At 37.6% G+C, this 68,085-nt stretch overlaps 4 protein-coding genes and 1 pseudogene across 5 annotated transcripts; 2 read left to right on the top strand and 3 right to left on the bottom strand.

The window, feature by feature from the left end:
• Positions 1-28,364: 28,364 nt before the first annotated feature.
• Positions 28,365-36,089, bottom strand: LOC143586905 (serine/threonine-protein kinase BLUS1-like). The gene is made up of 21 exons (XM_077068354.1): positions 35,898-36,089; positions 35,006-35,260; positions 34,311-34,435; positions 34,191-34,235; positions 33,983-34,064; positions 33,817-33,885; positions 33,568-33,738; positions 33,401-33,466; positions 32,556-32,624; positions 32,363-32,482; positions 32,241-32,284; positions 31,507-31,683; positions 30,651-30,718; positions 30,476-30,531; positions 30,369-30,410; positions 30,027-30,134; positions 29,888-29,927; positions 29,749-29,795; positions 29,590-29,654; positions 29,461-29,512; positions 28,365-28,739 (listed from the first exon to the last, which is right to left on the bottom strand). The coding sequence occupies exons 1-21, from the start codon at positions 36,081-36,083 to the stop codon at positions 28,683-28,685; spliced, it is 1,944 nt and encodes a 647-aa protein (XP_076924469.1). The 5' UTR covers positions 36,084-36,089; the 3' UTR covers positions 28,365-28,682.
• A 1,922-nt stretch (positions 36,090-38,011) lies between these two features.
• On the bottom strand, positions 38,012-43,718 carry LOC143586910 (ribulose bisphosphate carboxylase/oxygenase activase, chloroplastic-like). The gene is made up of 13 exons (XM_077068357.1): positions 43,223-43,718; positions 42,302-42,387; positions 42,216-42,225; positions 41,943-42,005; positions 41,583-41,696; positions 41,150-41,211; positions 40,855-40,909; positions 40,422-40,623; positions 39,899-40,005; positions 39,166-39,221; positions 38,792-38,887; positions 38,328-38,464; positions 38,012-38,139 (listed from the first exon to the last, which is right to left on the bottom strand). Exons 1-12 carry the CDS (start codon positions 43,563-43,565, stop codon positions 38,357-38,359), a joined length of 1,302 nt encoding a protein of 433 aa, XP_076924472.1. The 5' UTR covers positions 43,566-43,718; the 3' UTR covers positions 38,012-38,139; positions 38,328-38,356.
• A 1,430-nt stretch (positions 43,719-45,148) lies between these two features.
• Positions 45,149-48,067, bottom strand: LOC143586909 (4-coumarate--CoA ligase 2-like). Its single transcript, XM_077068356.1, has 6 exons — positions 47,591-48,067; positions 46,796-47,377; positions 46,461-46,659; positions 46,167-46,377; positions 46,000-46,102; positions 45,149-45,291 (listed from the first exon to the last, which is right to left on the bottom strand). The coding sequence occupies exons 1-6, from the start codon at positions 47,990-47,992 to the stop codon at positions 45,172-45,174; spliced, it is 1,617 nt and encodes a 538-aa protein (XP_076924471.1). The 5' UTR covers positions 47,993-48,067; the 3' UTR covers positions 45,149-45,171.
• A 3,180-nt stretch (positions 48,068-51,247) lies between these two features.
• LOC143586913 (uncharacterized) lies at positions 51,248-55,197 on the top strand. Its single transcript, XM_077068359.1, has 4 exons — positions 51,248-51,263; positions 52,442-52,518; positions 54,067-54,171; positions 54,778-55,197. The coding sequence occupies exons 1-4, from the start codon at positions 51,248-51,250 to the stop codon at positions 54,817-54,819; spliced, it is 240 nt and encodes a 79-aa protein (XP_076924474.1). The 3' UTR covers positions 54,820-55,197.
• Positions 55,198-62,110: 6,913 nt separating this feature from the next.
• LOC143586912 (respiratory burst oxidase homolog protein C-like) lies at positions 62,111-65,813 on the top strand (annotated as a pseudogene). The gene is made up of 11 exons (XR_013144782.1): positions 62,111-62,752; positions 62,898-63,060; positions 63,140-63,188; positions 63,322-63,435; positions 63,574-63,996; positions 64,077-64,460; positions 64,548-64,643; positions 64,759-64,874; positions 64,961-65,062; positions 65,255-65,322; positions 65,417-65,813. The product of XR_013144782.1 is annotated as a respiratory burst oxidase homolog protein C-like (transcript).
• The last annotated feature ends 2,272 nt before the right edge of the window (positions 65,814-68,085 follow it).

Here is a 68,085-nt window from a genome sequence, read left to right as displayed (position 1 = left end):
CTTCGTCAAGCTTCCCGCCATTTCAAGGGAGAGTTCCTTCGATTCAAGAACAAGCCGATGAAATTCGTGAGCAAAATCAAGCCGCCAAGACATACCTCTACCTTGCGTCTGACCAGACTTATGTTCTGTATCCTGAGTCGAGAAACCATTACCAGATGGTAACACTGGGTTATCGCGAACCACCTCCGCAATACGGATACCCCAACATAGTCCGGCAGTCGTATGAGGAACATCTGGATCATGCATTGCATGAGACCGACGACTGGAGAAAGAAGGTAGACGAGGAAGAAAAGAAAAAGAAGAAAGTTGGAAAAACACTCATTCGTAAATGCAACAAACTAACAAAGGTAGTGAAGAAGTTCTTGAAGAATTGAAGATGGTGGAATACGATGTGAAGCTATATGTGTAAAATAGTTTTGTATGCTATGTGTATAAATAAAGAACGTTTTAAAACGTTCTTATGTAATGATAGGACCAGCTATATATATATTGTTGTAACGATATATATATATATATGTGTATTATGAAATATATATATATATATATATCCTTGTGATATATATATATATATATCAATGTATAATAAATAAAAAGTGTGTTATAAAAGAAACGTTGTTAAAATTTTCAGCCTAAGTTGAAAAAGATAAAAGAAAATGTCTGAACAAAGCAATAATAACGAGAATGCTCGTAAAGAAAAAGAAATGAAAGACAAGGGGAAAGGCCTCGAAAACGAGTTAGAGGAAGAAATTCCCGAAAAATACATGAACAAAATCCAAATGATGATTAAGAAAGCTATTAGGGAAGAATCCGAGTTTAGATCTCAATATAGACAATCCAAACATTCCCGATCTGCTAATCCTTCCGTTCATCCCTCTCTAAAATCCGAAAAATCTCGTCCGAACCCGTTTCGTGTTGAAGAGAGTGTACATGAGTCTAACGCCGACAGCGGAGTTAGACGTGAGTTCAAGAAACTCAAGATAAGTGGTTATTCATTCAAAGACTTCAAATACTAAGGACCGAAAGAGTTTCATGGTGACAAAGGGGCCATCACAATCGTGAGGTGGCTCGAGGAGATGGAAACAATCGTGATTACTAGTAAATGTTCCGATGTTGAGAAAATTCAGTATTCTGCCCTTATGTTCAAGGGTGAAGTGTTGGAGTGGTGGAATGCTCTGTTGATGAGCAAAGGGAGAGATATAATGTATGGTTTGAGTTGGGAAGAGTTTAAAGCCTTGTTAATGGCCAAGTTCTGTTCCATGCATGAGACTGATCAGATTCAAACGAAATTTCTAAATCTCAAGGTCGTAGGGACAAAACTCCGAGAGTACAATACCAAATTCCATGAGTATTGTCGCCTTGTTCCCCAGCTGGTTAACCTTGAGTCCAGCAAAGTCACACGATACATATGGGGATTACCGTGGGAAATCCGCGATATGGTAAGGTCACACTTACCTCAAACCGTTGACTCTGCAATGGAGTTGGCCGGTTATCTGATAGGCGGCATGGTTCGTAACAAAGAAGAAGACAAGAAGGTTACGACAACTACAACTCAAGGAAGGACGAGCGGAGGAAATAATAGATTCAAAGGAAAAGGCGTGAACCAAAGCCGATTTAATTCAAACACCACACAATGCAAGACTTGTAGGAGGTATCATAAAGGACGATGAAACTTCGCCCCGCCTCCTAAAGTTTGTGAATCATGTAATCGGACGGGTCACGATGCTGTTGATTGCTGGAAGAAGAGAATGACTTGCTTTAATTGCAAAGAGATGGCCATTTAAGTTTTAAGTGCCCAAAGAACAAACCCGCTGCTGGTGGTGCGGGTGGAAGTGGCAAGGATAAGAAAGGAAACGCTCGAGTCTTCGTACTCGACACAAAAAGGGCCGCTGACGTGCCAGAAACCATAACCGGTACGTTTCTAGTCAACGACACCTATGCTAGAGTTTTATTTGATTCGGGTGCGAATTTGAGTTTTATAGATTATAGTTTCTGTAGTCTATTAAACGAACCATTAACAAAATTAGATAAAACTCTGAGCGTCGAGACTGCTAGCGGTGAAATTGTTAAGAGAAGCTCTTGAAAACGGAAAAATCCTTTTAGCTGGTTATTTGTTACCTATCTGTTTATTGCCCATGAGTCTGGCTGGTTTTGTTATTGTACTTGGTATGGATTGGTTATCCAATAACCATGTTCGTATCATCTGCAATAGCAAAACTGTTGAACTTCAAGCCCCCGATAAACGAACGATTCTAATTGAAGGGGACAAAGATGCTAGCCAAGTTAGCATAATCTCTATGATTAGGACTAACAAATGTTTAAATCAAGGATGTCTCGCATTCATGGCCTACGTCACTGAAGAATCAAAGCCAAAAGAAATCAAAGACGTCCCTATCGTTTCTGACTTTTCTGATGTCTTTCCTGATGAACTTCCTGGTATTCCTCCCGATTGTGAAGTAGAGTTTAGGATCGATCTGATTCCCAGTACTGCTCCGATCACCAAACCTCTGTATCGTTTAGCGCCAACTGAAATGAAGGAGTTAAAGAAACAACTCGATGAGCTATTAGGGAAAGGTTTCAATCGGCCGAGTTCGTCACCTTGGGGAGAGCCAATTCTATTTGTTAAGAAGAAGGATGGTTCCATGCGAATGTGTATCGATTATCGTGCTTTGAACAAAGTCACAATCAAAAACCGATATCCACTTCCTCGAATTGATGACCTTTTCGACCAACTTCAAGGTGCTAGCTTCTTTTCAAAAATTGATCTTCGTTCCGGCTATCACCAACTTAAAGTCCAATCTGAGGACATTCCTAAGACTGCTTTTCGAACAAGGTATGGACATTATGAGTTCACGGTTATGCCGTTTGGACTTACTAATGCTCCGGCCGCGTTTATGGATATGATGAACCGTATTTGCAAACCTTACTTAGATAAATTTGTGATCGTTTTCATCGACGACATACTTATTTACTCTAAGTCAAAGGCTGATCATGAAGTCCACCTTCGTACTTTGCTTGAAATTCTTAGGGCCGAGAAGTTGTATGCCAAGTTCTCGAAATGCGAGTTCTGGTTGCACGAGGTGCAATTTCTTGGTCACATCATTAACGTCAACGGTATTCAAGTGGACCCCGCAAAGATTGAAGCTATCTCTAAGTGGGAGATTCCGAAGTCGCCAACTGAGATCCGAAGTTTCTTAGGTTTGGCCGGCTACTACCGTAGGTTCACCGAAAACTTCTCTCGTATCGTTGTTCCCTTAACCTCATTAACTCGTAAGAATATCAAGTATGAATGGGGAACGAAACAACAAGAGGTGTTCGCTATACTCAAGCAAAAACTTACCCAAGCACCGATACTGGCTCTGCTAGAAAGTACTGAGGATTTTGTGGTCTTTAGTGATGCGTCCCATTCTGGTTTGGGATGTGTACTAATGCAACAAAAGAAAGTAATCGCTTACTCCTCTCGTCAACTGAAAGTACATGAAAAGAATTATACGACTCACGATCTAGAGTTAGGCGCCATAATCTTTGCACTAAAGATTTGGAGGCATTATCTCTACGGAGTAAGATTTACCGTGTACACCGATCATAAGAGATTGAAACATATTTTCGATCAAAAAGAGCTCAACATGCGCCAACAGCGATGGATGAAAACACTCAACGACTATGATTGCGAGATTGTCTATCATGAAGGCAAGGCCAACGTTGTGGCCAATCCCTTAAGTCGTAAAGAGCACGAGAAACCAAAAAGAGTTCGAGCGCTACGTCTAGAGCTTCAAATTAACCTTTTTGAACAAATCAAATCTGCTCAAACTCAAGCGATAAAAGAAAACCAAATCTTCGATGAAAAATGCAATGGCACCATTGACTCGTTAGTCAAGGGTGATGACGGTATCCTTAGACTCGGCAATAGGATTTGGGTACCAATCGTTGGAGGTTTGCGTGAGAAAATCTTGAACGAAGCTCACAAGTCTAAATATATGATGCATCCCGAAAGTGATAAGATGTACCACAACCTAAAAGAGAACTATTGGTGGAACGGGATGAAAAGGGATGTCTCTTCGCATGTGGCGAAATGTTTGACATGTTTGAAAGTCAAGGCTGAACATCAAAAACCTTCGGGATTGCTTCAGCAACCCGAACTTCCCGTTTGGAAGTGGGAGTTAATTACTATGGATTTCATTACCAAACTCCCAAAGACGACTCGACAACACAATTCAATATGGGTAATTGTGGATCGTTTGACCAAATCTGCACACTTCATACCCATAAATGAGTCGTACTCTATGGATAGATTAGCACGTATTTATGTAAACACCATTGTTTCTTTGCATGGAGTACCGCTGTCTATAATATCTGATCGAGACAGTCATTTTATGTCTCATTTCTGGAAAGCTTCAAACAAGCTCTCGGTACAATTTGAACCTTAGCACCGCCTATCATCCACAAACCGATGGGCAAAGCGAAAGGACGATTCAAACGTTGGAAGATATGCTCCGCGATTGTGTGATCGATTTAGGTGGAAGTTGGGATGACCACTTGCCCCTAATGGAATATTCGTACAATAATAGCTATCATGCAAGTATTCAAACCGCACCGTTCGAGGCGTTGTATGGAAGAAAATGTAGAACGCCCGTGTGTTGGTCTGAAATTGGAGATAATCAGTTATCTGGACCTGAGATAGTCCAAGAAACTACCGAAAAAGTTATTCAAATCCGAGAAACGATTTAAGACGGCACGTGATCGCCAAAAGAGTTACGCCGATGTCCGTCGTAAGTCGTTAGAGTTCAATGTCGGCGACAAAGTGTTATTAAAAGTCTCGCTTGGAAAGGCGTTGTTCGCTTCAGTAAGAAAGGAAAATTGAGTCCTCGATTCGTTGGACCTTTTGAGGTACTCGAACGAATCGGCACTGTTGCATACCGGTTGCGACTGCCTGAGGAAATGCAAGGGATGCACGATGTATTCCATGTTTCGAATCTGCGTAAGTGTTTGACCGATGAATCGTTGGCTATGCCATTAAAAGACTTTGAAATAAATGAGAACTTAAAATTCGTAGAACGTCCAATTCAAATTGAAGATTCGAAAACAAAGAAGTTAAAGAAAAGAACATTGAAAATAATGAAAGTAAAACGGGACTCGCGTAGAGGGCCCGAATATACTTGGGAACTTGAATAGGAAATGAGAAAGAAATACCCCCACTTGTTCGAGTAAAGCAATCTCGAGGACGAGATTTGTTTCAAGGTGGGGAGGATGTAACAACTTGAAAATTTCAAGTTCAAAGTATCCACTTTCCAAAGTATAGGGACTAAAATTGCCAAAATTCCAAAGTTGAGGGTTAATAATAAAATAAGATTTTCATGACCCATCACGCTACGCGATGAGTCAGAAGAGACTCCCATCGCGATAAGCGATGGGGAGTCTGACACAGTGTGACACGTGTGCCACGTGGCACACGGTGGCACCATGTGCTGCCGCGTGCCACCACGTGGCAACACTGCCGCCACGTGTCTCCACGTGTTGCCACGTGGGGCGATGACTGCCACGTGTCGACACGTGGCAGAACTACCCCTCTGCGTCATCAGGTCTATATCGCGATACGCGATAGGCCTGCCCAGGGACCTATCGCGTAGCGCTATGGGGACCAAAATTTTGTCTATAAATAGCGGCCAAGGGCTGCTCATTTTCAACATCCCAACTCAGCTTTCACTTCTCACTACTCTCTCTCTAGCTTACCTCGATAAACGTGCCATATTTCATCGTAAAGCGTGTCCCGAACCTTCATTTGTGTACTGACATTTCCTTGAAGTTGTGCCACCCTCCACCCACATACCAAGAAGGTGTTTGTCGTTATGGCAATGAGTCTCGATAAGCGTGCCATCGTGTGTTGAAGATTGGCGTTCGTTGATTTGTTTAAGAAATAAGCGGCGTTGGAGTGCTGCTCGAGTCCCTAGGGTTTCTTTACGCCACTAAGGTTAGGCGTAATAACGAATTCAATATAATTCAATATTATATTAAAGGCTTGAGCCTTAAGTCGAGGTTATACTCGATACCTCGATAAAAGAAAAGAAAAGAAAACATAACAAAGAAATGAATAAAATATTGATTATGGAATATGATGAATACGTATATATGTGTGTAGTATATATGTATATATTCTTTGTTATGAAAATATTATTTAATGAATAAAGAGTATTCTTAAATAATAAAGAAAATGATTACGTTTCTTGGAGAAGAAGAAACGTCGGGTTTTTATTATAAACTAAAGGTTTATTATTTACTTTTAAACTAAACGTTTTCAAGTAAAAGAAAATGAACTAAAGGTTCATCGAGGATTGAGATATAAGACTAAAGGTCTTAAGCCGGATCGTGTATCCGACTAACAAATATTTATACTCGTACTACAGGTGCGAGATAAAGAAAGGGAAAGACCCTTGGACGGTGAGTGAAGCCGATCCTAAAGCAAGAAGGTGAATACGCCCCCAAACTTTTACTTATTTAAAAATGAGTCAACTTGTTTTGTGAAATTGTTAACAAGGAACTATGTGTTCCTAAAACCGTTATAAATAAAGGGTATGAACCTAGCCCTCAGGCTGTGGTATACGTATGTCTGGATCCTTACATAGGTGGTACTATGCGATGTATGGGCATGATCGCACCACCCTTGGTCGTAGGACGCTCTCCTGCAGGGAGTACGACAGTTGTGTATATTTACGGGTACTTAACTAAGTCGAACGCTGCGGTGTTTGCTGAGGTGACCTAAAGTAGAGGCTCATATTTATAATGTGTTATTTGACTTTGTTATTCCTAAGCCACGTTGGGCCGAGGCAGGCGTAGTCTCGAGGAGTAATAAAGTAAAAGAAATATTTTTGCGTAAGCTTGTTCACCAGCATTCGTTGCTGACGTATTTTATTACATTTTTCAGGTGAACAAAGTTAGAGCTTGGAAATGACGAAGTACAATATCCGATGGCTTGGATTCATTTTGTATAATTTTAATATGGTGGTTTGTAAAACATAAACAAGTAATCTTTTGTTAACAACTTTAAACGGGTATTTTATAATTCCCGTCTTTTGAATGTATATATAAATTACACTTTTGATCCTTAAAGTTTTATAAGTCTCTCGCAAAATAACGCAACTTTGAATTATTTACAAACACGATACCAACTTATGGGTCGCACTCCTAGGCTTAAGATGGGGGTGTGAAATGGCCCAACCCAGCAGCACGGAGCCCTTAAGCGCATCCAAGTTATATCCATTTCCGGGGAAAACGCACCCACCCAAATGCCCACTGGTGGTAAAACCCGGACGCCCTCAGGATCGAACTGAAGATCATAAAGATCTCAGTCTTCATTGAACCACTCATGTCCTCTACAAAGTATTGTTAGTGAGGTTTGAACTTGGATCTCCGGTAAAAAACTCAAGTTACTTACCATTACACCATATTGAAAAGGACCAAGACATTTAACTCTCCTAAATTTTGGATTCAGAAAAAACATAATGTACAAGTGTTTTGAGGTTATGATAGTATTGAACTTAAAATAAAATTAATTATATGTTATACAAGTACTACCTCTACATCTGTCTTTTTTTAGTTTGTAAGCTTTTGGTTCCTTTTGAGAATTTGTTTTATTAATATTATTTGTAAATAAAGTAATGCCTCTAAATTTTCATCAAAGCAACCTTTCTTTAAACTATAAAGACTTTAATTTATGATAAATACACAAACTATTATATATTTTCTTTATGTTAAAAAGAATAAAAAGACACATAATCGTTTTAAGTTTCGTGTACAAATAAATAGACTTATTCAAAGATTAAATGCGATATTGAAAGTAGCATAAATCACAACCTAAATTACCTTAGATATTATGAAAGGAACTTGGTCAATGATGTCACGATTATAATATCTTTCTAATAAGTTGAATTGGTTTTGTTATGAACTTTCTATTAAGAAGCTATTAGAAAAATATGTTGCATTCATGTATGTCTTCACTTGTCAATTTACCTTTTATTATATCTATTAGAATATATAAGATGTTAAGCTAAAACGGTGCTTGGAAGTGTAATAAACTTTACACAATCTTTTTTAAGATAAAGAGGGACACACCCTAAGATTTACGTCTCGATTATGATTCAAACTAGGGTTGTAAAATTCGAACACTTGGTTAACTATTTGTGAACCGTTTAAAGGGAAGTTCGTTTAATATATGAACAAGCATGAAAAAAGAATTTCGTTCGATTAACTTAATGCACGGGGGACATGTCCATTCAATTGTGTTCCAGAATGTTTGATATTGTGTTCGTTAATGTTTGTTCATTAAAGGATTTTAATATTTTTCAATTGTATAAACATAATTTGCTTATCATATAGAATTAAGCAAATTATTAACTATAAAGAATATATATATATATATATATATATATGTATCATTTAAGAACTCTACAAAAGTTAAGAACTCTTAGAAACTCATAACAACAAAACGTTTTTTAATTTTTTTTTATATATTAACATTATTTAAGAGTAGTTTTATCATCTTTTATATATAAATTTTTGGTTACATATATTAATCACAAGTTTACATATGTGTAAAATTTATATACTAACAAATTTACATATGTGTAAACAAAAACATAGACATGTATAAAAACTAATTTTCAAGATTCTAATCGTAAATATTGATATAAAAAATGATAACACTACACTCAAATAACACTATCATACAAAAAAACGTATATAAAACATTAGTTTTTAATGGTTCCTTCAAGTTCTTAAATAATTTAAGGATTCTGTAATGATACTCATCATATATATATATATATGTATATGGGTAGCCAAACCAAACTATTGACACTGGCCATTTTTGGTTAGTCAAGTCAAACAAAACATGTTTGTGTTCATCTGTTTGTGTTCGTGAACTGGTCATGAACAAGTTCATTTCCTTAACAAATGGACACGGACAAGAAATTTTGTTTGGTTAGCTGTTTGTGAATTGCCCGCTAGTCCGATAAAAGCTTTGCAGGCGAACATAAACAATTTCCGGTTTGATTATGTTTGGTTCGTTTACGGCCCTAATTTCAAACATTTAATATTATAGATGAAGAACACCTTAGATATAACATGAAAGCATGTTAGATATAACGTGATGATGATACTTTACAACTACCATTTTCAATACACGTATTTATTTCACCATGTAAGTTCAATGTATACCTTTTTATATTAAACAGGAAGTTGAATCAACTTTCAAAAGCACATGTTGGAGACATCAACATATAACTAAAAAGAAAAATATAATATTTTTTCTTCTAAATCATGTGTATATTCTTGATGATAATTCAAGTAATTACCATACTTGATAATAAAATCGTTAATGAATATAACTAATCAAATATTTATAATATGTACAATATTTATAGCTTTCCCACTGCATATGATTTCACTCAATTACATGTTGCAATCCTTGTAAAGTAATTTGTTGGAGTTTGGACCACTCAATGAACAAATATGGAACGAATCAAATATTTGATGTAACATTTTTACACTATATATTGCATATGATTTATACAAATTATTACGCAACACCGAGAATAACCTGAAATTAATACATGATAACATGAAGGAAGAAAGTTTGTTTAAGGTTGTTACGTGTCTAACACATGATGCAGTCCCACATAACCATCTTTTGTTCCATCGGTTTGTTTCTTGCACTTTCTGAGTTGTTTCTAATTGTCTTAGTGGGTAGTTTTCTTATTAAGTAGTGGGACGGTTTGTAAGGTTGAAGAGGTAGGTCCCAGCAGGGCTCAGTTGGTCCCGCATGACTCACCTTGAACAAGGATGTCTGCGCAAAGACCATCTACTCCCGCAGGACCCACCATGCTCAGAGAAGCCTACGCGCAGTATGCAAGCTGCATACGCAGGGAAAAGCCTCCCAATGGTAAAGTAACCCGCCTGTTCCCGCAGTTGCGGATACAAGCCATCAGGGAAGGCTACCCGCACAGCATAGCTACACGCATAAGGCTTAACACTTACAAATTCAGTGTCACCTGAAAGAATGAGCAGAGGCGGGAGGGGGAAAACTCCCGCCAAAATGGGCCAGTCTGTATGATGGAGGATCTTTTGCGTGATACCTGACGAGGTAAAGACAAAAGATCTGACCAAGAATGCGACAGCTCACTGACAGCAGCGTGGCAGACAGCACGCCACAGCACTGTGACCAATAGCCGCCGCCTGCCCACCAACTCCTGCCAGACCACGTGCCTAGCCTGCAGTTGGTAGAAGACGAAGAGTGCACGGCACGCCTGCTCTGTGTCAGCCGCTACCTATCCACCACTCACAGGTAGGGCACGTGCATAGGTTACAGTTGGTAGCGTGTTGGGCCGGCTAAACCCCTTGGAAACCCACCTTCGGCTATAAAAGACAGCAAATGGTATTATCATTTCATCATCTACTATCTCGTATAACTTACTTGATAATTGCTCTAATAGTATTCATATACTTTTATATTTAAAGAGCAATATAGACTGATTCTCACGCCGGAGGGTGGTCACAAGGAGGAACCCCCCCCTTCTCAGTGACGAGCTTACGGTGTCTGTTTTGCAGGTTCCTTGAAGTACAACTTACTCTGCTGGACCTAACCTTCGTGGGAAACATTACTTAGCCCCCAGATTACCCATAATCTGCCCGGGGTCACTTAGTGTTTCTTCATTGGCGCCATCCGTGCATAAAGCTAGAACTACATCTTTCTCCAGTTTTTCAAAACTTCCAAGATGACTAGAGAAATTCCGGTAACCACAACCCCAGCCACTGGGGTAAACACCGGCAACACAATGTTTACAAACACTACCCCAGCCACCCAAGCTGGGGCAAGTGAAGTACATTTTACGAACACTACCCCAGTCACTCATGTAGGGGCAAGTGGAGTAAATATTCCACTGGGATTCACTGATGCCCAGCTGGAAAAACGAACTCGAGCCCCTCGCCAAACACTTGATCAAGTGAAGGCATGGGCCGAGGCACGTCAAAGAGAATTTCAGGCTGAGTTGGACGAACGCTTGCGTTCAGTCCAACAAGCTGAGGAATTCGGTAGTACTCGCCAGCACCTCAACATGAGTAGTGAGTACGAGTACTCAGACGCCGAGAGGGAAGACTCCGACACCGACGCGAACCCTCGCCATAGGGCGAAAGGGAAGCGTAAGGAAACGGATCCCCAGCCAAAAAGGAATTTTGGGGAAGCATTCCAACCAGTCACGGAAAAAAGCTCGCGTGACTTCTCCAAGGCCTTTAGACCTACTGCCACAAACGCAGGAAGGTCAAAATTTGCAAGGGACATTGCAGAAGCAATCGCCCCGAGGAGTGCCAAACAAATGTCCAATATTGGCACATACGATGGTATATCCGACCCAGATGACCATCTGAACAGGTTCATTGCGGGGGCAACCGTCAGTAACTGGACGGAACCCACGTGGTGCTACATGTTCCAGATGACTCTGGTAGGAGCAGCCAGAGCATGGTTCGACCGTTTACCGGTCCACCACATTTATGACTGGGCAGACTTCCAGAACAAGTTCAGTCAACAGTTTAGTCAACAGAGGAAGCACACTGAGGAGCAGTGGACGATCCTCAACTGTGTGAGAGAAGAGGATGAATCCTTACTGGACTTCATCACCCGCTTCAACTCCAAGAAGCTGAGTCTGGGCAACATCAGTGAAGACCTCGTTCGCGCCGCTTTCATTCAGGGCGCTGAATACCCAGAACTCATCCGCACTCTGACGGGTAAAGACGGCATGCCATCCACGTGGGATGCCATAATGACGGCAGCCAAACGCTTTGCCGAAACGGAGAAACAGCTGGGAAGAGATCTCCCCCAGAATACAAACCTCTACACGCAGAGGACAAGGGAGAACAATGTGAGAACCGCCCGGCTAAACAAAAAGAGGCGGCAAGGTATTTGGCAGTCAAGGATAAACTTTGACACCCCCTCAAGCTCTCGCCCTCTGGTTGGCGGAAGGGACAACACGCACCCTTCGAACCGGAAAAACCGTTGGACGCCACTCACCAAGAGCGTCACGGAGATATTTGCCACGGAAAAACTGCCATGGCCAAAAGCCCCAGCGATCCGACAGAAACCCAATGCGGATCAAAGCAAGTCTTGTGACTTCCATGGGACAAAGGGCCATAGCACTGAGGAGTGCACATCCTTGAGGGACATCGTCGAGACATTCGTCAAGGATGGGAGGCTCGCACACCTCGTGGCATCTATCAAGAAGGGAGGAAGGAACGACAACAGGTACAGGGGTAACGGACGAAAGCCCGTCGACATTAGCATCAACATGGTCCAGGGTAAGGTCAGAGGAAGAAAGAGACCGATAACCGAACCATGCGCATGGAAGGAAGCAGAAGTGCGCTTCCCGCGAGTGCCGGGAGGCCCAAACAAAGAAGGCCCCATTGTCATTAAAAGCCAGCTGGGGCACTACATCACCTCCCGCACCCTCGTTGACAATGGCGCATCGTCGACAGTGATGTACAGGCAGTTCTTCGACAAGCTCGACGATGAAGACAAGGAACGCCTGGAGACGGTCTACGCTTCAATGGAAGGGTTTGACGGCAGCATGAACACTCCCTTGGGCATCCTATCTTTCCCCGTCACTCTCACCGATGGGAATTATTCACGCACGGAGGATGTGGATTTTGTTGTAATGAAAAAACCACATCATACGTATGACATCCTATTCGGGAGAGACGGGATGGCAAGATTCAACGCCGTGGTATCCTCAGTCCACGGCATGATGGGATGGCCAACAACTGAAGGCGTAGCGATGATCACGGGCATTCCCCAGGTATGCATCGCATCTGTCTCCTCTAAACCCAAACCGAAGATGGCCAAACAAACCATCACTGAACCTGAACAGTGGGCATTCAATGGGAAATATCCCGATCAGGCCGTTACCATTGGCCCGACAATTGTTGATCCAACACGCACCTTACTCAAGCGCTTACTGCAGCGAAACGCAGACATCTTCGCGTGGACACCAGCCGACATGACTGGTGTACCCCGGGGTAAGGCAGAGCATAAGCTCAAATGCGATCCGGCCGTTACGCCGATCGTACAAAAGCGCAGAGTAATGGGGCCCGAGCAAACCAACGCGTGCAGAACCCAAGTCAAGGAACTCCTTGATGCGGGCATCGTGCGCGTTAGCAAATATCAAACGTGGGTTGCAAATCCCGTAATGGTACCGAAGAATAACAAACAATGGCGCATGTGCATAGATTTCAAAGATTTGAATAAAGCATGCCCCAAAGATTGTTATCCGTTGCCAGAAATTGATCTCAAGGTGGATTCGGTGGCACCATTTCGCCTTAAATGCTTCTTGGATGCGTATAAGGGGTACCATCAAATCCACATGGCTGTAGATGACCAGGACAAAACCGCCTTTCGGACGCCCGATGGCACATTTTGTTATAAAATGATGCCATTCGGACTTAAGAACGCGGGATCCACGTACCAACGACTAATGGACAAAGAGTTTCACGCCCAAATTGGGAGAAACTTGGAAGTCTATATGGATGATTTGGTCATCAAAAGCCCCGAGCCAGAGGCGATGTTGAAAGACATTGAGGAAACTTTCAACACACTTAGAAAGATAAACATGAAGCTCAACCCGAGCAAGTGTTCATTTGGGGTGGAAGAAGGGAAGTTCTTGGGAGTCATTATTACTAAAGATGGCTTCAGAGCGAACCCTGAAAAGGTCGAAGCCATTGTCAAAATGGAATCACCTACCACCATAAAACAGGCTCAAACACTGAATGGACGACTAGTCGCGCTTAACCGCTTTTTGGCAAACCATGCGGATAGGTCGTTCCCATTTGTGTCAACGCTAAGAAATTGTTTAAAGAAAACGCACTTCCGCTGGACACCAGAAGCGGAAGCAGCTTTTCAGGAGATTCGATCACGCCTGATCGAACTCCCAACACTCACAGCACCACAAGCGGGGGAGGAGTTAATCCTATACCTCTCCGCAACAGATAGAGCAACCGGGGCAGTCCTGCTTGTAGAACGAAAAGGCATCCAGATGCCAATCTATTATGTTAGCCGCGTGCTGGCAGACGCGGAAACCCGGTACTCTACCCTGGAAAAACTGGTCTTGGCACTTATTCACGCTTCACGCAGGTTGAGACGATATTTCCAGGGTCACCCAATCACTATTCTCACCAACTTCAAACTCTCAAATGTTCTAGGCAAACCCGAGTTATCGGGACGTCTAGCCAAGTGGGCAATTGAATTGGGAGAATATGCGATTCAATACAAGCCGAGACCATCCATTAAAGGCCAGGTCCTGGCTGATTTTATTGCAGAAGTCCCCGCTTCACGGGAGAAAGAGTGCCAGGAGGAGGTTCAACCCTCCCCAGCACACGAAATCAATGAGGTCTGGCGACTCTACACTGATGGAGCAGCTAGTAACGAGGGTTCAGGCGCAGGGTTAAAATTAACAAATCCAGCAGGCCAGGAATATACTTATGCTATTCGGCTGGATTTTCCAAGTACGAATAACGAGGCTGAATATGAAGCATTCCTGGCCGGATTGAGGATTGCGCGTAAAATGGGTGTAAAAAATTTGGAAGCCCATGTAGATTCCATGCTAGTGGCAAACCAAATAAACGGGACGTACACGGCTGTGAACGACACAATGGCCCTGTACCTTGCCCAGGCCAAAGCCATCATGCGCGATTTTAATGATTGTAAAGTGATACACGTCAAGCGCAGCGAAAACAAATCTGCGGATGCGTTAAGCAAGCTTGCATCACTGGCCTTCACCCACTTGGGAAAGGACATCCGCGTGGAACTCCTCGAAACACCATCAGTCCCGCACAAGGAAATCTGTGTCATCCAAACCGGTACAGAAACATGGATGACCCCAATAATAAAATACCTTGAAGCAGGAACGTTACCAGAGTCGAAGTCACAGGCAAGAAAACTACGCTGTAAAGCACTGAATTATCAGCTGGTCAATGACATCCTTTACAGACGTAACTTTCTTGGCCCATTGTTAAGATGCGTGGACAACCAAGATGCCGACTACCTCCTAAGGGAGGTTCACGAAGGCATCTGTGGAGTACACGCAGGCCCCCGCGCTGTGGTAGCCAAGCTAAACAACGCGGGATACTTCTGGCCGGGGATGCATATGGACGCGTTGGCATACATCAGAAAATGCAGATCTTGCCAGCTTTACGCACCCAACACGCATCGCCCGAAAAATGAACTTGTTCCTGTCACTTCCTCGTGGCCATTTCAGAAGTGGGCCATTGACGTGACAGGCCCATTCCCTACAGCAGCTGGGAATGTTCAGTTCCTAGTGGTAGCCATTGACTACTTCACCAAATGGATAGAAGCGAAACCTTTAGCCCAAACAACCGCAAAGCATATCAAAAAATTTATTTGGGAATTTATTATTTGTCGTTTTGGACTTCCACAGAATTTGGTAAGCGATAATGGCACCAACTTTGCTGACAAGAAGCTACAGCAGTGGCTGAAAGAACTTCAAATCACCCACACCTTTACCTCAGTGGCACACCCGCAAGGTAACGGTGAGGTGGAAAGAGCAAATAAGAGCATCGTCGAAGGCATAAAGAGAAGACTCTTGGAACATAGATCCGGTTGGGTGGACGAGCTTCCACACGTCCTTTGGGCAAACAGAACGCTGAAGAAGACCAGTACGGGAGAAACCCCGTTCAGTCTCACTTATGGCACTGAAGCCATGATCCCAGTCGAAATCGGTTTACCCTCACCAAGGGTCTTAATCCAACCAGAAGACAATGATGCGGAAAGACGGTTAGACCTTATGCTAACCGAAGAGCGCAGAGACTTAGCCGCCGTGCGTGAAGAAAACTACAAACGACAAATGCAAAAATACTACAACACGCGGGTAAAACTCTGCAATTTCAATAAAGGAGACTACATACTGCGTAACAACGAGGCTTCGAACCAACAACGCCCAGGAAAGTTGGCCCCGATTTGGGAAGGGCCATACGTTATCAAAGAAGTTCTGGGAAAGGGCGCATACCGGCTCGAAAGGCTCGATGGCACTCCCATCCCTAGAACATGGAATGGAGCTCAATTACGCAAATGTTATATGTAGATCAATTCCAACTTGTAAAGAAAAGGCCTAGAGCCACTTCTAATGGAAATGATTCTCCTTTCATGATGTATTGATAGCTTGTAACCTATGAACTTCCCTTACGGGAAGAAGTAGTTGCGTGTGGAAGGCGGCAATACCCGCATAAACACAACGCCAAAATGTTAAAAAGTTCTAAGGAAAACCTACACGCAGGTCAGATGTAGGTAAAGTTTAGCCATCCTTGTAAGTGCAAGTGACGGTCTTACCCGCACAATCACAAACAAGGAAGCCAAACTTAGCTTACCATCTACCACGTTAAAAGGTTAACTTATGAACACTTAAAAAAGGATAAGAAAAACCTACACGCAGGTCAGATATAGGTCTAAAGTTAAAGCCATCCTACTAAGTGCAAGTGACGGTTGCACCCGCACAATCACGAAAGAGGAAGCGAAAACTTTAGTCCATTATCAACCACGTTCAAAGGTTTAACTTAATGCCTTAGAAATTTCGAAAAGGAAAACCTACACGCAGGTCAGATAGAGGGTAAAGATTAGCCATCCTACCAAGTGCAAGTGACGGTTTTACCCGCACAATCACGAAGGAGGAGGCAAAACTTTAACCCATCATCAACCATGTTCAACGGTCCTTATTCTAAACACTTGGAAAATTGCTAATTCAAACTAAGTATGCAAGTCATAAGTTTATAAAGCAAGGAACCCAAGGAAGGAAATAACAATCTTATACGCAAAAAGATTAATATTTCACAATCTATTACAAGAATGGCTGGGTAACTACCCGCCTAAAAGAAATCTATACAAAGCCAAGTCTATCCTAGCAGTGGGAAAAGATCTTCAGGATCAGGCTTCAGAGCCACCTCCGCTTGGACCAGCACCGTCAGAGCGCGGCTGCCCAAGGAAAGCCTTAAGGATGTTTAGCCCATCATCAGCAGCAGCAGCTTCATTCACCTTCTCCACCACTGGATGCGGGAAGGAAGCATACTGGTTCACAGCTTGGTCATAAGCAGCTTCAGTATTAACATTGAATAAAGGGAAGTTGGAGGGCGGAAAGCCTCTCTCAGCAAACCCTAGACCAAGCAGGAAGCCAGTCTTCTCCCCATCCTCATGAGAAGCGTTGAGGGCTGCGCTCATCGCATCGTCATAAGAGGTCTCTGAAAGGACCCGACGCACAACCTACAAAAGAATACAAATTAGAACATTTTCTAATTACGAGCGGAAAGCGTAAAGAAAAAGATAAAGATACCTGAGGCAACGCTTCTCGAAGCAGCCATTGGAGGGTAGCTTGACTTTCTTTGTAAGCACGTTCGGCTCCGCTTTTATCAAGGTTGGCAAGTTGAACTTCCTTGGCGGCAGCCTCTTCGACGCTTTTAAGTTTCCTTTCAGTACGGTCAAGCACCCCCCTCTGGTCAAGGATCTCCTGCAGCTTCTTGGCATCTTCCATTGCCAAGGCGTCATGAGCATGCTGAAGAGCCTTTAATTTGCATTTAAGCTGCTCATTCTCTTCGCGAAGCGGCTCAGCAACAGCTTCAGCCTTGGCAGCCCTCTCAGTTGAGTTTCGCGCAGTCTCCTTAGCCAGCCGAAGCTGTTCATTCACAGCTTGGGCAGCCTTGGAGCGGGCCTCGAGTCGCGCCTGTACTTCAACCTCGAGGGCCTTGAATGCTCTCTCCTTCTCGGCGGCGGCAGCGGCCAACTGCCGGTTCTCCTCCCGCAGAGCCCGCGCCTCAGATATTTCTTTGGCGCGAGCTGCTTTTAACTTGTCGTTTTCACGACAAAGCAGCTCGACGCGGGGCTGCATCCGGGCTTGGAGAACCCGAAGCTCATTGGTTAGCCTACCCTCCTGGTAGCTAGCCATGGCTTCCCCCAACGCACCATGAGGAGCAGCATGGCGAGCCCAATCCACGCACTCCACAGGGGTGCGAAGGGTTGTTCCTCGGCGTATGTTCCATCTTGGAACATACACTTCATTGGAATCCGATACTGCAAAAGAAACAAAGACAGTTAGGAAAAGATGACAAAAATATACAAAGGAAAAAGAACCCTACGTACCTGTAGGGTCAATAACAGGCCGATAGCCGCCAAACCCATCACCTGAACCTAAAGGAAATCCATCCAACAGGTCAGGCAGACGGGAAGGTGGCATAGATCGGCGGGAAGCCCGGCGCGTACCTGATGGTCCGGCCGTCGGTGCCGGTGGCGCATGTATAGTGGCAGCCGCTGTGGTAGCCATTGTTGGCGCCACCTCCTCAGCAACAGTAACCGCCGGCTCCGTGAAAGATGCTGTAAAAATTGCACTCACGGCCGGCGGAGACACCTTCTCAGCTGGAACAGCCTCAGGAAGGCTGGAACCAGCGGAGGCAGGCGCAGACGCCTGGGTCGACGCCTCGGGAAGGCTGACCGAGCCTACCGTCATTGGCGGGGGAATACTTGCTCCAACTCCACCCTGGAATGCGTCAACATCCGCACCTGCACAAGCAAATGTGTTGAATTTATTTGAAACAACAAATCTAGACAAGAATTATGGGGGTACTTACGGGGTTTCTTGAGCTTGAACAAACGAACGAGTGGGGGTGAACCCGATGGAGCCGGCCTCTTGACACCGGTAACCGTCGTCGTCGCTGCCTTCCCGGAGGTATCACCTACAGCCTCCGGAGCGGTGGTCTCCTCACCACCGGGCTTCCCCGCCACCTCTGCATTATCTGACTCCGAGTCAGATAGGACTACCGGGTCGGCCGTAGAGGCCACCTTCTCCTTGCCTTTCCCGACGGCAGCCTTTTTCTTCCGCACCAGTGGAGGACCTTCTGCGGATTCCTCAGAAGAAGAAATGTCAACTCCAGCAGCAGGCACAGCATTGAGAGGTTCAGGATAGAAGATAGGCTTACCTGGCCGTCGGTGGCTCAGGATCTCTTGGCCTGGCGGGTAAACCTCCACGAACCGACCCGCGGTCTGCTCTAAGATGGGCAACTCGTTCTCGTCCAGAGCACGAGTACCCATCCGCGCAGGACCATCTTCCTCCCGCGGATTCAGGAGCGACTGAAGATCGTTACCCTCTGAAATCAACAAGAAAGTTAGAAAAAATCATAGTCAGCAAAAAGAAACAAGACATACCATAAGGGACAGAGTTCGAACCATATTCGAGGACGATCGGAACCTTATCCGCATTCGCCGCCTTCCACACCCGGCTCATCCCCAGCATCACCATCGCCGACTCCGGAAAACGGAAAACCGGGGACTGGACCCGGGATATCTTCGAGAACCATTCCGCCTCCTCATAATTGAGGGCGGGAAGGTTCGGAAGCGCCTGGCCATTCTTGAACTTCATAGCGATGGGGATGGCGCGAGCGGATATGAAGAAGAACTCTCTCCTCCATGAGCGAAGACTCCGCTCGGTGGTACAAATCTTTAAACCCTTGATACGGGTTGTAAGAGTGTACCACCCTTGGATGCACCTCCATGTATAGAAGGTCATCAGGCGGTCAACGAGGGGCTCAAAGCCCAGTATCCGGCACACCCACTCAAAGTGCCGGACCTTGGCAATGGCCATGGGGTGCACCTCTGTCAGGTGCACACCGTGCCTCTCTAGGACACGGTACACAAACTTTGTCAACGGAAACCTAAGGTTCCCGTAGACAAAGAATGCAGCATAAACCCCAATCTTGCCACTAGGGGCATCGTACACAGTATGGTGGGGCTCAGGAAACTCAGGCTCTAGAGACTCGAGCATGAACTTCCTGACGATATACTGGTACAGCTCGACAGGAAGAGAACACTGGCATTCGCCAGCAGTCTTCTGATCATCAGCATCGTGAGAAGACATGGTGGAAGAAAGAAGAGATTTCAGAGTAATGCTTTACTGAAAAGAGAAATTCTCCGGAAATTACTGGAGAAGAAGAGATGAAAGTGGAAAGTGTGAATTGCAAATAACCCTCTCCCCCTTTATATAGTAATCGCAATTAATGCGATGAAATTAATACGGAAGAGAGAGAAGTCAAAGGTGCAATGAAACTATGACACGTGGCAAAGGCAAGCTGGCAACAGCTGTCAAAAGGACGTGTGCCAGAGATTTCGCGGCTACGCGCCCGGAATCCCGTGCCCACGCGCCTGAAAAAGCAACTGGAATGACCACATAATGTCATGTCGCCATAACTTCTGGCACGTCCTGACACAGTCAGAAGAAACCGTCGCACGACGTTTGAGGTATTGGGTTGTTATCCATCCACCAACTCTTCAAATTTCAAAATTTAAAAAAAATTTTTTGAAGACTAAGGTTCAAAAAAGTAAGCGGGAAAATACCCCTTACCTTGGCAAACAAGTAACCATAAGCCGGGTGTGGGTACAGTGTAAAGGCAAAACCCTTCACATACCTAACACCCGCAGGGAATTGAAGCCAAAATATTTGGCAACCAACCATAAGACGGGTGCGGGTACAGTGTAAAGGCAAAACCCTTCACATACCTAGCACCCGCAGGGAATGGACGCCAGGAATACCTTGGAAGTAAAGTAACCATAAGACGGATGCAGGTACAGTGTAAAGGCAAAACCCTTCACATACCTAGCACCCGCTGAGAATTGAAACCAGGAAGGATCTTCTGGGCAATGCTTGTGAAAACGGAAATAATATCCCCGCATAGCGGGAACATCGAGTACTACGTTGTTTGAGGCTCCAAGATGGAATTGGTGGTTTAAACATAATTGATCACTATGTTCAAAAAACTACCAGAACCACAGGGAGAATCCGCACAACTAAGACTCAATGCTCCTGACTTGCGAGGAGGTTACAGACCTACCCGCATCATACCCAAAGACCAAGCAGGAAACTCGGGAATTTCTGCAAGTGACAAGGACTTCCGCGGGAAGAACCCCCATGGAAAACCTTACAAAAACCCCTTTTCAAAACCCTTTGCTTAAGTCCAAAAGTTCACCTCACTTTATTAGACATTCGTGAAAAGAACATTGGACTGGGGGGACTTGAAGAGGTAGGTCCCAGCAGGGCTCAGTTGGTCCCGCATGACTCACCTTGAACAAGGATGTCTGCGCAAAGACCATCTACTCCCGCAGGACCCACCATGCTCAGAGAAGCCTACGCGCAGTATGCAAGCTGCATACGCAGGGAAAAGCCTCCCAATGGTAAAGTAACCCGCCTGTTCCCGCAGTTGCGGATACAAGCCATCAGGGAAGGCTACCCGCACAGCATAGCTACACGCATAAGGCTTAACACTTACAAATTCAGTGTCACCTGAAAGAATGAGCAGAGGCGGGAGGGGGAAAACTCCCGCCAAAATGGGCCAGTCTGTATGATGGAGGATCTTTTGCGTGATACCTGACGAGGTAAAGACAAAAGATCTGACCAAGAATGCGACAGCTCACTGACAGCAGCGTGGCAGACAGCACGCCACAGCACTGTGACCAATAGCCGCCGCCTGCCCACCAACTCCTGCCAGACCACGTGCCTAGCCTGCAGTTGGTAGAAGACGAAGAGTGCACGGCACGCCTGCTCTGTGTCAGCCGCTACCTATCCACCACTCACAGGTAGGGCACGTGCATAGGTTACAGTTGGTAGCGTGTTGGGCCGGCTAAACCCCTTGGAAACCCACCTTCGGCTATAAAAGACAGCAAATGGTATTATCATTTCATCATCTACGATCTCGTATAACTTACTTGATAATTGCTCTAATAGTATTCATATACTTTTATATTTAAAGAGCAATATAGACTGATTCTCACGCCGGAGGGTGGTCACAAGGAGGAACCCCCCCCTTCTCAGTGACGAGCTTACGGTGTCTGTTTTGCAGGTTCCTTGAAGTACAACTTACTCTGCTGGACCTAACCTTCGTGGGAAACATTACTTAGCCCCCAGATTACCCATAATCTGCCCGGGGTCACTTAGTGTTTCTTCAGTGAATAAAATATATACTTAGTTTAAAAGGATTCAGTGAAATAAATATATATATACAACTAAAACACCTAGAACAAAGAGTTTTTAACTCTTTCTCAAAAGGTTATTTTAACTTGTAATGGCGGAATCGGTTAATCCTAATATGACCTATATTTTTTATTAGTGTTAATAACATTAATCTTAACATGCACATGCACATGCACATGCACACTCGATATCGTGTGACCTGGAAATGACGGGTTTAACCTATTTATCTAAATGTGTCAAAAAGGTTGATGTGTAATAATCAAGTTGTAAATGTGTTAATTTGGTTGGTGGGTTGTAATTAAAATATAGGTTAAGTGGGTCATAAGGGTTAGTTAGTCGACATGTTTAATTAAACATGTGACGAGTGACTTTGTTTAACTTGTAAACAAGTTGAAGATGCAACTCCAAAACAACCGTCTAATTACACCGGTCAAACCGAACATGACCCGTTTTTAAATCGGATTAGATATCATGTCAACGCAAAACATGATTATTGCATGTGTTTTGGGTCATGGCGGAAATTGTCACTATTAGCATAATAGAATATGGGCTCGTTTATATTGGACTTAGCTCTAAAGTAATTTAACTAGTTCACCTAGTTGTTTTCTTATATATTTTATTCTTTCTTTGTTTATGTAATACTTTTGATTATGACAAAATCCTAACCATCTTTTCTCCGTACATGTTTATCATTTAATATAGTATCATATCTTTATTTGGTCCATGTTTATTAATTTGAATATTGAAAGCTTTGTGCCTATTTAAATGATTATTTGGGTTTGTTCTTTTGCTATTGGGTTCGTGTTTTGTTGTTGGGTTTCTATTTTGTTGTTGTCGCTGTTTCGTTTGTGTATGTATTTGGATTAAAAACTTTAAAATATCAGTTTAAAATTTTAAAAAAATTTAACACTGTTATGTTTTATTTAACGGAGGTCCAGTGAAAACAATTAATGTGAAAGATGGGATCGATGACATCTATTTTTCGATATGGGATCATTATCAGCCAACTGCAAAAATTTAAGATTATTAAAATCCAATTTGTCTTGATTAAATGATAAGCCTTTCAATTTCTTATCCAACTTTTCGGTAACCACTAATAATTAATTAAGGCCACTAATGTATAAATAGAATTGCGATAATGAATGAATTTTGAAGTTATCTATACTTACTATACTTACCAACAACTCATGGACAAAAATGTTGATGAGAGGGAGAAAATGTCAAACTCATGGATAAAAATAAGAAACTATGAAATAAGACGTCGTCACATCAAGTCATGTAGCTGGTCATATTTTTAATTCCTATAATCAACAGCAGTTTAGTCATATTTCAGCCCCGTTTAATCATATTTCAGCCCCTACACGTTGGACGGGCTCTCTACTAGTATTTATTTTATAGATACAGCTTCAATATGATTTGTGAAGCTTTAACTTCAACAATTCCAATCAAATGTCAACATCAAGTTGGTTAACTAAGGATTGTCAAGAATATATTTTCTTTAAGGAATATATCCTTAAATTTAAAAGATCACGTAGATTGCTACTTTTTAAGTATATTTAAATTTATAATAGACAACTTTTACGGTCATAAAATATTGAACATTTTTATTTATGTATTTATTTAGTTTTTTTGAATGGTACTTCAGTCAAACTATTTATTATCTTATCTTCTTAAATTCTCATTTTTGATATTCATTAGTTTGAAAATAAATACATTAGACTTTGGAGAAATATTATTATTTCCAAAATGTAAGCATTAACCAACTGATATAATTTGTGTTTAGTATACAGAAGTCATTATAAGTTGGTTGTGGCTCAATGGTAGATCACTCACTTTATAAGTGAGAGGTAGGGGGTTCAAACCTCACTATCACCAACTTATATGTGAAATATGAGGGATGACCCTGGCTTGTCAGGGTTCGAGTCCTGATCTCACCCGGTTTTACCGGCTCCTCGCTGTCGTGCCGTTTGGCGGGAGTGGGGCCCGGGTTTTATCCGGTGAATCCCTCAATAGGTGGACCGCTAGGGGCTCCGTCCGTCCGGACTAGTGGCCGGCTCACGTACAGAGTACCCGGCGTTACTTAGTTGGCCGTTCAAAAAAAAAGTATACAGAAGTCACTTTTCTGTAGAGAGATTCACCAACTATTAATGCATGAAGTACGAGTCAGCGATAACATATGTACACGATCCGAAACATCCTACACCATCTACAAGTAACGACTGAAAATACCGAATTACAAAACTACCCTTATCTCATGTTTACAAGTTGCAGAAGCATTGTGGTAAAGATTCTATCCTTGGAAGATTAAGCAGCAAGTCACCAATCGAGTCCTTCACTTACCGAACCTAAAACTGGCCTAGGCCCATTGTGGTCGGTCTGGGGCTCGAGATTCTGAAATGTTGTGGGGGTCCCCTTCTGTAACAGACAACAAAGAGAGTTGTTAACTTTTGACACAACGGTTTTCTCGTCTGCAAGTGTTGACCCGTATTGACTGTCATTTAATAAGCATCGGGAAATGTCGTCTAGAATCTTTAGGCTTTCTTGCTCTTCACGGGAAAGAGGGTGGTTGCTGAATGTTCTTTGTTCTTTGATTCTGTTTTCGACGTGATTCACTAAACCTGTCATCGACATTGATGTATGTATCCCAGGCATTTTAATTCGGTCCCAATGACTAAGATCTTGCAGTCCCAGTTTACCTGAGCTGGGAGAAGGTGCTTCCTCTGCAGGTCTACCAGAAGTATCATGCAGCTCATTCACAGATGAACACCGACCTGATGGTGAGGGTGTACCATGTAAATCAAAGATATTCCAGGGGTTCAAAATATGGGGACTTCAATTCTATCTCTGCTTGCTGACTCAGCATACTAAGACGAAGATCACGCTGAATCAGCTTTTCAAAGTGTTTTCCTAATAACCCTGGTGGACACTGTAGATAATGACACCTGTGAAAACAGAACAATCCAACACTATTAGACTCAATCTGTATTTGTCAATAAACACTTTATCATAGGAAACGGGTGGTCAAGCAAGTTGGGTAATGGGTCAAACGGGCTGAACTGTACCTGTGTATGCTAGCTTGTCCACCAGTAAAATCTGCAGTTGGTTGCCATATCGTATGCTTTCTGGGCTGGGGATTTGTGTCTGTGAAGAAAAGAGGCCGCTTGGTTAGCTGCACATAAAAAGCATAAAATTTAAACCATTAACACTATTTGTGATTATTAAATGATAAAAATAAAGATTAAATGCTAAAAGAATGAAGATTACCACTACGTCAAGATGACCCGGCCCGTCATCTGGGCAAGTGGCCTTCAAAGCCATAATGTCGGGCCACTCAATTTCAATCTTATTCTTGAAACCGCCATCAAGAATTTCCCATACGAGCTTATGCTTTGCAAAGTAACACTTAGTTACCAAGTCCCCTTCATATCTTGATTTATACTACAAAATAATAACATGTTGGTCAATCTCAAGTTTAGTAAAGGAACTGAAGGTTAAGTGAAAAGTTAGTCTATTAAATGGACAAACAAGAGCACACGTCCGGTTTGTTCATTCACGTTCCTGAACGTTCGTTTATGTTTGTCATTTACTTTCGTTTGTTTACATATTCATTTCAATTTATTTATTAGTTATTAGTAATACTAACTGGCCCATTATGCATCAACCCATTTAGCCCAATCAAATTTTAGAACTAACGCTTGAGTAATTGACTAATGACGACAACTGAACAGGAATACGCTCATTTTCTTGTTTATGTCGGTTCATTTACATTCGTTTATGTTTGGTCATTTACGTTTGTTTATGTTCGTTTAGAATTAACAAGAAAACTTGTTTGTTTTAAGTGTTTGTGTTCATTCGTCTGTACGGTTAAAGTTAAACGAGTTCGTTTACAGCGACGTTTTTCAAACGAGACTACAGTTACAAGATGAAATGTGAAGTTACCTCCCAGGTACCTATCTTCAAAAGTGATGCGGGAAAGTTTGAAGCCTTTAGCTTATCAGTAACAACCGCAACAGAAGTGTTTTTGTTCCGTTTTTTCCCTATTTTAGAAGCAGCAATTCCATGTGCAAGACTCATTTGAATCAAATTCAACAAAGATGGACTCTTCCTGAGCCTCAACCCTAACGGACTCAGTCCATCCAGTGGATTGAGTCGTGCTGGTGATACAGGAAAACTACCAATTCCAGATTATTGATACTGATAAAACAATAAACATGAACTAAATAAATTAGTACTAAATTTCGAAAATCTAAATGTAAAAGAGCACGATGATTGTCATGGAAGCCTAGTATCAATATGCACTCCATTTTAGGGTTGCGCATAAAACCAGAAAAAACGAACCGAAAGTTAAACAGACAGTTTGATTTATGTTTTTGTAAAATCCGAACTCACGGTTCGTTTTTGGTTTTGCATGTAAAAACTGAAAAAACCAAACCGGCTATATATATTTTTTATCATTTTTTTATATTATACTAAGTAATTTAAAATTTTTTTATAAATATGAAACTCAAATATTCTAACCCAAATGTATAATAATCAATTAGTTATTAACTAACAAAATAATTTAGACCCAAATTCATTATCTGGATCAAATTTATTTATCCGGCCCAAAAATTTCAAGCTCCAATGGCACAACGTAAAAACCGAAACCAAACCGACATCGAATGGCTTTAAAAAATTCAAAAACCGAAACCAAACGGGATCGCGCACCCCCCCTAATTCTATTGACGTCTAGTATGCATAACAAACATAATTCAGTTACTAATTAAGAGAAGTAATAATAATAGGATTCAAGAACAAACAGAGACTTAATCAACAGGTATCAAATTCAGACTTGAGATAGATAATAATTAATTAGCACGGAATCCATAAGACGATTAAAACTGCGTACATTGATGATATATATAATAAGATTTACGAGTGGAATCATAAATAAATGCTGAAATTGGCGTAAAAATGAAAGAATGAAAGCGACCTCACCTTACCTTACCTTAGGTCGTTTGTGTTGTTGATTGAGATCATCATCTTCCATCTCTCTCTTCAACACAATGTTTTCCTTTCCATCAGACTAACTTTACCAATTGATTATCTATCTGATACTGAGTTGACTCGCTCAAACGAACGACAGAATGATGGCTTCTTTTAAGTTGGGGTTTTCTTGGTTCGTTTTGTTTGTAAACACTACGAGTTTAAACTTGACCCTAGTTTGGCTCGGTTAACTTGGCACTGTGAAATGATCATGTTGAGTCCGAAGATATTCAAATAGCTAGAGAAAAGAACTCAGAATTAGCTAGCTCCCACCGATTTGGTTATAAATACTTGGTAATTTCATCTAATTAGGCACACCTATTTTAGGCTTGTGGATTCATTAATGATGTAATAAGTTTATTGGGTTGCAATTGGGGTTTTAGCTACCCAATTAAACGACATTATTGTAGACGAATTATTGTAACCGGGTTTTAGCTACCCAATTAAACGACATTATTGTAGACGAATTATTGTAACAATACAAGAGTTCCTCCTAAATCGTGTTTTAAGCTAGTTTCTTAATAATAATACAAGAGTTCCTCCTAAATCGTGTGTTTTTATTGTCAAGTCGTTCTTAAATTGGTATTAAAGCCAAACCGAAAACCTTTTGATCAATCGAGGTGAGGCTCGATGACGGTGATGGCAACAAACTGAGATCATGTTATTTTCGTGGTTAGGGTTTGACCAAAAACGATGGCTTATAAAGAAACACTAAAGACAAGCGGTGAGATGGAAACCCGACCACGTTCCAAAGTCACATAATTTATTTATACGTCAGTCAAATATATTCATGAGCCATATGATTTGACGAACATTAACTCATACAACTCATATGACCATTTCCTTCATGTCATAGACCCATATACCATTTTTTATTGATATACGACCCATATGACAGTTTTTCGCATGCCATGTGACCATATGACCCATTAGTGATGTCTCAATAGCACGTCAATGATGTTTCTTAAGTCAAACCTTTTGTTAATCACACTTCTTGATAAACACAACGCACGAGAAAGTGGCTGAGAAATGATCAAATCTTCTATTTGTATTCTTCTTTCTATTTATAGCTCGTAGCAATGGCATTGTTCTTTTCATGTATGTTTGTTCTCATGCAAACAAGTGCACAACTTACGGCTAGACCAGTATACGCAATTTGTATCATTAATCATATTTATTAACACATTCATTTGGTTTGTGTTTTATCTCAAATGGGTAAAACATTAGTCAAAAGAAGCCAGAAATATGTACAAAAGAGACCAGAAAGTGCTTTTGATCAAATGATCAATCAGCCCAACAATGACATCAATGGTAACTGTAGTTTTGTTTTATTGCGCGAATGTAACAAAACCGCCACAACAATGATCACATAAAGACAGGGTTTAAGTAGACAAGGCAAATTCAGTTTTATGTCAAACAAAATAAAGAGCATTCATGTACACATATAGAACAATGGTCATAACAATTTATGCACAAATAGAAAGAAAGAAAGAACACCTACACACACAAGGGTGGAATGGGGGATGATAGTTTTAGGGACCCCCTACAAATTATGCAACCCTCAACAGCAAAATACTAAAAATATATAAACACTTAAATAACTTGACCTCTTTATTCAGGAGCCGCTCTTGGAGAAAAAAAGGTCTCGTTTTCCGTCCCGGGGGTTACCTGAAGGTATAATAATAAAGTTCATACCTGCAGATGACATGTTACAACTTGATATTTCCAAAAACATATAATCCACTGAGAGGTGAAAGTTTGACCCGTTTACTTATAAATGGGTCGATTCGGGTTATGTTTTATCTCCAAGAAAGTTTAATTGATAAAAACTGAAAAGGTGGCTTAAAAGGAAGCAGGTCAAATTAGTTGAATCAAAGGTGTAAACGAGCCAAACCGCTTTTAAGCAACTCGAGATTGGATTGCTATAAGCCCAGATCAAGGCCAAGCTTCACTTATCCAGCTTTTAACTATATAAATTATATTTAATAATATATATAGAAATATGATAAAAATAATCAAATAAACATAAAAAAATATTTATAATGTACATAAACAAAATAACTAAATCATAAGTAAATAAAAAACAAGCCAAGCCTAAGTAGAGTTCAAGTTCTCTTTTATTACACGAGCCAAGTTTGTGCTTAGGCGAGCTCGGGCTTAGCTCGACTCGTTTACACAAAGTGTAAAATTTTAACCACCTAAATAGTTTTTTACTCACATCATTAAAATTCACATTTATAGCGTATTAAGCAGAGTTGTAAAATGCTTGCTTTTGGGTTAACCCAACCTGGCCCGTTTCAAGACAAATACATTTTCTAACCCGCCTAACACTCTCATTTTTCCACTGCTTACTGGAATTTAAGAATAGGCATGAGGGTTGCAAAATAACCTGGACATGTTCAGCTCGACATTTATGGAGCTCCTCTTGTGCACATGTGAGCCTAAATGTATAGAAAATAAAATATTATGTCACATAACTCCAATAAAAATAAATTGGTCGCTGTGAACATGTGCATACCTCCATTGTAAATAAGTTATTTCATTTAGTAATTCCTTTTCCCGATTGCTGCTTGCTGCATCCAGCTGTGAATGAGAAAATAACGCATCATCAAAAACTTAAGTTTACTTTTTATAGTTGAATTTGATTGTTATAAAGTGAAATTGCATGTGTGCATACCATGGATTTATCTGATATGGGAATGTGTGTAGGTAAGCAGGCTCCATCTATAATAAAGTTAGTTAAAACACTCAAGTAATAAAAACGTTAATGAAACAAAAGTAATATAAATGTATTCACATATGTTTATCCCTCCAACCTATAGAATCGCTAGCCTTCATTAGACTCAAAATGCAATCCTGCAAATTTAACATTTAAAAAAATTAACTTTTGAGTGAAACAAGATCCCGAAGACATTAAAATTTCAAATTTTCAATACATGTGTATCTGATACATACCCTCTGAAGAGTATTTGTCTGCAAAATAAACTGCAGAGCGGGTAACGGAAGATGATTTTGGGGCATAGCAGATGTATGATGGCCTATGTGACTTTGGCTGCTTATTACCTATAAAGAACAAGAATGCATTAAAAATACAATTTGGGTGCCTTTCAACTCGTTTGACCCATTCAAACTGACCCGTTTGAATACGTGCACTGGGTACTGTATTCACTTACCAAAGGGAGTTACTGCATGAAAATGTAACATAACTTGGTGTGATTTCTGTTTTGGGTAACCATGTTTGGTTTCACTAACAAAAACCCTAAAAAGTTTGGGTAAATTTATGAAAGATATACAAACCTGCATACTGTGACTCTTCTGCAACATAGGAGGTACAGTTGCCTGCAAAGAAATAGTGGATGTAACCTTAAAGATGAAGAAGTTGAAATATAAAACAGCTGAGTTACCTTATCTATGCCAGCACTCCCGGATGTAACCTTAAAACGCCCTCTCTGTTGAACACCTGCTGTTTCATTATTTTAGTTGATAATAGAGAACTACCCTTGGCTTAAATACAATAATTAACGAAATAAGATAAAATGAAAAAGCTTCTGAGAGTAATTAAGCAATGTTATTACTAACCTTTAGAAACTGAGTCAGAGACATGATCGTCTATGTGAAATGATCGTGTGCCATTGCAACTTGCGACTCTAGAAAATTGTAAAATAGCAGAGACAAGAGAGTTGACAGAAAAAAAAATATTTTAATCGGCAGGTATAATCAGTTCTTGTTAACCTGAAACACGTTTTGTCCAAAATTTTTATGATTATAATAAATAACTAGAGTGTTATATAACAATACAAAAGTATTAAATAAGATTAGAAAATTATATTATTTCAATACTAATCCAGTGTTTGGATAGGTTTAGGAAGTTTTATGAGCTAAATATACACTTAGGGCGACTGCCTACCTGTTTGACCCTCCAACTATTTTTTTAGTTTAACTTGTTTGGCCTATTAAATGTAAAACATAGCCTAAACCATCCACTTCACATATAATTTGGTAAAAATTTCCACCTATAGATAAAGGGATCCAAATTGATAAGTTAAGAGTTAATTAATAACTGAAAATGTGTACATGTCTTGCTACAAATCCTTTAAGATTTGCAGAAAGCAGTTTATTATTGAAATAATATGGTATTTGTAACCATATATAACACTAAATATTCACAAAACATTTATATATCGAAACAAAACGTGTTTCAAGTCAACCTGGCCCGTTTAGATCAGTTATCAAGATACAAAGGTGTGGTTTGGTTTGCTCACATGAACCGCTATGGGTATGGGTTTGATGACAAGATGCAATGATAATGAGTATAGATTTCAAATGCAGCCTACCCATCAAGCCAAACATAAACCCATACCCTCAAAAGTCAAAGCCAAGCCTTAAAACCAAACACACCAAAAGTACTTTGGTTATATTTATGTGAATTTTATACCTATCAAATGAACCAATACTGCCAGAAGAAGCTGCTCTATGATGAGAATGAGTAGGAATGCCATCAAATGGTTTTCCACTAAACTCGCTTAAATTAGCAGCACGAGGAGAAGAACTCTGGGAAACCATGTGCCCGTTGGAAGAACTAGCAGCACTTAACTCATCTTCAGCTTTTCCTCTAAACATATGAAAGAAACAGAAATAAATAAATAAACCAATCCAGAGGATATTAATGAGATAAATATAAGCTAACTAAATGCAACAACTTTTAGCTACATAATACTTTGCAAGAGAAGCAGTTTTTGCGTCCGTTTTTTCCTATAAATTGTAAATGCTCTAATATGATTGAGAAACAACATCATGGCTTAAATATGGATACATATACTCGGTTATTGAAATATTAATTTAAAGACATTATGGCAAAAATAATCTAATTTTAAATACTCAAATTTCTTTCTCCATTGAGGTATGCATGTAGATAAGAAGTCTCTAACTTTTAAAAATAAAATGATTAAAGAGGCTGTAATATTAAAACCATTGTGGGAGACTTTCAGCTTGTTTGACTCGGTTTGACCAGTTTCTCTGTGAGCTAAAACTTTTAGTTTGATCCGTAGTAAGAAACAAACCATAACCCAAATTGAGCCCAATCATAAGTAGACGGGTCAATTTTCCACCTCTAGATCATGCATCATGATCTGAAGTAAAACGGTGCAATATAATTGAAGTTTGACATACAGAGAGAAACCCAAAGCAGAGTATCCAAGTGGAGCAGATCCTTCCTACAAAGTGTTTAAGACCATTACTCTAAAGCCAAAATACAAATCAAATAAAAAATATCAAAAGGCTATTTGACATACAACTTCAGCAGATTCTGAAGCCTCACTCACGGATGACAACTGATGCTGAAGCTTCCTTTCACTCCCAGAGAAAGAATTGAAGCTCCCCAATTTTTCAGGTGCACAGTCCTCATCTTGGATCTTTTATTGCATAGGATGGCTATTAGGATATAAAGACGGATAATTATTTTGTAAAGAATTTAAAGTTTCATACCAAGGATGCCTGTGCTTTTACATCTTCAAGGTCAAAGTTCCAACCACTGATCCCTCTTTTATATTCATTCTGGAAGCAAATTATATATATAACAATTTAGTACTTGATGAATAGTACTGCATCCATTCACCTTTATCCACCTAAACCACAATTATGAATGAATGGGAAGCTAACCAAAGGAAAAAAAAATAAAAAAAAAAAACAAAAAACCAAACTAGGGGCCCAAAAGAAGAAAAAACAGTCCAGACTGAAGGCGTTAATCTTGATTGTCTAAGAAACTATATGGGTGAACCAAGAAGTTGATGGGTTAAATCAGTTCACATAAGAAAAGAAAAAAGGATATAAGGTAAGTTAGTTAGCTTGGGAAAAAAACTAGTTTATATTTAGTTGATTTTTTTTTCATTTTACTTAAAATATGAGTCTAAAAACAAGTTTTATTCTCTTCCAAAAAATAATTGTTGGAAGTTTAATCTTGATTTTACATGTGAAAGGTTTTATGGTCCACTTGTGAAAGTTGAAGGGTTTAGTGGTCTTGCTTTCATATTAATATAAGAAAAAAATCGTGGGAATTTCTACAAAATACAGATGTGTTTTTTCGTGTGTGATATACGATTCTGGGCTCTGATACCAATTGTTGGCCCAGAATCATATATCACACACGAAAACCACACCAATATTTTTGTGAAATCTCCCACCACTTTTTTCTATTGGTATTCTGTATGAAAGACCAACTTTTACAAGTGGACCAAAACAACCTTTCACATGTAAAATGAAGATTAAACTTCCAACACAGACCCACAACATAAGAAAATAAAGATGTGTTCGCTGCATATGCAAAAGCTTACCTGTGAAATTTCCTCCTTCTGCCCATCTGGAATTTTCTTTTGAGCAAGCATATCTTCATCTTTTCTCTGTTTTTATACAATCAACTTATTATCACAGTTCAAGGAGAGAAAAAAAACATATATTATAGGAACACAAAAGAAAATTCAGAGAAATTTTATACACCAACCTTGATTTCCTGAAGGCGATCACCAATTGTCGGTAGGCCTTCCAAAAGCTTACGCTGTATAAAATCATTTGATCTAGCTTGTTTAAAAAAGTAATGCTTCAAAAGCTTTGTTGCAGTAGGACGCTTTGAAGGATCTTTAACCAGGCAACTTGCAGTCATCTGCTTAAAAGACTTTGAACAGAAAACAAAGCAAGAAACGTGTCAAATGTATTTACAAATAAAAGGGTCTACAGAAAAATAACACGTTACCTTGGAGAACTTCTTGTCGCTCTCATAATCAAGACCAGGAGGTGCATTTTGTAAGGTCATTAGCAAAACCTACAATATTATAAGTATTTTATTTCATGAAAACTCATAAGAAAATGCATATTAATGCAATACATAGCGTGTGTGTGTGTGTGTAAAGTGAAGGCACCTTCATTGGGGGATATTTAGAGAAAGGAGCATGCCCGTGAGCAAGCTCGAGAGCTGTTATACCGAAAGACCATATATCAGCCCTGCAGAAATTTTCAAGGAGAATAATTACTACATTTCGATTTTCCTGACTAGTTTATTGTTACTTCATTATTATGGGTTTCTTGAACAAAGACAAGATATTGATGTGGTCAAGGAAAATTACTGACTTGAAATCATATCCATGCAATTGCTCCATAACCTCAGGCGCCATCCTAGCAAAATTGAAAAGCTCCAGTTGATTATTTTAAATTCTAGTATGAGAACTACTAGTGTTGAAAAAACAGTACCAGCATGGTGTCCCACAAAATGTATTTCTTGCACGTTGTCTATCACCAGCATCAAATAAGCAAGCTGATACACCAAGATCACCTAGCTTAATTGCACCTTGGTCACTAATGAGAATGTTTCCAGCCTATCAAAACAGACAAAACTGACCATATTAGAATTTATATTCATTCTAAATAAAAATAACATACTAGAAAATACCCTTTACTTTCTCTATACACAATCCAAGATAAACTTAAATTCAGACATACACTAAACGTAGTTCTAAAGTTTGATTATGAAAACTGTAATAATATTAAAAAAATCGTGTCAAAAGGTTTTGCATAAAACAGAATGTAATCACAGTTTCATGCGTGTATAGGCCACTTGTATAACCAAAAGTTATTAAGCAATACACACAAAACATTATGTTCAGATAAGCCGTGTAGCTGTATATTGATTGACTGTGTAAAATAATAATTACAGAATGTCCCTACATAGAGAGTACAATGTTACACATAAGAGCACCTATATTTGTGCAATTGTAATTATGATCTAATATTTTCCAACAAACATATTACATCAAACCAATGCAAACTAACAGCACTAACTTGAAAATATATCTCTAAACAGAAGAAAAGCTTGTACATGCAGAAAAAAAAAACATAGTGGATACAAAATTTAAAAACTTTTGAACTTTGTGGGAATGAAAACTCACTTTAACATCTCGATGGATGTGCCCATGATGATGAAGATACTCCAACGCTTTTAACACCTCCCGTAATATAGTTGCAATAATAACTTCTTCAAAACCTTCAGGATAGGAGGCCTTCAGCATATGGAGACAAGAACCACCAGCCATAAAAGGCATAATAACCCATAGGTTATGGTCATTTACAAAAGAACAATTTGATTTAAGAACATTTGGATGGTCAACCAGGATCATTGTTTGAGCCTCACGCGATACATTATTCTGGATACAGATAAACAAATGAGCAAGAGTAATAAACAATTAACCAATACATCATTAACTGGGTGCTTCCGATCCAAAAACCAATTAGCCACCAGTTTGAAGTGAAGACAAAGATAAATTCAGTTTAACTAACTCAGGTTAATTTAAAAGCAACTTTAGCTGTCTATAACATTCTACTGGCTCAATAAATTTCCTTTCTTTGGGGGTATCAACTTGATAAATGATGTATCGAGGTTAACATATATATGATTTTGTCTATAAGTGGTATTCCTTTCTAAATGTGCAACAGAAAAGTATCTAGTTTCAGTTAGCTATATGAGTAAAGAGTTATGTTATTAAGACTGAAAGTGTAACATTTTCTACAATATACAATACATGAAAAAACAATAATCGAACTATCAATTAAAAAGCATAAGCCATCTACAGAACAGCAGTAAACCTAACAATTAGAACTCTTGAATTGGCGAACTTAGTAATTTAACGCTGATTTTTTTTGTATTTTCGTTATAATTAAATCTTATGAATCCTATGAGTTGAATCTTGCAAACAGCCTAATCAAAATAATATATTATTATACCTAAACACAATTGAAGAAACAATTGCATATTAATCAAAATGTGAATATATATATATATACCAGATCACAATTTCCACGTTCGAAATCTAGAACTTTGATAGCAACAATCTCATCGTTATCGAGACACCTAGCTCGATAAACAGAGGCGCTAACACCTTGGCCAATCTCCTCGTACAGCTCGTAATGCTCAGCTCCAATGGGATACTTCTTCATTTTAACCAATCGCTTACAAATGGCACCAAACATCAAAACGGATTCGAAATATTCTACAGAGAGAGAGAGAGAGAGAGTCGTACATATTAATATAATTAATTAAACAGCGTACACGTATATAATGGATAAAAGAAACAACATGATATTGGTAACTTACATGATAATCAGAATAAGAGGTTAGGTGACGGCCTTGGGCTGCATTGATAGATATATTTATTTATGGATATTATTAGTTGATAGGATTGGCATACATAATAATAAATGAAATGAAGAAAAAGCTTACAAAGGCATTGATGATGGATGACATTGACGACGGCGAGAGCGATGGTGTTTCCCGTGACGGAGGAGAGAGAGAGAAAGAGAAAGAGAGGACCTAACGGATCGCCGTTCGAACGGAATGAACGTTAATTTGTTTGCTATAATCCCGCCACTTCTTCTTACCAATTTGGATAAATAAATGGAAAATTGGATTTTAATAATAATGCAGTTGGCCGATAATAATCCCAACTTTAAAAATAGCTGTCACTGATCTCAACTTTCACACTATTTGTTTTCATTGAACCTCTGTTAAAGAAAACTTAACGACGTTAAGTTTTTTCCAAATTTCAAATTATATTTTAGGGCTTTTGATCGGAATGAGGATACGAGTAGATTGTTGTAAAACTTACCATCAAACGGTGGTCCAAACGACTAAAGGATGCTTCAATTCCGATGTTTAAACTTTTAATTAACAAAAAACAAACTGTTTAAAGCGTAATTTCGAGTTAAGTTTTACATCAGTCGATTCATATTCTCATTCTGATCAAAAGCCCTAAAATATCAATCTGAAATTTGAAAAAAACTTAACGTAGTTAATTTTTTTTAACGGAGGTCCAATGAAAACAAATTGTGTGAAAGTTGGGACCAGTGACGGCTATTTTTAAAGTTGGGATTATTATCGGCCAACTGCACTAAGTTGGGATTATTAAAATCCAATTTTCCTAAATAAATAGATGTACAGACGTCAATGCAGGATGTACAAGCGTCAATGGCCTTAATATCTGAATTCTTCTATTTCTTTTTCATCATATTATGTGATTTTTTTTATTTTTTTTTTAAATTCCACAAAATATTTATTGTCACGGTCACAAAAAAACTTTTTTCACTTTTGAACCTAACACTTTTCAACTTCCTACTTTACTTTGTTTACAAAAATATTTCTTTTTTATTGTACCGTAACGAACGGAACCAATACCATATAGTGCCGGCTTAAATCAAGAGTGGTTGGATCCTATCAATAGGCAAGTTTTACTTCTCCTAATACTATCCCGTTAGAAGTTGAAATAGCCGATAGCACTGTGCTCCCTTGGTCCTGTCTTTTGAGTTTTGTGGATCGTTGTAGTGTATTTTAATGCAATGTTGTAATGTATTTTAATGCACTTAAACCGTCACTAAAAAAATATACAGCAAAACTTGTATGAAATTAAGGGACATATGGACTTTTTTCATGTACTTTTTTGAAGAAAAAAAATGAAGTTTTCTAAAGATATGTTTTTGTTTAAAACTAATCAAAAGTAAAAGAATATTTTCTCTTTTGGCTCTTCAGTAGGTACTTTTCTTCCTGCTAATTGTAACTTTGAATGTATACATGACGCTTATGCACCACATACAAGTGCATTGTGTGGTTCTTACAGTTTTCAATATATTATTGATTCTGAGATGGGTGTGTCCCATTATATCAGATTTGATAAATATGTAGGTAAGCGAAGAGAAACAAAGACAGTTACATAACAAGTACATAACCATATTGTGTATCATATTCAAAGCAATAGGTACAAAGGCATTACGCGGTTTTCAATATGTATTATTGGTTGTGAAACGAATTGTGAAGTTAATCAGATCTCAAATAATAAAACTTTTTGGATATTTCAAATAAGGACCAAGCAAAATATATTTTTAAAACCTTTCAGAAAATTCTCTAATTCTAACTATTATACAAAATTTGACAAAAGTTGGTGATCCAGTCAGTGTTCCAACAATTCAAATTAAATTTATACAGGAAAATGTGCCTTATTTGCAGCTGCATCTTGGTTCAGCATCAAATTGACCTGGAAAAAGGAAACACAATCAAGCATATGGAATCGCAATTAAGCAACAACGTAGGTGGCAAGATTTACGGTTAACGGGTCAAAACAGGTTATGGTTGACCCACAAGCATTTGATAAATATTACCCAACTGGGATAAAACAGACAGAAATCGATTAATTGATGACTAAACGGGTCAGAACTTGTCACCTGTAGTCAATGTTTACTACAGCTTGTGATTGCTAATCATCCATGTTCTTCATGTACTCCTTTGAAAGTTTACTTTCCATTATCAACTGCTGTTCTTTGATGAGTGAATACCCGGATTCAAGTAAAGATTCCACCGTTTGCTGAATAATCAAGTCAAATTACAGTTGAAATCCAAAATTTTTAAAAATTGAGAACTAAATAGCAAAAAGTTAAAGAATTTTAAGGACACAAAATAATCTTTAGTATGGGGTTGTTTGAATGCATATTTTAAAAGTCATGCACTGTTATTGAATAATGCTGACACTTTCAAAATAAACTCAAGTGTTAATTTACTTAGGAAAGTTACGTTTCAACCAAACCACATAATCTAATTTCTTTTCTTCGTTTTCGGCATTTATAAAATGAAACAAGCAACATAAATACTAACTGGATCAGGTAACAAAATTACAAAATTTTACACATATTACCTCTGGGGGTAGTACAAACACAGGGAGATTTTCATCCTTTTTTCGCCTGAGGAGTTTTCTTCCAATAGTTTCAGGACCACCAATATCATTAACCCACTACAAAATTAAATTTAGTGTCAAAATTACTTCTGTAATTAATTACAGTGGTGTAGAAGTGGAAAACCGGGCAGGTTGTTGTCTGTTAAGTTGGGAACGGTTAGGACAGATTTTGGTCGGGTGGGGCCAACCGGCACACAGCACATGAGCACATGCTTTTTGGATTTTCATTTCTTTGTATTTTATAAAAATACCATTGTTTTAATTTAAAAGAAAATGGAATAATGTGTGCATAGGCCATAGGCCACCCAATTAATAAGGGGGAGCATAGTAACTACCTTCAAGATCGAGCTGTCATATGTTCGGGACCTAAGGGCTCCATAAAAGTCCAAGGCTGCCAATAAAAATAATATAATGCATGTCATATAATATACGTATTTTGTGGATCAGAATTGGTTAAAAAGGAAACATGTCAACCTGTTTAAAAGTCGTCAAAAGTATACTCAACTGCAACCTCCTAAATAGTTTTATTTAAAAATTTGGCTTATTAATCTAAGGCAAATGCTTTGGTTGACACTTGAAAATCAATTTGTAACCGGATTAAAACGAAAGGATTATTACTCATGAACTACAAAAATTGGTTTCTTGACCGCTAATTACCAAACACATAGAAGGTGGTTATGAAAAGTTATTTAATAACAACTTTGTAATTATAATTAACTTAATTATGAAATTCAAAAAAGAAATGGCCAGGTAGAGTGTCTGCCAGTCAACCATATCAATCTGTTTCGACATGACTATGAGTGAATTTGACTCAAACTGTTTTGATCCGATACCCAATCTGCACTACCCTCCCATTATGCCACCTACATTGATAATTTTAATCTTCATACAAGGAATTTGATTCAACTGGGTTCTCTTTTACAAGAAACTATTAAAGGTAAGATTAAAATGCATGAGTGATGTAACTTCTACACTGCATTGCAACATCAAAGCATGCAAAAATGATTAATGAGAAGGAAAATGATGTATGGATGTCAAATAAATACATAATGATAATGCAGCATATACCTTGATTAGGAAATGTTTTCACTATGTTTTCAACATCCTTCTTTGACAGACCATCTTTCTCATACATTCTATTCACAATATTTACGATATCATCAAGCGTAGGCTGCCTGCTCCATAAACAATATTTTTAAGAAAACTCTTGAAGAATAGATAGCTTAAAATTTGCATAAAACAGGTAAATAAACTGCAAACTAGAGAATTGATATAATTAACATCACATAGCATTCGTTTTCACTTACAACTGGTCAATTCGGGCTATGTTTTATCTCAGAAGTCTAATGGGCTAAACATGTAATTATAGCTGATATTACAACTTTTATACTCATATTAAACACTAATTATATAAACAAATGTTTTGGTAAAAGATTAGGCAAAAGTAAATGTGTTCCAGAATTTTTGGATAAAAAAAGTGTTTTGGCTGAACGGGACCCGTATCACAATAAGAGCTTGAATTTGGTAATGTTATAACTTAAACATATTAGCATTTAAAGGAAAGGTTAAAACTAAAAAGTAATAACTGCACCAGTAGAACTTATCCATCCGCCCATCACGAACCAGGGGAGCATATAATGTTGAAAAATCATTTCCCGTAACAATAATAGGAATTCTGTTTATAATATCTGTGTCCCGCCAATCTTGTCCAATGCTAACTCTGGTAGGATTATCTGACAAATTCATCAGTGTGCCAACAACTATTTGATTGTTGACAGTCATCTGAGTGTTTCCTGAACAACAATAAAATGAATAAAACTATTGATTTATAAGATTTACAAACATTATGATCTATGATCTGAAATCTGGATTGGTTAAAAAACATAAATAGTATGGAGAGCCAGGAGAGATGATCAGCATAATTTAAGTATTAAATCCAACAAAGGTGAGTTAAATGGAAACTAACGTTACACGATAATTATAATCCAATCAGATTATGCAATCCAATTTAAACTGTAGCTCACCAAATCTACCAAGACCTGCATCGATATCGTTGATCATCAAACAGCTCATTTTCCCCTGAAGAAGCCAAAAGGAAACGGGTCAATTGTCTACAAAGGTAATTCTAATGCATATAACTTCCTAAATATTACTTAGTAATTTTTGTAATCATACTTGACACAATGACTATTTATCAAACATTTAGAAACGTGGGCAAAATAGTGAGGTCAACCCAGTCAAAGTATATAAGTGGCAAATATAAAATAAAGTACAAGCACATGGATATATTAAGAAAGAAAAAGAGGTCAAGCTTCTAACCTGATTTTGAACCAATTGTGATGCGGTACGATACCGATCACGTATCAGTCTTCCTGGTTCTCCTGTATAATCGGAACAAATGCGTTCACAAGTTTACAAAATACGTGCTCTCGATCAGATAAAATACAAAATACGTGAGTTTAATCAGACAAAATGTGTGTCTACTACATTTTTTTTACCAGAAAATAACAAAAAAGCACCCTCACTTGACTCATTCATAAGTAATTGTGTCACAATTGTAATGCATATAATGATATAACCTCCTAAATTGTTTTTTTTTCAAAATCCATTATTAATGCATTCACTTTGCCGTTCAAAAAAAATGCATTCACCTTAGTAAATCATCTTTATTCAAAGATTCAGATTATAATTCTAACAATATTCTTTTTGTAATCATAGTTCGCACATTAATTATTTACTAAACACATCTTACCAGCTCTCTCTGATTCCAACTCTCCAGCAGACATGATCACAGGCAAAATTCCCATAGCCTGAAATATAAGTTCAGTTTGAAATGTTTTTCCTTGACCTTTTCCTCCCCAAACGCCTGTTAAAAAAAACACAGCTCTTATATAAAAGAATGTATAACAGATTTTACAGATAATTAAAATGCATGCTACATCTAATAACATAATAAGCGTGACGCGAAAGGAATCAGTCATATAGAAAAGGCAACCTAAATCAGCCCGTTAATAACTAACAGGTCAAAATTGCACCTCTAATAAAAACGAACCTGTTATGATCATTTTTCTAATACATTCTCTCTTAGACTAGAACTTTAAAGGATATTTACCTAGAATCAATGGAACATTGGTATTAAGAAGATGCGCAAGATAGTTCTTCACAATGTGGACCACTGCACAAGTAAATACATAAGCAGAAAGGAAACCACAGGAACCAACGATTTATGATCAGAGAAGTATCATTAAGAAAACAGTATGTCTGAATGTAACTTGATGTTGGCAATGTTCGTTAAGTACTCCGTAAGAGTATTTAATATAATGTTACAGTGGTTTTCGAGTGAAACGTTCAGTGTCTTGAGTAGTGCTAGATCAACAGAACTTACCAACTTTATCCTGTAAAATAAAACAAATGACAAAACGTTAATCAAGAAAATACAGTATCACTTGTTCATTGATTAAACATATATACCATGAAAGCTGGAGCAATGTAATAATCACCCTGGAGGTATTCAAAAGACCTGGTTACTTTTTGACGGTAATCAAACACAATATCAGCTGCAATGCGACAAGAATGAAAAATTATCATTAATGGACCAGTGTCACAGTGTGAATATCAATATGAAACATGCACTATCTTAGATGAAAAAATTCTTCTATTTTGTTCTTATCATAAAAAAAAACACTAATAAAATTAGGGGCAATCACAAGCTACCTTCCTTCAATAAAGCACTATCTTAGATAACGAATTTGAATAGTTTACACATAATTTAGCAAATTTTGATTTTTGGTCAAATTTGCCAAATAGTATTATAACATATTAGAACATCGTCAACAGCAAGTTTGCAATTGCTATCCGTCTGATGTGGCTTGAGCAAACAAGAAGTAGCCAGACGAGCATTAATGTGGAAGAAGTCCATCCGGTAAAGTTCCGGGCCTGCAGACCTCCAGCGGATGAGAGTGTTGACTCCACACACACACAAACAATATTATACATACACTATATAATTTTTATATTTTTAATGGGGTTTGTTGTTGTGGAAGAAAATAGGTGTTTGTGAAGGAAGTTTAGAGTCCGAGTTGGAGCTCATGTGGCGGTTTGTGAAGGTTTGTTGTTCTGGCGCTCTAAGTATAAGATTTATCCTCAAAGTGTCTCTATGGTTTGCTAGAACATAATGTCTTTTCACCTAAAATTGATGCTTCCTTCATACATTTTATCTCTAAGAATTCAAATTCATAGACTGTATCGCCAAACAGGCAATAAACAATATTCCAGCCCTAATTTCATGACCTCAAACCACAATCTAGGAAATCCGAATAGAAATAGACAAATCAAACACTGAATTGCATACATTATTACTAAAGGCATAAAACAGAAACGAGGACGACGTACAGTCCTTGCCGAGGAAGTTTCCGGTGAAGAGGTCATCAACAACACCAGCCCTAGCACCAACGGTTATATTCAAGTTATCGGACTCTTTACCAAGCCTGTACAAGTAATCATTTCCTTCGGCATCCTTCGTCTCCCATGACGACTGCTCCGACAGTCTCTTCTTCTTCTTCTCACCGCCAACTGATCCGCCGTCCTCACTGGAAGTAGCGATTGATCGGACAACAAACGGTGAACATTTATGAACTGACAGAGAAGATGATGATGTTTTGGAGTTGAATTTGGGGCATTTGGTTAGGATTAATGATGTGAGATCGGTGGTGTTGAAGTTGCAATAAACCGCCATTGATTTAGAATCTGTTTCCTCGATCGACGGAGATTAATCCATTATGGTCGTTGGCGTTATCGTTATAAAATCAGTTTGGAGCACTTGGCGCCACATACACTACAAGTGCTGCTGGCATTATTATTCTTTTCTTTTTCTTTAACCCATATTGGTCGACAATGGGTCGACCCAAGGTTCGCTATGGCTTAGATGTGTAAATGAGCTGAACCGAGCTTGAATGGAAACGGTTTGTAAATAGGATAATTTTGAGCTAGTTTCTTTAAGCTACGAGTTTTAACTATAAGCTATTTTAACAATATAAACTTATAATTGACAAGTGGACACAAATTAGTAATGTATATAATTATTGCATTTACAAATTGTTAAATCCAGCTTTGTTTTCAACAAAAATTATATCGAAATATCAAGAAAAAATATAAATACAAGTATACGATTGCTGAAGAAGGAAATTCGGATACATGTGAGAAATCTGGATACAAATGATACAATATTCACATACTTCAATAATGTGACACAATCCATGAATTTTCTTGCCTTAATCAACAATTTACATGCAACAAAGAAGCCGATAGCCCTATCACAGGAAGAGGGCTCTCCGTATGACCACCCTTTGACGTAAGAATCGGTACTTGGCTCTTGATCTTAATATAAGTATTGAAGTTTTAGTATGAGTGAGAATGAGAGTGAAAACGTACCTAAGTCTTTCGATGTCTTCCTATTAATAGTAGAGGAACTGGGTTGATGTCATTGCTATCATCTATTGTCACTGGTCTCCATACCTAGTGAAACAACCAACTCGATTGATAACAACATCCTTAATTCTTATTGGACAACACAAATATTCCTTTTGTCTCCTTGCGATCCACGTTCTTATGACGTCACGTTAGGTTAGTCCATCGGGTCAATTCATTTGAGTGGTTGTGTAGAAGGTTATCAAACAAGTTGGTCTAGTTCAAATTTTCAAATAGCACTGATTTTAAAATATATGGTTATTCATTAAAATGTAAATTAAATGAATAAAGGTGTTCGGGCACAATTCGACTTAAAATCGTGTTCCTTGTAGCTACTTAGGTTGCAACCCTATCAATAATGAGAGAGAGAGAGAGAGAGTCAAAACATTTCGTTTTATTTTTAAAGTTTTATTTCTTTACTTCATCAATCTCCATAGTGTTGGGAATAAATCTACATAATGGTTAATGATTTTTAAGGGACATTTCATGCACATCATCATCACCACCACTTTGTTTAGCAATAAATAAATAAGTATTAAAAAAAACCATATGTAATGGTTAATAGTTAATACCATTAATGCTCTTCAATCATTATCATTTCAAGTCATATATGACGTTATTATAGAAATACTCATGCCCCCCCCCCCCCCCCCCCTATAATGCTTATGGGTTGTGGTGTATGACCTTTATCCACCCTTAAAATGCCACATTAAAGATGATATAATATTAAAGACATGCCACGTTACAGATGGAATAATATTAAAGACATTGTAGTATTGTTATTTCACAAACTTAAAAATGTAATGTTGTATCATGTAAAATTATTACATGTAAAATTTAGATTCTTTTTTATATAAATATAAAGGAGTGAGAAATTAATTTGGAACCATAGTCGTTAGCTTTGCTCGTAAGTCCTTACGTAGAATTTTTCCTGGTTGAGATTTCGGGATCGTGTCAACAAAGAACACCCGCTTAATCCTCTTGTAGTATACCACCTGCAAATCATAAAGAGTCAAGGTTCGGGTATTTGTTCTTCTATTTTTATTCCGTGTACGTTGGGTGATTATGATGTAACAACGTAATATATGAAATATGACATAATTTCTTAGTATCTTATATTCACGTTACACAAAGATAAATTAACAAGTAGATTACATAGATGGCCTCTCAAGTTTAATCTTTCTCACCGACTAACATTAAAAATTATTAAACCTAAATGAAATGATAATTTGCCCCTTTATTTTAAAATATAATCTAACATGGCTTTCTAGGCCTCTACATAACCATCCTCACCACACTATCAACTATCTTCGACTATTTATCTGATATTTGTAGCTAACATAATACAACGTGATATCAAAATGTTAATCGAAACTGCACAACCATTTGGACAAACCGTACTTGTCAAATTTCTTGCACCATAAACGAGAAATAACCGAACAATGGGTTGATGATATGACTTTTAGTTTTATTTCATTTCAAAATTATTTAAGTATTTTAATTTTAATTAATAAAATGTGTGCTCATTTACTATCTTAACCTTAATTAAAAATAATAATGAACTTTACTTATGTGAAACTAGGCCGGTGCCCTTAAATTAGGTTTATTTGGGTTGAAGTGAGGTGACTGGTTAGTAGTGTAAGTGTTGTGGGTTTTAAGGAAGTGCATCTCCCACCCTAAATAAATCCTTACTAAAAAGTTACCTGCTTGGAGATGAATTGCTTGACTTCGTCTTCCGTGACCGTGACGCTACTTAATTTTACGACAAAAGCAACAGGAACCTCACCAGCGTTCTCGTCTGCCATTCTATAAATCAAGTATTTATAAATCATAAACCCTAAATGTTGAACTTTAAAGATTAAACACTTACCGAACAACGGCAGCATCAGATATATAAGGATGCAACAACAATAAGGCTTCAAGCTCAGCAGGAGCAACTTGAAATCCTCTATACTTGATCAATTCCTTCAACCGATCAACAATGAAAACTTCATCATCGTCATCAATGTACCCGATGTCTCCGGTATGCAACCAACCGTCTATGATTGTTTTCTCAGTTGATTCCAGATCGTTCAGGTAACCTATCAATGTTCATCAACGGAAATTTTGTTTATTCTTTAACTACAAGTATTCAGAAATCTACAATATTCGAATTGCAACAAACCTTTCATGATTTGATCACCACGAATGCAGAATTCACCGTGTTGATTCCGAGGAAGAGACACACCGGTGTCTGGATTGATGATCTTCATCTCAGCGTTACGGACAACTGTGCCGCACGCTCCTGGTTTGATTTCGAATGGGTGTTTAGCGAAAGCCAAACACATTGCTAGCACTGGTCCTGCTTCCGTCATCCCGTACCCCTATAATCACACATAGATAATGCTATAAATAGTAACCATTACAAGATATGGTGCTTGTCTCAGATAAATCTTTTATGATAGAGTTCTCTTGTTTGAGCTATAACATATTATTACGTACACTTTAGTTGTCGATTACCTGTCCAAGCTTAGCATTGGGGAACTTCATCCTAACTATGTCTTCAAGCTCTTTCCCTAACGGCGCCGCGCCAGACATCACCATTCGTACCGACGATAGATCATACTTATCAACAATATCTTCATTTTTCGCTATCGCTAAAACAATCGGCGGCACGAGCGGTCCAATAGTCACTCGATACTTCTGAATTAACTCTAGAAACAAAACGATATCGAATTTCTGCATTATAACAATAGCCGCACCCACACGTAATCCGTACAACAATATCGAAAACGAGTATATGTGAAACAACGGCAAGACGCACATTACCACATCCTCACTCCGAATCCATATGTTAGGGTTTTCACCATCTACCAACTGCGCTACTCCCGTCACGAGTCCCTTGTGAGTCAACATGACTCCTTTTGGCAGCCCCGTGGTCCCAGAGGAATACGGCAAAGCAACAACGTCGTTTGGCGATATCTCAACCTTAGGTAGGTCATTCTCGTCGCCCGAAGTTAATTCCGAGAAGTGAACACATCCTTCAGGTGCCGAATCGATGCAAACGACACCAATTGAATTCTCCATCGCGAATTGTTTTACCTAAAAGGAAATAATCAATATATTAATTAGTTATTTGCATTATTAATTGTTATGATTAACTTGATTACAAATCACCCCTATTAATAACTCCATAATCCTTAACCCATACAATTCTTTATTAGACTTTAGGAGAAAAAATAACTTAAAAACTTTTAGGTTTGTAAATACGACAACTATGTCCCTATACTTACACAAGATTTACACTAACATCACCTTGGTGAAATTTGCGGATTGAGTGATGATTATTTTGGCGCCCGAGGCTTTAGCTTGCTTGACAAACTCGTCGGAGGTGTAGAACGGATTGGCCATGGTGGATACGGCGCCGATGAAGGAGGCGCCGATGAACGAGAAGACGAATTCCGGCGAGTTTGGGAGGAATATCATGATGACGTCACCTTTGTTGATTCCGAGTTTGTGAAAGGCGGAACCGACTTTTCGAGAGGTGAGGTACACGTCAGCGAAGGTGTAGTTATGATGAGTTGAGCCGTCGATCAAACACGGGCGGTGAGCGTGTTTTGAAATGTTTTGGAAGCAGTAGGAGTGTAGAGGGAGGTGGTTGGGTATATCGATGTCCGGCAGCTTTGATCGGAAAATGAACTCCGGTTTAGGCTCCATTGGAAAATATGAAGAAGAAATGGGTGAGTGAGTATTGCTTGCTATTTGCTAATGAGGAAAGTGTTTATATGGGTGTTGTGGTCTTTGGCGGGAGTTGGTGGAGGAGGAACAAATAAATTTAAAAAAATGAAAAAACGTTTACAAACCGAAACGAAGGATATACGAATAGGACCATTCCATCAATTTACATGTTGAATTTGAACCCACACATTTTCCTATATTAGACATCCCAAAAGAAATTAGAAAACTAAGCACTTTCAAAATCTCCCACTAGGCCACTACCTTCTCCACCTTAGTCGCTTTTCCATTAAACACCATATCGTTTCTCTCCTTTCATAAACACCACTCTTTGACTCTAGATCATCCCTGAGAATTAACTCTTCGCAGTTTATAATCTCTAATATTCCATACTCGATTGCTATCATTGTCAACCCGCTAAGTTTTTTTTTGGGCATGTGAATCGTAAATAAGATTTCAATAACAACAATTTCGAAAAACTCATTTTTGCAGATGTGTGTTCGAAGTCGACTTTGTTGCGTATCATGCCTATTCCCTTGTTTTATTTATTTAATATTTAACTTTTATTAATTAGTTAAAATTAATGGTTTTTTTTTTCAATTTTTAATGAACCTGTAAGTCTTTGGGTAATCTAAAAAAAGTGGGTATGAAAGTTGTTTGAGGATTATAAAAATAGTGAAAGTATAAGCGTCCGAGTATTCTATATATAACATCGGGAATTTAAAATTTATTGTGCCTTCGAAAATTGTGCTCCGACCGGACGCCCAAATGGCACCCTTAGAGCCACCCATGTTGTGGCTAAACAAACAACATGAAACACCTTCGTCTTTATTTTCGGGAACTTTGTATATTTGTGCAACCCAATATGTCGCGAAAACTAAAAACAAAATATGTGGAATTTTAATCCATAATGCCCTTGCAACAGGGCCGGCCCATAGGGGTGGCGGGGTGGTCGACGGCCATAGGCCCGAATATCTTTTTTTTTTTAAATATATTTATTTTTATTAAAAACAATATGTGTATTTAATGTTTAAACTCAATTGCATGACCACTAGCTTGGTCTAGTGGTAAATGAGTATTGCTCTTAACCAAAAGGTTATGGGTTCTAATCTCATTTGAGACATTTTTTAGTCCTATTTTTATACAAAATTTTTTTTAAATAACCCAAATTATAACCAGGTAAACCCATATAAAAATTTAATTGTTTGAACCAACAAAATATGCCTTTTAAATTAAGGGCCAAAAAAATTTTCGCCTTCGGCCCAAAACTCTTTTTATTTTCTCGGAGCGGGGCCTGCCTTGCAATACCGATTGCGCCGATTCACACGATATAAACAAATGCTCAATTGTCTCATTCGTTCCTCCGCACGCGGGCAGGGAAGGCTCAGAAGTTGTGCGAGCCGCACCATCGGCCAGGGCATATAAGTTTCGGGGGCACTATCTTTTTTTATACATATTACATATATATATGTGTGTGTGTGTGTGTTAAAAATAAGGTTATTTGCAATGATTTATGAAATAATAACATGCTCAGAATAGTTTCTACTTATAATAAATGGGTCGATAAAAGTTTTATCCATATACGCTAGGGTAGGGCTGGCAATTCGTGTCTTAACAGGTAAGAAGCGACGCGCGTAACAAAAATATAAAACATGAATACAACTCGTTTAACTACTTTATATGTCATGACTATAAGACAATTTTAAATTTTGTGTACCAATAAAGGAAAATAATGGAGTCCAGCCTACTAATTTCAGTTATTTAAGAAAATAAAAAAATCACATACCGCACTTTTTTGATTAACAGGTCTTATCGTGTCTTAAACAGGTACCCAATTGCCAGCCCTACGCAAGGGTTGTGCATGGGTCGGTTTGGGGCGGTTTTTGGCCAAACCTATAACCATAACCGATATAGCGGTTAATAGATAACCATAACCATAACCGACCCATCATAGCGGTTTCGGTTAATCGGTTTTAACGAGTCGGTTATGGGTCGGTAAACCGTGATTAAAATAAGCAATCCTTCCTTATGATTGCGAACACTGAATAGCCGCTAATTGTATTGTGAAATTCAAATATATTTTCTTTTTTTTTACTGCAATTTATGGAAGATACATATCTAATTGACATATTAAATAATTGAAATGGAAATTTAGATCAACAATTATGGAACATAAGAATGAATATGGTAACCAATATCACCCATATTATTATTATTGGCCTAAATGTTAGTAGGTGTGGAGAACTTTTTTCTGTAATGGACTAACGGCAATAAGTGTAAAAGTTACATAAATGGGGCGGTTTAGTTATGGCGGGTTTGGAATTAACATTACCCAAAACCGACCCATATTTGGCGATTTTCAAAAATTCATTAAACCCCCCATCGGTTATATCGGTTAAAATCGGTTCGGTTATGTCGGTTATGGTTTGGTTTGCGGTTATTACGGTTAATTTGCTCACCCCTAATATACGCTAGCGAATAAAATTTTTTCGTTAAGGCCTATGGGCCTTTTTATTTTGGCTCGGCCGATGTATTTAAATATTTCTCGGAGACGGCCCTGCACACAAGGCAAAAACAAAACCAGATTAATGTTTCTTTTGGTCAAGGATGCCAATATTGGAATCCTTTCTGGTTCAACTCGCCATGCTAAAATACCATCCTTGATCGGAATCAATTATTCCACCCAAAGTTGTAACTTGGTTCTAACTTTAATTTACTGTCCAGTATTGAGTTTAGACATGGTTCACGACTCAAAACTTGCTTGAATAAACTCGTTCAAAACCAGCTCATTTACCAACTAGTTCATTGTTTATAGGACTGTAAATGAACCATGTACACTGTACAGGAACAAAGGCAGAAGTTTGTATAGTCCTTGACCATCAACAATGGTTTTCAATCACTTTCAGTCGTTATATTTCAACAAGTTACTCCATGTTATAAAATATATTTTATTAAGAATGGGTCATAAAATAACTTGTTTCCTTTAAACTTCTATATTTTAATATTAAATTAATAAAATAGTTATGTAAATTTGTATTGGTGGGACGGAGTCTTCTTGATTAATCAAGCTCACTTGAGAAGATTTTCTACTTTTACCAACCTACCAAAAAACTATAAAGTCTTTAAGTTCTCCTCAAATTCACACTATAAATCTATAAAAATAGATAAATTGAAATACTTTTATCTGTTTCATATTTGTTCGGACATGGTCAAAGTAATTGTACAAACATAATTAGAATGACAATAGCCCTACGTAATTTACCAAAAACGAATATGATTTGTTTGATAGTATGGATGATAGGTGGACAGTGATCGTTGCGGTTTTGTAGGTTGATCCAGACATCCAGTGAATTACTCTTTCTTGTGTAAAATTCATAAAAAATTTTCAAAAGAAAATATGTCTTTTGATTTATCTTAACTTCTTTCAAAACCAAAATTCCCGTACCACCTTTGAAAGATTGATTATGATCATGATCACAAAGTACGTAAATGAATTTAGACCAAATTTTGGATTTCATCACTAAAAATTGCATGGTTGGTCCCACCTACCATTTTTTCTCTTTCTTAACGGTTTTATCGGTTATGTAAAATGATTATTGTGTCCTTGTTAAAAATAACACTTGACCTCTTTAATATTTTACCATTTTAAAAATTGCAGTTTAGCGCCTTATATAAACAAGTGGATTCTAAGATGAACTAAAGTTTGAATAACTATTGACAAGTCAAGTTCTAGATGCAGAAATAAAGCAAAAAATACGTCAAGCTTGAGTCTAAAATCTTGTAAGCTAAACAAGCCGAACTTGATCCTACACTATACTTATTGATAGTTTGACACCCCTATAGGTAGAGGTGCAAAAGAAACCCAAAAAACTAGACTTGAAAAAAAAAACTCAGAACCGGTATTTTTAATACCCGAACCAGTTCCTAACCCTACCTGTAGGGTATGCATTTAAGAACCAAAACCCGTACCCGGAACCGGACCCGATTTATACCCAGTCTTACCCGAAAGCTGGAACCGGTTCACCCGGAATTGGGTTTTCCAATACCTGAAACTGGGTTTTTCAAATACCTGATCTATACCAGAAATTACCTGAAAAATACTTGAAAAAGACCCAAAAAAATACCCCTACGAAGTGCAACCTCTTAAAAAACTAAGTCTATACCCGGAAAAAAATCCGAAAAAACCTAAAAGTAGGGTTTTGTCAATACCCGAAAATTGGGTATTCAAATAACTGGTTTTATAATACCCGGTTCTATACCCGACCCGAACCCGATGCATAGTGTATGATTTTTAAAGGCAATACCCGTAACCAAACCCGACCCGAGTATAACACCCGATTTCTCAATACCCCGGGTATTGAAAACCCAGTTTGTGCACCTCTACCTCTACCTCTACCTCTACCCGTAGACAGTGATTGGTTTGTGAGTGAGGGTTTAGGTGGGTGAAATCTTGCAAGGGTCTAGCTGTGGAGCTGGTGAAGTGTCTCAGCGAATCTGATTGTGTCAAGGTAATTATGTCAATTCTATTGTTTCGGTATAATATCATGAGGAGGATCATGCTCCTCTATTTCTATTAGATGAGTAATGGATGATGATCTGCTTCTGTTATTATACTTACACCTTTATATTTTAATTCGGAGGATTTCATTTTCTGCTGAGGGAGCTTAACAATTGATCATGTTAATAATAAGAAATCAATAACGGTTGGTTTATGTTACACTCACATGTAACTGTTAGGTTGTAAGGGTAAAACAGAACGTACACTTGGTTAATAGGTTGCTGTCCTATCTCAACTAGATTGATCAGACACTCCCAAGTTAGGACATAACTTGCAACTCGTGTTGGCCTTATCAAATAGATTGAGCTTCAACGGTTGTAGTTTGAGTGGGAGCAATCCAAAGGCGTGGGAAGTTTGTAGGAATTGGATTTCGTATGTCTTGGATATCTTTGTAAGTCGTGTATATCGCTTTCAGATTAAAGTATTTCGTGGGTACACGAAATAGATAATCGGTTAAGGCAGAAAATGTATTTTAAAGAACGAGATGTTCCTTTCTGTGGAAACGAAGTTGTAAAATCTGTATTGAAATCAGACCAGATGAGAACTACATATAGGGTCGAACCATCACATTAAGTATGTTAAATCGTTACAACCCTTTGTGAAGAGGTATGATAGTTGGGGTGTAACAAATAACAATTATAACGGCCTTGCACAGTTATTAGTTGCAGTCAGTAACATTGCTTAGAGTTGCCACTAAGCATAGTTATTACTTTAAGTTGTCACTGATACATTGTTGTAACTGTTGCCCATTTGCTAAAGCTTCACAGTTGCAGCTGATGACCAGTTGCCGCTGATCATCAGTTCTTACTGAATTTGTAGTGATTGCCATCGACCTAGGTTGTTGCTGATCTTTAGTTACCACTGATGATAGCAATTTGTAGTGATTATCAGTCACTTTTGAAGATTAGTTTTTCTCCATCCATAGTTCCATACAGAATTGATGCACATTCATGACCCCGGCCAGGGATGTTGGCCCCTAGTTAATAAATAAACCAACATAATATTAACTAAACTTATAGTTATCTAAGAACTAGTTATTAATAAACCAACATAAGTAATTAAGGAAACTAAACCAAAACCGAAAATTGCATGACTTGTTACCCAAGAACTTTCGCATAAGGAAACACTAGTTCTGAAAATTGCATTTTCACCCTCATTTCTCAAGTGGATCCATTCATGAAAGGTAAGGGCCAGCGAGATTTACGTGGTTGGTGACGCTTAGGTGAGGTGGGGTTAACAAGTTTTTTTTAGTGTAGGTTGAATCAGGTCGTGCAAGTTGACCCAAAACACTTTTGTCCAAAGTTTTAATTTTTTGAGTAATGGATTAATGCATTGAATATGATTATGACTAAATAGTTCTAAATAATCATTTAATATTTTGAGGAAAGTGAATTTGGTCCTCTATTTAGCCTACTTTAACTAGTTTAAGATAGAATGCTTGTCATTTTAGCTGATGTATTGGTCTTTGCAAGAGCAATAACTAGAACTTGTTTTGCAGGTTGAGAACCGTTCTTTTAGAGTGTGTGCTAAAGAGAAAAGCCCTTTAATTTCTAGTGAATGTGTTGGTCTCAGAGAAACATATTTTAATTGCAAGAGAGGCCAGGTATAATTTTCATTCAGCCTTATAACTTATTATACTTATTGCTTTTTCATTGAATATATATCACCGACCTTAAAGAAATTACGTTTTTACAACCTTACATTGTTGTTTCTCGTGTTTACTAAAACTAAGCAAAGAGATTGACTAAATTTAAATGACTAAAATGCCATTATAGCTCAAAATCAAGTAATTTGATTTATAATAATAACCTGTGGCTGTGGATTCAGTATGAATGAAAATTTATCTTTATAAAGGCAGTATGAAAAATAATCTTTATAAACATGAAAAAGAGTCGGGTCAGGTCGACTCATCGGCTTCTTTTTAATGGTATAAGTAATTATCTAAAGCATAACAGTGCAAAACCTGCACTACTACTTATGCTATATATATATTTTAAATAAACAGTTGATGAGGTTGTAGCCTTTTAGGCAGTTAATCACATTTTAGGGAGCCATCTACCATATGATCCATTTCTTTTTGGGCTTAGTTTGGGAATGTGACCCGTTTGAGACAGACAAAATATAGTCTATACGCATTGAACCGTTTGCTAACCGAATTTTAGATTCATCTTATTTATTATGCCAACGATATTGGGCTTTCTTGTTGCAGGTTGACATGAGAGCAAGGATTCGAGGGAATAAAGGCTACTAAATGGTTTTTTAGAATGACTCTAGATTGCCAAAACGTTTTTGCAACAAATTTCTTACTGTCGGTCATCCGAGATTGCAGCAACTAATGATTTAGGTTCCTGCTGGTGAACTTTTGTGTAACGTGCCCTGGTTTATGTAATATGATTGGATTTATTTGATGAATAAATAGAGTCAAGCCATATAATATAAATGTATATACATTTATTTAACACTTAGTGAGAAGAACGCGATGAAAACACCTGAACAAAATCCAGAAATCCATGTTATAACATTTACCATATACAGCCATAAGATTAAATTATGCATATTTCAATTGTAGGGACTAGTTAAACCTATATAAATCCAATTACTTTGACGTTATTACTTAGTTTAACACGGTTATATTCCACGAGGGTGGAAGGAGAGAATGTTTGATCATTTGAAACCATGTTTAATCAATTCGGCCCTAGTCAGTTTTTGTTATTCAGATTGGTATTTTAGCCCGCATTCGTGTGACACAACGTGCAGGTAACATTTTGTAGCTTCTGCCAAATTTTGAGAATTCATAAGTTTTTCAAGTCAAGTTTTTAGTAACTTATTGGATACATTAAACATCATCAGTTTTAAGAAATCATGGACTCTATTAATAAAACCCACTTAAAAACTAGAGAAATTTTGGCCAGGCCGGCCAGTATGGCCAGTATACGTTTCTGATTCTAGCTTTTCGAAATGTGGACCGGTATTACCTAATTGTTAAATTTCTTTATAAACAGGATCAATTTGACACTATTGATTTGACAAACACTGAGAGAGATTGTTAAACTCGTATTACCTACAATTTGGAGGTTTGTTTGTTTGTTTGTTTGGTTTTGTGATTTTTTTTAATAAAACAGGTTGTGGTGTTTGAATTTATTTACAGAATTCTTGCCTGAATTGCACTCTTTGGTTCTTACTAATAATAGGCTTGATGACACAATAGCTATATGTTTTTCATCATAGGGCTTTTTCCTCTTCCCAAACTATAGAGTGAAATGAATGTTGTAGAAATAATGACCGGAAGAGGTCGGTTTTCATCTTATGCTACCCAGTATCTGCTTATTACTTAGTAGTAGAAAACAGTATTCGAGTGCTTTTTTGGGTAAGATACAAATGGAGGGTGACATGAGGAGAAAAAACAAACTTAGTGGGTGACCCTGCTATTGTATCTGATTTGTTTTTGCTCGATGACACTAAAATTACCAACAAATGTTGATATACGATACGGTTGTATCTATACTAATTAATAAATAAAGGTTTCCTTATGCCACGTGTCCTCTATCTAGCCCACCATTCCTCTCAATTTCCCGCCTCATACCACACTCATTTTACAAACTCGGTTCATATCCATACCCGACCCAATTAACAGAATATATACCATATATAAATAGATACTATAATTTAGTATTTTGTCATCCTACTTATTAATTAGAGTAAACTAATTTAAATATACAATATATCTTACTTATTTAAACATAAACTCTTAATTATGTTATTTTTGTAATTTACGCCATAATTATACTTCTCTAAATTAAAAAGATTCAACAAATATTTAAATATTGCTAATTACACATCATATTATGTTTGAATTTTAAATTTATGTTAATTGCATATTTTTGACATTTTAATCAAATTAAGGATATTGTTTTTTAAATTACATGTAATCCTTTAAAACTAAATTGATTGATTCATACTCAAAATAATTGTTCTGTTTCCAAATTACCGATTAACTCATTAAATGATTCATAATTCTATAATGTTATAAATATCATAACGTGATGACAAAAACATATAGGATTAACTCTTCTTCATCTTTTGGTAAAACGTTTTTACATCCAAGTATGTTTTTCGTTTTTCCTGCATTGATCATCATATTTTGTAATATTTTATTAATTACCATACACAACAAATTATGTAATTAATTCTTCTATCAATGTCTCTAATACGTAATTGAGTCAAAAATAAATTTTGATTAAATTGAGAGACAACAGATAAAACCAAACAACAAGTGTACTAACGAAATTTGGTAAATTGAAATGATTTTAATGATAAGGAGCTTAATATTTAATGCCGGCTCTAGGGTCAGTCAGGTAAGGCAACAGCCTTTGGCCTCCACATTCCTAGGGCCACCATAAGTTTAAGGATTTAATATTATAAAAGAAAATAAAAATAGTGAAGAATACTCATTTGGCCACAATAGCCCCTTCATCTTGTGAATTAAACAATTTAGTTTTATATGTTTAACATTTATGGCATGTAATTAGATTTATATGTCTGATATGGTTTTTGGGTTAAAAATTGTCAAATTGAAAGTAAAAAATCGTTATTCAAAAGGGCCTCAAATTTTTGTCTCAGATTAGGCCTTCGGGCACGTTGAGACAACCCTGTAAATATTTAACATCATTTTTATTTATTTAATATTCAGCTATCACAACTATGTTAAACTTATAGGGAATGAAGAACCAAGTAAGCGTGTTCAAACCTTACTTTCCTAAGTTTGAAGAACATCTCCAAGAGAATTCATGCTACTTTATTTATAGGCCCGCGCTACCTAACAACAACGCAAAACCTAAGCATGTGAATTGAATGCCCAGAAAATCTTCCGTTGGCAAACAGATCTAAAATTGCACCAACTTTTAAGGGTCGAAGTACGGTTCCATTTTAGAAGACCAACTAATTCTATATTCTAGACTTGCGTTGATTATGCATTATTGTATTTATTTTTTACACTTCATTTTTTAACAAACATTTATTTGGTATTCAATCATTTAATATTTTGCATGTTTTGTGATAAATGTATTATTAAAAAAATATATATTATTTAACCGGAATGTATGCTTGTACCTTTTATATTTAATACTCAAATTTGTTTATCAAGAGTTTTTATTATCTATATTTCAAATGTTTATAAAATTAAATTTGTTAAACCCGTGTTGTACACGGGTATCTAACCTAGTTCATAATAGAATTGACTTAATTTCTAAATGTAGCAAATGAAACAAAGTCTAATACAATTATACAGATGTTCAAAGGAACTCACCAAAACAATCAATTCACTTGATGACTACATTCATCTAAGCAAGTGAATAACACCAGGAGTTGCTTCAATCGAGTTTCACACTAATAATTCCAAAACTTCAAATATCTTACATCTTTCCAAATTAAGAACTAGAACAAATAATATTAAATAAGATATATATATATATATATATATATAATTATTATAAGAATTTTTCACGGGTTTTAGATGGGTATGGTCTTAGGTTATACCCGTCCAGTTACCCGATCCCGTTTACTCAGATATATATAATAAGTATTAAGTTGGAATCCGTTAGAATACTTGTATTGGTTGTGAGTGTAGTTGAATATAAGAATATAAGAACGGACTCATACCTAAATTGGTATACTCGCTAACCTAACTAGGATTAAGTAACAGTACAAGACATGATTATAGGATACGAGACAATCATTTTAAATATATATGTGTCTTGTATCCTAATCCCTATCAGGAAAAATATCAAGAACTAAAAGAAATATAAAATGCCACGTTTATAAAAGTGAACAATTATTGAAGATACAATAAAACAAAACTTATAACTTTTTGGATATATCTTTCATTTTCTTAATAGCCATAATAGCATTAAAATATCGCATACGAAACAGAACGTTACAAAAGTTTGATAATGAAGTGTGGTGGTATATTAAATGAAAGGATAGACTTTGTAAATGATATCTGAGAATCATTTAATGAAATAATTTCGTGCTTTCTAAATGTAAGTTTTACTTTTACTCCAACTTACATCAATAAATCTAAATTACTCTTTTGCTCAAGTTTAAACCTTTGACATCCGTTCTAAAAAGACAAACATCTCTACTAAACAAGTCAACCCCACCCCCAAACCCAACTAATTACCATCCGCCTTTGCATGGTGAGAATTTAACTTTGCCATGCATTATCCTCTTGTATACTTGTAAATTTTGAAAATGTTAAATTTAGATATTATTTACATATTAAAAAAGGAGAATGAGAAATGGTGAATATAAGTTTTTAACGTGACGAGGGTAAATGGTGTAAAGTTGTTGGGATGACGAATGGAAAGTGAGAAGTATAACACATGACCTTAGTGAATTAGGTTTGATTATGAGTTAAAATTAAACTTACGACAGATGTTTCGATTTTAAGATTTATATAAATATTTTCTTTTAGTATTTTATCGGTTAGGTTAATTCAGTTAACCATTGGTTAAGTTCCGTTTTGAATGTAGTTGGACTTATGTTAATTTCAACTAATAAATATAATTATATCTCAAAATATCAACACTTCTTCTAATCTATAAAGAAGAAAAACCAGCAACTAATAGTTTATTACAAAAAACAAGAACAAAATGTTTCTGACATATTCAAATGTAAAGGGACGTCCATCAATTGTGATTCTTATGGCCTTCCATCAATAGGTGATCTTATCTTATGGCTTGTTAATGATATTTAGCTGTTAGAAAAAAAAATCTGAAAACAAATCTTAGTGTAGAAGTTGCCAACAAGCGTTTAATTTGTATAATTTGCCAAAGATTTTGACTATGATAATATTAAAAAATAGAAAAAGATAACTGAACAAAACAAACTTTTAAGGCACATGAAATATTATTTTCAGGACATGGTATGGCTTATAGTGGGTGGTTTTATTGAAATTTCTTTCTAGACCATGAGTGTGAAATTTATTCAAAGAACAATTCTTGCTATGAAATTGTAATTAATTTCTTGTCCTGAATACAACTTATTGCAATGTATAGTTATTCTACAATTCATTTTGCAATGTAATGGGATAATAATATCGGTTCACATAATATTGCATAAGTATAATGGGTTTTTTTTCATGCATTTTCTGGAGAAAGTTTTCCTTTTTTTGGTTACAAAAGTTACACCGGTTACAAAATAAACGGGCTTGTTAATGGATCAAAACAAGTAAATAGCAAATTTCTTAGAGAAAAGACCTCTTTCACAGTTATTTTGTGTCTTTAAAAAAATTAAGTAGATTCTACAGTTATTTTGTGTCTTTAAAAAGATTAAGTCGATCCTTTGAAAAGATTAAATCGATCTTGCATAAACAGCGCTCGTGAGGATTCTCTCAATCGAAAAAACAAACAAAAGAAAACAAAGATGGCTTTAATCACGAGCTCCTGTTAATTAAATTAACCTTAGGTCATATAAACAATTATTAATTGATGTTTCCCCAATCCCCATTTGATCCCGTGTTTCAACAAAAATAATAAGAAAATTCCAAATTTGACCGCAGCCAGTTGTATCATAAGCATAAAGGCTTGCACATTCTGAAACAAGTGGTGAAGCACATGGATTTGTAAGTTGACTAGTAGTGGGTAAGCCTTAGGCCAAAAGTACTAGGCGGCATTTGAGGACGATAAGGGGCGACAAGGGGCTAGAACCCCCCACCCCCGGGGCGATTTTAGGGCGAATCGAGACGGGGGCGAGAAGCTTTTGTCGCCTGGTAGAAGGGCGAATTGTGTGTGTGGGGCCGGCATGTATGCATATGTGTGTTATATACACACACACATATATATATATATATATATATATATATATATTATATTACTATTTGTAGTCCCTACACTATTACACCCCAAAAACAAATTCTCACATCTTGCTGACTAGGCGTCACACGACACAAAACGCCTCAATTTGTAGCCCCACACTACACATAGCCTAATAATTAATTAACAACGATCAACCTCATGCATAATTCTAAACTTATAATAATTGTTTAATTATTCCTTTTAACGGTTTTAAATATACCATAACCATGACGTCATAACTATTTACGTCTAGCTTTCCTGATTTAAAATTTCTTTACTAAATCAGTTAAATCGTGATAACTCATTTAAGGTATGGTTAATGATCTGTAAGAGATAACGTGACGCCTCCCTCACACATACACACTAATCCGATGAGACGTCTCGTGAACACTCACGTACGCTCTTGAGGCTATAAAACCATATTATAGTATTTTATTAGCGAACAATTTGATTTTTCTTAATATTGTAGTGTAACTTTTAAAAATAAATGAACAGTTTATTTAGTTTTTTTTTTTCTTATCATTGTGATATAAATATTAGTGAAAACATAATAATTTTCAAAATAGTTTATATTAACCTTATATTTTATATATTAGTTTTATTTAATAAGTAACTATTTTAAGTTAATACATATTACTTGTAATAAAAATAAAAAGTTAAAATAAAGGGTGAGTGAATGAGAGTCTGAGATCATAAGTAACATACATAAGTAGAGTAAAAATATAAAAGGCGGTGTCATGATATTAAGACGGTAGTGAAACTGATAACTCATAGCCTTAATAAATGGCCTTGAAACTTGAATCCCTTGATATTTTTGAAACTAAGGAAACATTTCATTAACTAGAACAATACAAATTAATACTATGAGGTGACATGATCAAATTGCAATCAAAATCCAAATGAAGGAAACCCTACTACAGAAAGTTTATATACAATTGAGACAACGAGTTTAAGTGACCCCTAGTTGCTGTCTGGCTGGTTAATTGCCAGATTAAGTAACATATGCAAGTGTTGGTATATAGTTACGTTTTAACTATGCTTGAAGCTTAAAATTGTATCAATCCATATTTGAATCTTATAAAGTTACGTTTTACATAGTCTATTTTTTTTCGGTGATGATTAAAACTTGAGATCTTATGATTTCATGTTGAAAAAATAATTCAATGGAGTTTTCTCATAATGGTGAATGATCTCATTGATAGTATTTCTAGATGTACCGAAACTTGAACATTAAAATCAATATAAACAGTTGAAATCACGTTTTAGCAAAACTCGTATGGGTATTTAAGGTAGTCCGAACCACTGATTAAAAATATACAAAACACTAGTGTTACAGGTTTCGAGACATACGGTGAAAAAAAAGTACATATTTACATTGTTACTATAAAAAGAAAAAAACATTCTACATAGATTGATTGTATTATATATATATATATATTATCTACAGAGCGTTGACTAATTCTGAGACACACACATAAACGCCGCTAACTTGGAGCCTTCTTCCTTCTGGAATAAGAAGACGAAGGAAACATTATTTACTATTATACTATACACAGAACAGAAGCTGTCTAATTAGACTCACTTCAACTTCACCTACTAATATTAATTTCACCCCTTATTTAAACCTCATTCATCATCTAAACCTTCATATCATTCACCCATATCTTACAAATATATATCTTCATTTAAATCCAATAACTCTTTTATTATTTTTTTTTCTAATTCTTATTATTTCTTCACTTAAGTTTTTCAATCGTCGAATTAATCACCGAAAATGCGAAAATTGAGTTCCGATGACGGCCACTCCGACACGGAGGTGTACGGCGCCGACCGGAAATCATTCAGCGGTCCATTAAACAAACGCACCACTCGTAAAACCACCAAATTCAACCTCTCGGAAGACGGCGGAAGTGTACGCTCCAGAAACAACAACGATGATTACGTGGAGATCACGTTAGACGTCGGCGACGACACGGTGGCGCTTCACAGCGTCAAGACCGCCGGAGGTGCTGACGTGGAGGACCCCGAGCTGTCGTTGTTAGCCAAGGGTTTGGAAAAGAAGACGCCGTTGGCTACTTCCGTGGCGCGAAATGCGTCGGCCAGGTTCCGACAGGTGTCGGAAGAGCTTTAAGAAGTTAACGTCGTTTAGGCGGCCACCGGTCGGGAATATTGACCGGTCAAAATCGGCGGCTACTCATGCCTTGAAAGGGTTGAAGTTTATTAGTAAGACCGGAGGGGCGGCCGGGTGGGCCGCAGTGGAAAAGCGGTTTGATGAGTTAACCGCTAGTACAACTGGTGTACTTCCACGGTCACTTTTTGGAGAATGCATTGGTAATTATAATAATAATATGTTTATTTACGTAGTTTCGTTTATAGCGTCTTGCTAGCTGTCTTTTAATAAAAGTTAAAAAAAAAAACATTTTTAAGTTGTAAAAGTGGTTTTTTTTTTTTTTTTTTTTGTATATAATTTCGGCAGGGATGAACAAGGATTCGAAGGAGTTCGCTGGAGAGTTGTTTGATGCACTTAGCCGGTGAAGGAATATCACCGACGGCAATATTAATAAAGCTCAGTTGAAGGAGTTTTGGGACCAAATTTCTGATCAAAGTTTTGATACACGGCTTCAAACTTTCTTTGACATGTAAGAATGAATTCTTCATATTTATTCATAGATTACTAATCATTTACCAATTTATTTATATATTTGTTAATAAATTTAGGGTTGATAAAGACGCCGATGGTCAGATAACTGAGGAAGAAGTTCGAGAGGTATGATCTCGTTTAATCATCGATTCTAGTTAATGTATATTTATAGCAAAGCCAGTCAAAACTAGTGACTAGTTTTTGAGATATGTATGAGTTTCTAATCATATTTGACACACTAATTATTTATGTTGTACAGATTATAAGCTTGAGTGCTTCCGCAAACAAGTTATCGAACATTCAAAAACAAGCGGATGAATACGCAGCACTGATCATGGAAGAGCTGGACCCTGACAATTACGGTTACATCATGGTACACAATCTTATTCATTTTGTTTCAACAACATTTAGAATACATAATCAATTTTAAGTAGAAAGCTACAAGAACTACATAATACACTTATACAAATTACTTTTTTGTTAATAATCTTTATTTTCTTTTAAAATCTAGATCGAAAACTTGGAGGCATTGTTATTGCAAGCCCCGACAGAAGCCGTGAGAGGCGAAAGCAAGAACTTGAGTGTGATGTTGAGCCAAAAGCTTAGAAATGTGGACTATCGGAACATATTCCAGCGAGGATACGATAGAGTTAAATACTTTTTAGAAGATAACTGGCAACGCGTTTGGGTGATCGCGCTCTGGCTCGGGGCAATGGCGGGTTTGTTCACTTGGAAATACATTCAATACAAAAACCGGGCCGCTTTTGATGTAATGGGTCATTGTGTTTCTATCGCTAAAGGCGGGGCCGAGACACTCAAGTTAAACATGGCTCTAATATTATTACCCGTGTGTCGAAACACCATCACATGGCTTAGAAACAAGACCGGGCTCGGTACCGTGGTCCCATTTGATGACAACCTTAATTTCCACAAGGTGAGTGTCGCTCTATCGCGGTCCTGAACGTTCATTTTATGTAAGTCGTTAACTTTCTAACGTTTGTACTAAACTTTTAGGTGATTGCGGCGGGGATCGTGGTTGGAATCGGGCTACATGGAATAGCACATTTAACGTGTGATTTCCCGCGGCTTCTTACTGCACCCGAAGAGAAATACGAGCCGATGATTCAATATTTTGGTGAACAACCCGATAACTATTGGCATTTCGTGAAGGAGCCTGTGGGGTGGACCGGGATCGTTATGGTGGTTTTAATGGCGATAGCCTTTACTTTAGCCACCCCGTGGTTCAGACGCGGTAGACTCAATATACCGAAACCGTTTAACAAACTTACAGGTTTTAACGCGTTTTGGTACTCCCATCACCTTTTTATTATTGTTTACGCGATGCTCATTGTTCACGGGATCAAGATTTACCTAACAAAAGAATGGTATAAGAAGACGGTGAGTACAAATTTTAAAAGATTTGTTGTATGGATGTTTTTTTTTTTGCTTATCGGGCTAAAAATGTGTTTTCGTTTGTGATGATAGACGTGGATGTACGTGGCGATTCCAATTTTGCTTTATGCCGGTGAAAGATTACTCAGGGCGTTAAGATCGAGTGTCAAGCCCGTTAAGATGTTGAAGGTATGAGAATACATAATCTAAATCGGCCTGTTTGTAAATAAACGGGTCGAAGCTGACATATCTGTTGTTAGTGTGATTGGTTTTTGTTTGACTGACAGTATTTTGCATTTTGAAGGTTGCTGTTTACCCTGGAAACGTATTGGCGCTTCACATGTCAAAACCGCAAGGCTTCAAATACAAAAGCGGGCAATACATGTTCGTGAACTGCAAGGACGTTTCTCCGTTTGAATGGTGGGTCCCGTGCATAACCCGTTAAAAACACTAGTTTTTAGTGGAAATGTTGTATAAAACTATAAACTAACTTAACTATTATTCAGGCACCCATTTTCAATAACTTCTTCGCCCGGAGATGACTACCTAAGTGTGCATATCAGAACCTCGGTGATTGGACCCGACAACTAAAGACCGTCTTCTCTCAGGTACGGGTTCTTAGTTTGATAATTTTCAGAGGTGTGTAAATGGACGGGTTGGGCCAACGGAGTTAAAAGTTGTACAGTTGTTTTGCCCGATATAAATTATTGCGGAAGTTATATAAAAACGTTTTGGCCCGTTAACAAAACTTATTTTTAGCCCGTTATCTTTTCAACTTACCTGATTTTGGTCGTGTGCAGGTATGTCAACCACCCGCTAATGGCAAAAGCGGGCTCCTAAGAGCCGATTTCCAAGGAGACAATCCTAAGTAAGTCACCTGTTTCCCATTTAACAACCCAAAAACCGACATGTTTATAAAAAAAACCCAATTCCTAACTTTATTACATCAACTTTATCAACAGCTTCCCGAAAATCCTAATTGACGGGCCATATGGTGCACCCGCACAAGACTACAAGAAATACGACGTGGTGTTGCTAGTGGGCTTAGGCATTGGTGCAACCCCTATGATCAGCATTGTTAAAGACATTGTGAATAATATGAAAGCCAAACAGGAGGAAGCAGGAGCTTTGGAAAGCGGCAACGGGCCGAAGAACTCCGCCAGCAACTTCAAGACAACACGGGCTTACTTCTACTGGGTCACTAGAGAACAAGGGTCCTTTGATTGGTTCAAAGGGGTCATGAACGAGGTGGCGGAAACGGATCAAGATGGTGTCATTGAGATGCATAATTATTGTACAAGTGTTTATGAAGAAGGTGATCTCACAAAAGTCATTTCTAAAACGTGTATATCAACTTAATTATTTTTTTTTTGTATATTTTTGTTTAGATAAAGATTCTTTTGTATGTTTAGAAGTTTATATAATGAATATGTTATCAATTATTTCTTGAATAATATGTGGCGATGTCATTGTTATAGAGTTGGTAAGGTCGTTTTCAGGATGTATAAGTCAATACAAAGTTATACTTCGTATTTGGGTAGACAAATACATTATATTTTGTAATATAACATTTGAGATTTTGTAACTACAATTCTACAATTCTATCATTGTAATATAACATTCGAGCAGGGGGTCTCACCGGAAGCAGCCTCTCTATTCCTACGGGGTAGAGGTACTCAAGTAAGGCCGTCTACATCTTACCCTCCTCAAACCCTACCATAGCTTTGTTATTGGTGGGATTTACTGAGTACGACGATGATGATGATGAATTCTATACGTTCAATGTTTCTTTTACTTGAATTATATTCATATATCTTATTCTGATTACGGAGTAACGGGTTATTATTGTCTACAATATAGTATATTAATCAGAACAATCTATAATCGGATGATGCTAATTTCACTAAGCATTATCATTCATGACTATTTTGCTGGTATACTCCTTTTTAACTTTTCAATTCAAATAAATAGATAGAATTTTTCATTTTTATTTGTTTGTTGTATAATAATTTGTATCTATAATTCTAGTATTTGTGTATGTAACGTTTATATATTTTTATGTATGTATATCAAATAGTAATATAGTAATGAAAATACAGTTAAGAAATAGAAATCAGAGTTGTATCAAACAAAAGTTGGAACATATAGAGAGACCAAAGCATATTGATGAAGCTTACACCAGACTCAAACCTCGTCACAATCAAAATTTAACATATGTAGCCCTCTAATTCATAATCGTAAAAAAACTAGGCCTGTAACAAAGCCCTTGTACCTGGTCGAGTTTTAACATATTTGAATTCAAAGCATTGAATCCCTTAAAATAAGAATCGAACATGGTATTTATTCTACTGATATCCAGTTTACTAACAAACTACGCTAACCAAGTTGTTACCGATTGGTAGCAATTTGCTACTTAACCCCAGTACCCTTTTCAATGCGATTTTTCACCATCCATGTCGAACTAACTAGTTTCCAATGAAGAACATTTTAACACGATCCCCAGCAGTGTGTCCCATTGGACCCAATAAGGGATCAGCCTCTTGGAACGATACCGAAGCCCTGGAGGTTCATTAGTATCAAAAACCATAATAATATTGCACGATTGTGTGCTCTAAAACTCGTAAGTTATATCAATGTTAACTCATACTAATGCATATTGTGAATATTTCAAACATCTGCTGAGAGGCACCAGTCTAGTCATACCAAAAATTCTTCAAAACAAAACTTTTGTATGTGTACTTTCCCATAAAATTTAATAAACTATGGTTGAATTCATAAAGATAGGAATAATGGATGCTAGGTTACATAATCCATGAATAATCTCCATTTACAACATCATACAAAAAACACCACAAAATCTGTGTTTTAACAAAAACAACAAAAAAAGCATCCTTAAAATACCAACTAAACACGCTACCAACTTCAAGAATCCATGTCTCATCAGGTGTCACGTCTTGTCCTTCTACGTAGAGGCGCCCCCCCCCCCCCCATCCTTGGTTTTCTCTTCCCCTTCAACTTCAGCTTCTGCTGTGTTCGAGCCTCCCCTTCTTCCTTCTTTTCCGGTGCCACAGTAACCTTTGTCTGTAAAATCAAAATTATCAGGCTCATAAATTTGCCAAAATCACCATTTTCAACCCGTTTACTTGCTAATGTGTCATGATTTCAGCCCACGCGCTTGTTAATAGGTCGCATTTTAAACACATGCACTCGTGATGGATTTGTTTTCAGCCCATTAACTTTAGTGCGGTTTCGTTTTCACCCCATATACTTGGTAATGGGTAATAATTTTGACCCATTATACTGTTAATGGGCCGATTTCACCACTCCACTTAATGGGTCGATATGGGTCCTCGTTTATCTTAATCAGGTCAACTAAAATGAGAAACTAATGTCAAATGGTTTTTGAGCACAAAGACTCTTTGAAGTGCATACAAACTTTGAGCCGGGTCATGTTTTACTTATTAACGGGTCGATTTGGGTTTTGCTATATCTTAAACAGGCCAAACTAAAAGACTTAAAAAGAAAAAAAATTATACAGCTCTCAAAATTGTTTTCCTTAGATCCAGAAAATTCTTTTATAAACGGGTCTATTACACTATTATCCAAAATAATATTGTGTCTTTTCTATCCT

The sequence above is a fragment of the Bidens hawaiensis genome, unplaced genomic scaffold (genome assembly GCF_021521415.1).
Source record: "Bidens hawaiensis isolate Kalapana, Puna unplaced genomic scaffold, B.hawaiensis_p1.1 tig00035045_1, whole genome shotgun sequence".
Classification (NCBI taxonomy): Eukaryota; Viridiplantae; Streptophyta; class Magnoliopsida; order Asterales; family Asteraceae; genus Bidens; species Bidens hawaiensis.
Note: the sequence above shows the minus strand (reverse complement) of the source record. Positions and strands in the feature narration are given on the sequence as shown.

Coding starts and splice junctions, on each gene's coding strand:
- LOC143586905 (XM_077068354.1), bottom strand. CDS start 36,083: ATGTTTGGTGCCATTTGTAAGCGATTGGTTAAAATGAAGAAGTATCCC. Junction 32,483..32,555: donor TAAAAGCACAGGCATCCTTG/GTATGAAACTTT, acceptor ATGCAATAAAAG/ATCCAAGATGAGGACTGTGC. Junction 32,285..32,362: donor CTTCAGAATCTGCTGAAGTT/GTATGTCAAATA, acceptor AACACTTTGTAG/GAAGGATCTGCTCCACTTGG.
- LOC143586910 (XM_077068357.1), bottom strand. CDS start 43,565: ATGGCGGTTTATTGCAACTTCAACACCACCGATCTCACATCATTAATC. Junction 42,388..43,222: donor AAACTTCCTCGGCAAGGACT/GTACGTCGTCCT, acceptor GTCGCATTGCAG/CTGATATTGTGTTTGATTAC. Junction 38,465..38,791: donor TGTTTGTACTACCCCCAGAG/GTAATATGTGTA, acceptor TTGATTATTCAG/CAAACGGTGGAATCTTTACT.
- LOC143586909 (XM_077068356.1), bottom strand. CDS start 47,992: ATGGAGCCTAAACCGGAGTTCATTTTCCGATCAAAGCTGCCGGACATC. Junction 46,660..46,795: donor CCAATGCTAAGCTTGGACAG/GTAATCGACAAC, acceptor GTGTGATTATAG/GGGTACGGGATGACGGAAGC. Junction 46,378..46,460: donor TGGTGATCAAATCATGAAAG/GTTTGTTGCAAT, acceptor GAACATTGATAG/GTTACCTGAACGATCTGGAA.
- LOC143586913 (XM_077068359.1), top strand. Junction 52,519..54,066: donor GCGAATCTGATTGTGTCAAG/GTAATTATGTCA, acceptor CTTGTTTTGCAG/GTTGAGAACCGTTCTTTTAG. Junction 54,172..54,777: donor TTAATTGCAAGAGAGGCCAG/GTATAATTTTCA, acceptor TTCTTGTTGCAG/GTTGACATGAGAGCAAGGAT.